The sequence below is a fragment of the Pezoporus occidentalis genome, unplaced genomic scaffold (genome assembly GCF_034315485.1).
Source record: "Pezoporus occidentalis ecotype Australia unplaced genomic scaffold, CSIRO_AGI_Poc_V1 ctg69, whole genome shotgun sequence".
NCBI classification, from domain to species: domain Eukaryota; kingdom Metazoa; phylum Chordata; class Aves; order Psittaciformes; family Psittacidae; genus Pezoporus; species Pezoporus occidentalis.
In genome coordinates, this window is record NW_026916041.1 from 3,186,330 (window position 1) to 3,258,418 (window position 72,089).

Below are 72,089 nucleotides of genomic sequence, written 5' to 3' on the forward strand. Positions count from 1 at the left end.
AGAAAATTTGACTTAGGATAATACTTCTGGTACCATTAATGTTTATTTGAAATTAGGTATTTTTCATTACCCAGAATCTAGTATTCCTTGTATAAATTTGCAAACATATTTCGGTTACACAAGTATGTGTGTTCTCTGTGTATGAAAATTTATTAGCAGGAAATGAGGACATAGCCACATTTAAAGATAGATTGGCTCCTTTATAGTTTAGTCTATTAAAATAATACAGTAGATAAATTATTAAAAAAATATAAACCAATAAAAGCTAGAAGCAGAAATGTCATCGCTTCAAGCCTCCTGAGGAATTCAAAATGTTCTGTACTTTAGTCTTGTCTTGTCCAAATTAATAATATTCCAGGTGAGAGAGGGAAAAGGCATAAGTTGCATGTCTGTTATGTTTCTCTCACATAATCTTTACCTTTCTTTTTCCATAGGAGCAAGATGTAAGATATCTGTAAGACAAATAATGAGTGCAGTAGCATATGCTCCCTTCTTGATCTCCCATCATAAATACCTTCTTTTATTACATTTTATTAGTTTTAGAATCTGGAGTTTAATTGCAATGTGATTAATTAGATTCAACTGTTTTGAGAAGGCCTTAATCTTCCTGACAGAAGACCATAACCTGCAGCATCTCTGAATTTATAGCTAAACAGATGCTACAGGTCCTGGAATACACAGATGAGAATTGTTGGCCTGTTGCCCAATAGTGTGTGTAAGACCTATAATTGAAACACTACATTTATTGCCTCTGTCAAAAAAGGTATAGTGATGCAAGGTTATGAAAATACTTTCCATGCCTCATGCCTTAAAATTCTTGGCTATAATTTATGTAGAGAACCTTTGCAAAAAGCACATACTTTAATTTGGAACCCCTAGCCACAATTACACATAAAAAGGCTGAATAGTGAAACTAGTCTTATAACCATCAACGTTTAGGGATGAAAACTGAGAAATACTAATATAAATTCTGGGTTGCTGTAGGTGTTCAATCAGCTGTTCTTCCCACCCAGCATGCTATTTGCAGATAATAGCTCTACAAGAAAATAATGATATTTCATCTATTGATTGGCGCTGCTGTGCAGTGCAGACACCCAGAACAGATCAGATTTCCCCTCTTCAGTAAAGGTGTTCCTGCAATAAGTAGGCAGCTAACATTTAGCATTTGTGTGGCTGTTTTGATTAATAATAGCATTTGCAGTAATCATCTTATTAATCTTTAATACAGTCCTATGAGATAGGGAGTAGGATGCTGTACTATGCACAATTATAGTAACGTGAACACTAGTTAGGAGTGACACACACAGGACCTCAGAGGTGCTAGAGATAGGACTAATTTCTTGTCATATCACTTTCACTACAGTTGTGCTGTCCTGGAGGAATCTGCTTTCTGAATAGCTGGGAAATCTTTGCTGTGTCCATGTGGGATGTTTGAGAAATTGACAGATACTGCTTGGATATATAAACTGCTTATATTGACTGTCTTGAGACTTCTAATAGGTATTTCCTGATCTGTGATTGTTATCACATATTTATTCCTCATTTCTCTATTCCAGCCCAGCATATTTCTTAAAACTAACCATTAAGATCTACTAAGGAATTAGGTCAGCTACATTTTGTATCTAGGTTGTGCAGTAGTGAACTGGTGCATCATTCATGTCCTCAGAGAATGCACCTCAGTGTTCATCCTGAACACAAAGGTTTCATCATTCTTAACTCTGAGCAAACCAAAGGCATTTCTAAGTCTAGAATGATTGCTTGACTATATAAAAAGGAGAGTTTCTTGAAATTACTAGGACTGAGGGAAAGACAACAACCCAGCTCCAAGCGAACACGAAGAACCAAAGAGAATTATTTGTATTCTCAACCACTTTCCACACTCAAAACTGTTCTACAATGACAGGGATTAGGATCTGTGCCTGTGACAATCTGGGGAGGATGCACAATCACTGCTGTCAAGTGGGACAAAGTCTGTAGTTCCAGATCACACATGGCACCTGGCTACCAGCAGACAGTGCTTGCATGCTCTGGGTTAGGGGCCCCAAGCTGGGATAACAAAAACAGTTTCAGTGTTCACTATTACTGAGCTCATTATGTGTTGATTGTAAGCAGTGACCACTAGTGAAGTGGAAGAAGCAGCAAATACCAGAGGCCACCTCTCAGTGTCACTCATTAGTATGATGCTGCACTATTTCCAAAAAAGCCTGAAGTGCAGCACAATATAAAGGTAGTCATTGTCTTCACTGCAAGCATGAAGCGTAATTTCCTTATTTGCCTCTAGCTTATCACATCAAGACCCTTACTAGTCTTCTTTGCAGAGAAGTTAGGAAGATGTAGAGTGCTTGCACCAGAAAATATTCTGTCCTTGTCTAGGAAGAACAGTTCCACAATGACATAAAGAGTTTACTAATAAAACCCCTCAATTTAAATATCCAAAAGGTAAGTAAGTATTGCATTGATACTTTTCACTGCATTTATAGGTAGTACTGAAGCATCCTTAGGGTCAAGAGTCAAGAACTTAGTTCTGAAAGGGTCTCAGTACTTTGGCTCCGTTCTTCAAATATATTTCTGTACCTCAGCACTACTGTATGTAGTATGTGAGTAAGGTCACTAAAACAGCTATGAGTTTTTAATGGCAATTTGGTTGTATCATATAAAATAAGTCTAGCAATGACCTTCAAAACCAATCATGAAGTTTTGGCATTCATTCAGGAGAGAAAAGATTAGGGGATTTTTCAGGACACATAATGAGATGCATTGGGCAGCCAACACACTTGTAGAGAATGAATAGTAACACCACAGAGAAAGTTAAAGACATTTCAAGAAAGAAACTGGGGACACAGAAAGGTGGGAATGGAGGGAAAAACTAGCAAAATCTGTGCTGGACAGACCACTGAACTGAGTCTGCTGAACTGTCAAACCAACAGCATCTCAGTTAGTTGTACTGGCAACTTTGAAGAGCACACAGGTTGCAGAATCCACAGCCCAAGCTTGTAATGGTCATGCTAGAGAAAGCTGTATATTTCAGAGGAACCCATAAAGATGCATCAGTATAAAGTCACAGAAATGAGACTTAAAATGCAGAGGATGGAATCTGAGGATTTTGTCCATAAGACTGTAACATACTACCAACTGCAAAATGAGGTACGGCTCTATCACTGTATTCTCAGAGAAGATTTTAGAGATGACATCTTAGGATCACTGCATGTCATTCTTTTAGCCTGTCTCTGTGGGGTTTGTTAAAAAAAATAATAAATGCCTTTGATATATTCTTAATTTCTTTTGCTGTTCTGAAAAGAACATTAATATTTCCAGCTGATATTGGGTTTAGGTTACTGAAAGCTTTTTATTACGTATTTCTTTCCCTCTTTTCTGGTATTACCTGCCCTTCGATATGTGTTGTTGAAATTTGTTTATTTGACAAGCATGGGTTTCCTTATATTGACTACTTTTTAATTACATACTCCTTACACTTCCTATACACATCTAAATGTTTATAGTTCTACACATCAAGTTCTCTTTTTATGACCAACAGATGATGCTTTGAAAGTTGTTTTGCTGTCTCAAGAGTGAAATCCTGACTCCACTAAAGTGAAGAGAAGCACAGGTGTTGACAGAAATGGGATGCTATGCTCTGACCTTTTGAAGTGCGCAAATGGTATGGATTCATAAGCAGTGACTTTCTCAGGGCTTTAGGAGGCAAAGATCTCAAGGCATTTCTGGAAGACGATTACAAGCTGAAAATTCTGCTGCCTGCAGAGGGCGTATTTCAAGGGCTGAGAATCCAATGATTTTATTACATAACTCTCTTTTAGGAGGACATGTCTCACAGGAAAAAATGCATGAAGTTATTTCTGATTTGCTGCATCATTAACTATGTGACATATATCAAAAATGTCTTCTGTAAAACTCTTACGAAGTCCTTCAGCTTCATTTTAGCATTCCTGTGGTCTGGTTAGGGCTGTTTGTAGGCAGATGTTACTGCCAGAGTATCATGAAAGATGAAGGTCACACATAAAACTCTGTCTTGATATAGAAGAGTTGCCAATCTGCTGGAATTTCCAAACAGACATGTCCAGACCTTATAAATGCAAACAGGATAGGTCAAATTCTCATACTTGGATTATTTGAAGTCAGACTGTGCCAGTGTGTATAAAAGTAGACAGCTTAGCTCAGATTTGGATTTCAGAGCAAATCCCTGTGTCAAAAAGAGAAGAGTTATCTTCTTGCAGAGCTCATCAGTTTAGTTTTTCAGATCTGGAAGTCATGTCTTAAACAGGCAGTATATTTTTTTTTTTTTTGTACCAGATCTGTATGTGGCATCTACTTTTGGGGGGGGGGGGGGGGTTGGTTTTGTTTGTTTGGTTTTCCAGTTTGTTGTTGTCATTGTTGCTGGGTTTTTTACTGATAGTCTCTTAGGTCTATGCTCATTTTAATAGATTGCCACAAGGAAAACTTGTTCATCATTTAGTTCCTATTGCTAACTATGAAGTCTGATTTACTGTTTCTATGTTTATTATATCTTATGAACTAAATATTAAGTTCTGCAAATGGTAATGTAGGTTCCGAGCCACAACAGTAGAATGATGAGATTTTGCAAGCAAGGTTCTAGATTCTGAAGTGCAGACTGCAGTTATGTGCCTTCTGAAAAGGGAAGATGCATTAAAAGTCTGCCTAATGTTTGTCTAGATGTGCTACATTCTGTGTTTTATCAAATAAAGTAAATGTAGGTGAGGAACACATCGTGTATAAAAACAACATAATTGACCCAATATGCTTCTCATTTTCCCTTGGCAGATCTTCCAATATAGATCTGGCCTTCAATGGGGGTTTCCATTCATGCCTACAATGTTTTCCATAGCATGGCATCTCAGTGAAGTGGAAGGCATATGACAATTTGGCTTTTTTGGCTATGGCGTCCTCAATCAAAAGCACGGAGTGACATTCCTTTCCTGCACTGCCTGGCATGCAATGTGCAATATGTCAAAAAACATTGCTGCCCCTTCCATATCGTGTATTGTTTTCTTCCACAAGCTATTAAATACAGTGGAAGATATTTCATATTTAGATTGGTCACAGGCAGTGAGTAAATAGTTTTGCTAATTTAACAATGTGCTTATTGTGGGCACATTCTGTGCTCCAGTAAAGCCTTTTGCATGAAATCACCCATGGGAAATAGCCCTAAGCACAGTGGAACCTGGAAAACTTAGCTTCGAGCAGGGGAACTCTTGAATTACGTGGTTCTGGTGTATTTATGTCTGTGTCCCCTTACAGTCAGCCATCCCTAGCTGTCACCCTGGCCCCTGGAGACTGCTGGAAACTGACACACTGAGGTGGAGCAGCACTTCGATTGTTCTATGTCAAGGTATTGGCCAAAACAGTCCTGGCTGGCAGAGCCCAAGGCTGCTGTAGGTCACTTTCCAATGCATCATTCTTCTGTACATGCTTTGTGTGCTCTGGGTTAAAGCTGTGGCTCTGAGCCATTTTCCAGACTCCACTTATTCCTGCTTCATGTTCTCAAATAAAGGATCTATGATTTCAGGTAAGCTATTTTCATAAGTGAGGTGAGCATGATTATGCTTTTTGTTTCTTTACTGAAAACAAATATTGCATCTGAACTACAAGTCAAGTCCAACACAGCATCGCATAGCCATAGCACGTCAATTAGTTTTGGTTCCTCTGTTTCAATCTTTCATCTAGATGACAAATATATAAAACCCTCTTTTGGATGACGATGGTTAGGTGTCCAACAGGACCACTATGTTTTATTTATTCTGATAAGCATTTCAAGTAAACTGTTGTCACCAGGTGCCCAGCTGTGATCCTGTTACTGGGTACCAGTTTCAGACACGTGTGATGTGTGCATTTCTCTACCTCACATGGGGGAGAGGGGTAACTGTAACAGAGAAGCACTTTAGCATGAAGAATGCTGGTTTATATCCACTGGGATTGGATTATACTACTTTTTAATATTACACTTTTACAGCTAGAGAGTGACAGGAAGCTCTCTGGCAGGTATCTTTCAAAGCTGTGACATTGCTGCTTTCTTTAATGAGATCACTTTCCATGGTTTTTTTTTCCACAGCACTTGTTTTTTACTTAAGTACTTACACTGTATGTGCTGCATTGCTGGATCACTCTAAAAGGACAGAGAGAGAAGCCATATCTAGTATTTATTCAGCCTGCACTTCACCTAGCAATCTCCATCTGATGCTCAGATCAGTTCTAACTTTAAGGGCGAAATCAGAACACTATGAACAGATGCACAGCTTTCCTTCTGCAACTGAAATAATAGATAATGACTTTACTAATATGTCAGCCATTAATGATGCTGCTGAAATCTGCCATTTGCTTTAGTCAGTTTGCTTTAATTCCCCAGTTTTCCTCTTTCCTTCCCTGATTTCTCAAACCTTATCTTTCTGATGAAACAGATGTCAGCTGTACTGCAGCTGGGCATGCAGAAATCCTGAAGTGTTTCATGAACGGTATAGGTTCATCTTGTTATGCTCTTCCCTTTGCTATCACAGATGGCTGTTGGCTTTCTAAACATGTCAGAGGTTTAGAAAATAAAGACAAATCACCTCAATGCAGCTATGAATGCACTAGGTGAACTACCCCTAAATGTTTAAAGCCGCTTCATTTTCTTAGTTATAATGGCTTTTCCATGACAGATGTATCTAATTCCTAGAGAAAGCAATGTTATGCAAGTTAGATGATAATGAATTTCTTAGACAATATCAGAAGAAAAGGATAAATGTGAAGGTAGGTCTTAAGGGATGCAAAAATAATTTTATTGTGATTATCTCTTAATGCAGATAAAGCTACTACATTTTCTTTTTACTGTGCCTTTGATGATGAAAGCAAGAGGAAAAGAATACCACTACCATCAAGTCAGTGAGGCACTGTGATATGACTCAGTGCCTGGAGCTGACTCCAAGTACCCACACTGTTGATCCTACCATTTGTCACTTCTGCATAAGTCAGTGCCTAGAAGTCACAACATGCAGAAGCTGACAAAGAGCTGATCATCAGGGTGCAACACGAACAGTTCACTGGAAAGCTAAAATATGAAGACTTGCTGTAGGCATGGAAGTCCTTAATAGAGAAGATTATGTAAATTCTCTCACAGAGCAATGAATTTAAATCCTGTCAAAAGAACTGACTTGTACCCTTTTCTATATAATACAAATCATAGAATCATAAAATCATAGGTTAGTTTGGGTTGGAAGGGATCTTAGAGATCATCACGTTCCAACCCCCCTGTCATGGGCAGAAGCAACTTTCACTAGACCAGGTTGATCAAGGCCCTGTCCAACCTGGCCTTGAATACTTCCACAGATGGGGCAGCCACAGCGTCTCTGGACAACCTGTGTCAGTGTCTCACCACCCTCACAGTAAAAAACTTCCTAATATCTAATTTAAATCTATGCTATTTCAGTTTAAATCCATTACCCTTTGATCTCTCACTACATGCTGTTGCAAAAAGTCCTTCTCTGTATTTCTTGTAGACCCCCTTTAGGTAGCAGAAGCTGCTGTTCTCCCCAGAGATCTTCTCCAGGCTGAACAAGCCCAGCTCTCTCAGCTTCTCTTCACAGGAGAGGTGCTCCAGCCCTCTGAGCAGCTTTGTGACCTCCTCTGGACTCACTCCAACAAGTCCACATCCTTCTTATGTTGGTGGCCCAGAGCTGAATGCAGTAATCCAGGTGGGATCTCACATAGCAGAAGGGGGAACAATCCCTTCCCTCAACCTGCTGGACACACTGCTTTTGATCCAGCCCATCACACAGTTGATTTCTTGAGCTGCAAGCGTACATTGCTGGCCCTTATTGAGCTTCTTCATATCCTTTACCTCCATAAACGGCTCCAATAAGCACTGTTTTTATATAGGAAGTCGATGAGAAGTGCCCCTGAGCCTTCAATAAACAAGCCTACTAAAGCTGTCTGTTTATATAGTCAGAAAATGAGCTGGTCCAATTAGAATTTCATGAGCTCACAAATGCTTTTTCCTAGGAAGATGAAGTAGAAACCATTTCAAAAGGATTAATGTCTAAACTTTCTGAATTAAAATTGTAATAGGTGTCAATTTTACATGCTTGTCCTTGCAACAAATTATCCATTTGATTGATGACAGTAAAAGATAGTATTTTCTTTAGTTTTAGAGTTCTCTTTTGGAAGTGAAAAGCTGTGATTTTTCCATACAACTGTACTTAAATCACCTCCTACTATTTTCTTAATTGAGCTCTGCCTAAGGAAGATGTGAGGAACTACATTTTTTGAAGGACACTTTGCTAATGAGTTCATCTTTATATGTTTAAAGATGGCAAGAGGAACTCCTCTTATAAGTTGCTATGGTTTACTGAGTTTCACTCTGATCTATCTTCTCTATGTAAAGATATTATATACATGCTTACATAAATCTTCTCAGGTGCAGGTTTCTAAGTAAGAGGTCTTGTCCTACCTTTCTCTCAAAGGGGGGATGTCTGCTTATGATTAACCTCAGAGCAAAACAGATTGACTAACAACATTTAATGAAATCATGTACTTACCCTTAAGTCTGTATAGTTAGTTATTAGCTTCATTATATAGGTAACCTAGAAGGGGAACTTTTATCCTCCAGATTCTTGGAGACATGAAATATGACCAAACTACACTTAGTCTCTGTATGTTGCAGTTTCTCAATCTTTTCCCTGCATCTCACCAATACAAAGTGTTTACAACTTCTCAAAGCTGCAAGTTTATTTTGCTACTTTCCAGTGCTGATGTGTACAAGGAACATTTGAGCGAGTTTGCTGCAACTGTGTTGAAAATCTCCATTGTCCATGATACTTCTTGGCTGACTCCCAAATATTTAGCTTAGGATATTATTTAGCTCGAGGTATCCAGTTTGAGGTAGCATTTAGCTAGAGGTAGATAGAGTTGCCGCAGTCATAACAGAGACTGACAAAGCCAAGGGAGACTGTAGGAAAGCTGGCATTTGAAAGAAAAGCTTTAGTATTCAACGGAAATGTACAGACAATGCCAACTAACACAACCATACCAATAGCTCCATCATCTGAAAAACTTTTCCTGACTGAAATGTCACCTGCTAAGTTGCCTGACATGAGAAACACGCTTGGTGTAAGGCTCCCTGTGCAAAAAAAAAGAATCGACTGGACAATGTCAAACCCGAATTTGACTGGAAAGCCTTCATTCCATCAGGAATGGCCTGAGTTGAGGCTGTCAGAGGCTAGCTCTGTGTAACAGCATGGTTTTGCAGGCTATGAGGCATGCTTTCAGGCAGACAGTGTCTTCCGGCGCTGTTAAACAGAGTACTTGCGAGCGCAGTGATGCCGCAGCCCTGGAGCCCACCTAGCCTGTGAGCTCGCCCAGGACCATCGGCGAGCACTTCTCGCGTGGAGCACTGCCCGCAGACGGGGAAAACCTGGCGGGCAGAGCCGGGCTGGGTGCTGCGTTCCGCCTGGCTGGCTTCCCGTGCTTGTGCAGCCGCCCTCCGCCCCAGCCCGGCTCCACGTCCATTGCTGCCTCAGGCCCAGCACCGCCGCCCGTCCGCTCCTGGTGCACCCTTCCCGCTGCCGGGGCCGGGAGTGCCCTTGTGCGGGGTGTGAAGGCGGCTGCTGTGCCCCCTGACATCCCTCTGCCCCGTCCCTGGGGCAGGAAACGTTCCTTCCCGTCTACAGCCCTACCCGCCCCGCAGCCGCCCGGCGCCGCCCTGCCCCTGCCCACCCCTCAGGGGAGGACGCGAAGCCGCAGAGCCTTATAAAAAGCCCCCCGAGGCGGGCGGCAGGAGCGCACCGCGCTGCCGGGGCCGCTGCCGAGCGTAAGGGACGGGACGGGGTGGAGCGCGGGCAGCGGCACCATGGCCCAGGCCGTGTGGGGCTACGACAGCGACAACGGTGAGTTGAGGGCGCGGGGCCGCCGGGCCGGGCTGAGCGAGGGAGAGAGACATTTCCCTGCCTTCCTCCGCAGGACCCGAGCGCTGGCATGAAAACTACCCCCTGGCCAAGGGAGACAAGCAGTCGCCCATTGAGATCAACAGCAAGGACGTGAAGCACGACAGTTCTCTCACCTCTTGGCACGCCAGTTACGATCCCGGGGCAGCGAAAACCATCCTAAACAACGGGCGCACCTGCCGAGTCGTCTTTGATGACACTTTCGATCGATCAGGTTGGTTTTTGTTTGGCTTTTGGGGGATTATTGTAAGGAGCTGAGCAAAGAGTTGGGAATCAAAAAGCATCCTGTGGTACCTGACCTATGCAGGCTAGCAAAGAAAAGTCATTTGGGAATGTAAAGTAGTTTATTCTGGTGGATCCAGCCATTTTTAGGTCCACCATAGATGGGACAGGGAGGCTGGCGCTGCAGGGGCATTCCTAAGATTTGGACTCTGCTGGAAGGTGGACTTCTCCCCAGGTCACCTCCTTCAACACAGACACCACATCCTCAGGTTTTGTGTAGGGAGAGAGCCCTCTTCATACAAACATACCTCAGGCTGTGGCTCTGGTAGCCCAAGGGCCTGTGCAAAAGTGTTTCTCCACCAAAAGTTTGTATTTTAATAGTCAGTCATGTTTATATACAGAAGCCAATTGCAGGTATTCTGTATATAACCCCAGAGGGGTTTAGTGTGTGCTCTGAGGCACTTCGGAAACAAAAACCTCCTATATACATTTCCAGTGACAGTGATTTTGATTTCTTCTGTTTGTACAGAAATTCTTCAAATACTGCACAACCTGAAAAAGCTATGAAGATAATATTTATGAAAATAGCATTTCATAGCTTCTGGAAAGCTACGAAATAGCTTTGTAATGTCAGTGAGAGAGGGCAGCCTCGCATCTCAAAGTCAAATTGTTCAAAAACTGACTCCAGAGCTATGTCAGTGTGTAAGCTCTGAATGCAGACAGGCAACAACTATCAACATGAATAATAAATTCTCAATACCATATAATACAAAGATATCTCAAGAGCATACATTATTGATCAGTTCAAGAAGGAAAACAATCTAATTAATGGAAAACAGTTACTTTCCATTATGTTTTCCTATATCTGCTTTGGTGGCATTTGTATTGGGATTTTATTCTTAGTAAGCTTTGTAATTAATTAAATACATCTGCATTATACTGAAAGATCTCCATCTCTCTTAGCAAGAGAAACTCATTGTTTCCTTGGACTCCTGCCAATAGAGCTACCTGTTACTGTTCCACGTCTCGCAGACGGAACCTAAATTACATAGGACAGGGGCCATCTCTTTGCTATGTATTTGTATGTACTTTAGTATTTATTACAGCAGTTCATACACAATGACCTCAGACAAATCATAAATAAATTGCACTTTCGTTGCAACACAGAATCCTCTTCCACAAGCAGTTCATAAAATCGGTGCTGTGGCTGAAAGCATGGGAAGTAAATTGATTATGAACCTTTTTCACATGGTGGTTCTGCTCTGTCTTCTTTGCAGCTTCCTAAGGGCTGAGGTGTTTAGACAGAGGCTGCTCAAGACCATGTCTGCCCAGGGAACTGTTTTGGAGAAAGACCCTAATTTGGCCAAGCAGAGTACAGTCCTTCCTCTAAATTATCTTTCCTCCATTTCTTCCCTGCCTTTCCCTCCCCATCACGTCTTGTCATTCCTCTGGACATTAACTGTGCACAATCACTCCCTGCTGCTGTTACTAACTTTCTGCAGGCTGCTGGACAGTAGTTTAGGAATCAAGCCTTTCATAGGGATGTGTCTGATTGGAATCACATACAATGTTTGACAGCTGTGAAAAACCACATGAGAAAGCATTTAATAAACCTTTTTTACCTTATGTAGTGGCAACAGCTGAGGATAAGTAGTAGCCACAGACCTGATTTTAACTGGAAAAAGAAATCTAGCTTGAAGATATTGATCTAATCAAATGGAAAATTTTGAATGTTAAGATTTATTTTTATGGTGGAGGGGTCTGTATACTGTTATGAAATGCTGTTTCCAAGTGCGTCGCAGTATGATCTCTGGAAAGGGCTATCTGTAAGAAACAACTGCTACATGAGGTCCCAACTCTGTTGATTTAGCTTGTGAAAGTAATTAGATCATATAAATTCAGCTCCTGAAAGTTTCTGCTCCCCACTGATTCCAGTGTGAAATGGCAAGTAAATAATTGTGAGGATTTGGGTCTTAAGAGTCTATGTCTTATTTTTCCTACATTCACAAGTAAAACAATACATATTTTCTATTGCTGGCTTTTATACAGAAGGCTTACTTATAACCTGTATGAGTTAGTTATGATAATTTAGTTATGTACAAACTCAGAAGCTAATTGGAACTACATGCTAAAACTCAGCCATTTGTTTCTGCCCCCCAGTGGCTACGATGTCTACCAACTAAAAAGAGAAACTGCAAAATCAAACCTTTTGCTCTGTGTGTTCCAACACATATAATATCAAGAATTAATTTGAAACCACGAGGGACAAGAGGATTTAGATACTACTTCAACCTTAACTTTGAACTTCAAAGCTATTGGTAGACATTCAAACTTGAGTGCTATTTAAACAAGTTCTTCTGGCACTGCAGTTGTGAATTGCATTACCAGCTTCTGTGTAAGGGACATGTCTCATTCCTGTCTTAGGTAAGGAATGAAAAATGTATTTGAGAGATTATCCTCGAAGCAGTCCCTGCTTGAAAGAATTCCTAAACTAAAAGAGCAGGTATTAGGTTTTGAAAGTCAGAGTTGATGTCAACTGTCAGACGGATGCATGGTCAGCATTATTCGGCTATGAACAGCAGACATAATGGCTTCTTAATTTTTTTCATTATTGGCAACGTAAATGTGGACTATAGTTTTTACTTGCTCAAGAACACTTTTCTAGTTAATTTGACCTAAACTTTCTTCTCTTCCCCCAGTTTTAAGAAATAGATTTATTTTTTTAGTTTTCTGTTGTGTGGTTTTGGCTTTTTGGTTTGGTTTTGGGTTGTTGTTTTTTTTAAAGGAGCAAACTATGCTGTTTGGTTATCTGAACTGTAAAAGGTATGCCAGTCATGGACTAGAGGTATGCTTCAAAGCACCTTTGGGTTAATTTCACAGTCCTATTCCCAACCATTTCACAACAGACCATTTCTTGACAAGGATTAACCTGAATGCCTTCCGTCTCTCTCCACATCAGGAACTATAGGGTGTCCACTTGCCAAAAGAAAAGCTGCTTGTTGGGCAACGGGGGTTTGATTCTGTGTTTGGCTCACAGCAGATTTCACAGTTTCCACATTAAGCAGGACTCCTCCTGAGAGATAACAGAATTCAGCTCCTGTCTTGTAAAGGGATAAATGTTGTGATCCTTACTGCAGTTAGCTGGATTTCCAAGAGGTGCTCCACACTTTTGAAGTATGGGTCCCTGCACAGTGAATGTGTATGTCAGTGTTCTGTAGGCTAGTGCTGATGTGGATTGTCTATCACAGTGCTGAGAGGTGGGCCGCTCACAGGAGCCTACAGGCTGCGTCAGCTTCACCTGCACTGGGGTTCCTCTGATGACCATGGCTCTGAACATGTTATAGATGGGGTGAAATACGCAGCAGAGGTAGGATTTACTTTTGACAGTAGTGTTCAGTACTAACTGGAGTCTTAGTGTTTGTGCATCTGAACAGATTAACCATTCTCCCTTTTGTGAGTATTTAGCTATGGATTTTTCTCTAAAAATCCGTGAAACTTGTGAATATTCATCAGCATGCAGTGGGGTAAGTTGCATCTGCCAACAAATGTATCTTTGCAAGTATATACTAACATGGAATTTGCTTCTTCAAGCAAGAGTTTTGCTGGTATTTTAGAATGTTTTAAAAATATTTGAGGCAAAGTGATATGTTATTTCCAAATAGGAAGATCTGTTTTCTGCTGACAGCTTTTGGCTTTCAGCTATTTGTGGTATAGCTTGAATGACTAAGTTAGTTTCAGAAAGGATTGCTAAGGAATAGAAAAACTCACTAAAAGCACATTTGATAAACTGACATTCAGAATTAGATCCACCTTAAAACAGATTCAGAGTGGTAAAGAGTATCTTCCAGTTTCTGAACATCTGTGCTTTAAAATCTGTTTATTTTCAGGAACTGTGGACAATGGTTGGTTGGTTGTATTTTAATGTAAGCTACTGCACTATTGTTGTCCAAATTTGCTAAAATTGATGGTTTCTCTAGGCCCTGAAGACTTCTTGATGTTTTCATTACTGATGTTAGTGAATTACTAGCAAATGTTACCCCCTTCCTCCATCTTATTTGAGAATAAGCTCAAAACATATGCTTACTCCCACAAAAAGTCTGCAGTAGTGTTTTCCTGCCTTCCACCTCTACCCTGAATGTGTAGAGCAGGTGCGTTGCCCACCTATCATAGGAGAAAATTTAGGCATGCATTTTGCAGGGTCAGTGTGCACAAACATTGAGAGATGACTGTGAGTGATGATTTGGGGGAGAAAGGGGTTCCCATTCTTTGGCCACAGCCAAACTGTGTTAGTGTTCTACTTTCTGTGGCCAACTAAACAGACAAATTCTGCTTCCTCAAGCTATTTCTTGGTTAGTTCAAGCACAGGCTTTTTATGTTACTTTTGTTTGCAGTTCTCAGATAGGTATTGGCAGGAGAAGAAAGCCTGGAATGTATAAAATTTTGCTAGCATGCAACCAAAGGTATATGGCTGCTCCACCTTTATCTTAAGCAATGATATCCTTATCCTCAAGAGAAAAGAAACATAAATCAATACATTAATTTCTATTCAGGACAAATGATTTTGTTGTTATTTAAAATAAATATTACTATGCATTAAAAAAAAAAGGTAAAATTTGCATTCAAAAATATGCACCGTATGTTTGGATTTTGGTTTGGGTTTTTTGCATGGTGCTATGTTCCAGATGCCACTTATTTCAGATTCCACACTGCTGGTTGCAGCAGTTGTAGCTATATGCAGGAGCCAAAGATTTTTTTTAATAGATGGAGAAAGACTTTTTTTTTAATAGATGGAGAAGTAAAAGCTTGAAATATATCCTGAAATACAGCTTTGTTCAAAGTAGAAATGGGAAAGAAATGGCAGGTTACTCTATCCACTCCTTTCCAGTACAATGCGCTTGGAGTAGTAACAGATAAAAAACAATGTGTGCACTGAATACAGTCCAGTGTAAATCCTTGAGCTGATATCTGCATAACCTGAAGATCAAAAAGTCTACTGGAGATGAAGTGCATGTCAGGAGGTGGTTTATGCACTGCATGTGTGCATGCCGCGTGCTTGGGTTAAATTGTTTGTAGTTGCATTGTCTGATTAATTTTTAAATATATTGTGTGGAAAGCACAATTTTCTTCTTATGCTTCAATTAAATGCAAAGTGGTGCTTTATAGGAAATGAGAGCATATGGAAGCATGAGAACAGCAGCAGGAAATACATAAATTTTTGGTTTTCATGTCCATTTACTTACTGTGTACTGTAAACTTTTCTTAATTTAATTCAAAACCTGGTAAGATTGTGCTGTTGGCAATTTCTTGATTTAATAACTGAGGTTTCATTGATTTTTAGTTACATATGGTGCACTGGAATCCAAAACATGGTAATTTTGCTGGAGCTTTAAAACAACCTGATGGAGTGGCTGTTGTGGGCATTTTTCTGAAAGTAAGTCACAAATATTTAGTCTTTGTAATTTTCTGTATATTTCTCTCTAGTGCCAGGGAAAATTGTCCCATAATTGTTCCCTGCACTGTACCATTCTACAGGAGAACACTCAAAGTGATGTACAGACTGATGTCACATGTGCACTAACCTGTTCAGAGCCAGCTTCTGACACCATCTGTACCAGTGGCACATATCATGGGTAGTAGCGAACAAGTCACAAAACTTCAAGCCTGGGACACTTGCTAGCTTTATCCCTGATAGTTGACCAGCTCTGGAGTGTGGACTGAGGAGGACAGTCTGCATAGGAAGAGTGTTTCCTCCTGCCCTTTGTCTGCTAGCAGGTATTGTGTCTGCCTGTCAGCAAGGTTATGTAAACTGAATCCCTTACTTCACATCTTGGTGATCCTTATGTAAGCTGGGAATCAAAAAGAGTTTCACAAACCTGCTTGAAAAAAAAGGAATTCCTGGTAAAAGAAGTTAACTAAGATTTTAACCATGAAATACAACAGCTTGATAACAAAATAATGGAAAACATGTACCAGTAGTTTCAAATTGTTTTTCCTAGTATCAGATGTGCAGGTGGTTTAGGGTACTGAGAAACCCCAACAGGCACACAAACTAATAGCAGTAAGTTACGCAAACTTCAGCTATGTCACTTTATGTCAAGAGGGCATTTCAGCTTGAACAATATCAGAGAATAGCTCTCCTTATATTGTTTTATCACTAGTAAGCTGCATTTATACAAGCAATAGCAAGTGGATGTAATTAATTTTGCCACAGTGTTCCTGGACAGGGTAGATCCAATTAATTTTAATTCTGTTACACTGTGAGCAAGCCTGACCTTTTTTTCTTGTGGTTAGTTGGTCAGCACTTGTCCAGATTCTCCCTTATGATTATGTCCTTCAATTATTCTTTCTTTGTCACTTCTTCTGGTCTTTTTTAGGCTAAAGCTTTTATCTTGAAAAACACAAGAGTAACGCTATCTTCCTATTAATCATGCTAAGGTCAGCTAAAAGGTCTAGAAAAGTACATGGTATCAGTGTATCTTGTCTGGCTTTCTTTCCTTGTTTCCTTCTTGCCCTTTAGTGTAGGGGCTGTTTTGCTCTGGGTTTGTCATGTTCTCCAACTGCTTTTTTGGGTATTGCTAAAACAGAGATAGAACTATCTCCTGAAGAACTGAATTTAATCTATTTTGGAGCAAGACATGGCAATAACAGCATGTCTTAACGCATACTGTCTACTCATCTTGGATGCAGAACCACGTCAGAGTTTTCGGAGGTGCTGAATTTCATGAACACAAACAATAAAGTGACCCCATAGCTTGAGGAGGTCATGACATGAATCTCATCGTGTCTGACACGAAGTCTGATCTGACTGCATATATGCTGTAGAGTGTTTGAAGTGCCTGCAAGAACTCAGCTCGTCAGATTATCAACACTTTGCAGAGTGCTCATATATCTCACACTGGTTGTGGGTTGCTTTCAAACCAGGAGCCAAGAGCCAGGCCTCGGGTGATGTAGCTGACACTTGTCTGACCACGCAGTTTGCTCCCCAGACAGTGCGAGGTGCCTTGTAGAGTCCTTCAACACATTCTTGAATTGCAAAGCCAGTTACTTGAGTCTGCTATTCTGGATGTGCTTTTAACACACATAATTTTGTGTCTGTCTGTACCGGATGTTCTGCAAGTACTGCTGCTAACCTGACAGATGGGATGTACTGAATTTCTTTCAAACACTGTGGAACATGATAAAAAATGCAGTACTTGTGCTTTGCATTGCAGGTTGGAAATACTCCCAAACCAGAGATGAAGAGAATTCTTGAAGAAATTGATAACATTAAGACCAAGGTATCAAAACAATTTCTGTGATATAATGTAGTTGAAAAGCAGCACAAGCAGAAATCAGAAGTTCAGATTAAATTCTTGTCATCATTCTCATACCTAACAGTAGCACGAGAGGTGATACATTGAACTGTGGAGCAGGAAACTTTCTTTTACTTTAGTAAACACGTAACTCCTCACTTCTGTAAGTATTCTTGTTGTAAAGGATTTTCTACCAATCTTTGCACAATTTGTAATCTTATTGATACTGCTCTGTAAAAAATATGTCAGTGATCAAATATCAGGAATAAATGAAAAGATCTTTTTAATATGACAGCAGTGGCCAAAGCAAATGCATAATCGAGTCAGAAATTTAGTTGGCCTGAAATGAGAAGAAACTAGTAGGAATGATGGAGCAAGCTCCTGCTCAATGTAAGGGAGATTAAAAACTTTATTAGTTTTAACATGGAACTGAATTCAGTTATAAAGGATTACACAGTACAGTTTCTACAGGAGCCCTAGGTTCTCTCTTCCTTTGTTTGTGCTGTCATACCAGCACAAACACTATTGCAAACCTATTCTAAACTGGTTTTCAGCTTAGTTAATTATCTAAGACCACAGTCCATACCTATTGCATAGACACAACTGCAGAAGGGACTTCTTTGCAGAGAATTGTGATACTGCATCTGTTGTTACTTAACATGGCAGGGGAGTTGGAACTAAGTGATGTCAAAAGTCCCTTCCAACCCAAACCATTCTGTGGTTCTGATTATTATTTAACATAAACCTAACTTCTAGGTATACTTAAGCAATTCTACTTCATGATAAGTTTTATGATTTTAATGATGCTAAAAGTCCCTTTTTTACATAACATTGAACATACCACCAGATCATCAGAACTGAATTTTAGAAATTTTGTAAGTATTTTCTTACATATTTAGCAGAATTTCTTGCATTTAATTTATGTATGTATGTACTGCCACTGATACACAGGTCTAAGCCTGAAGTCTGTTCTCTCGTCACTCAGTCATATTCATTTTATTTTTCAGCCTTTTCTTAGTCTTCAGATACAATTCAGTTCTTTCTACTGATGGAACCGAAGGTCATTTTTTATTCTCTACCCACTGCTTCCCCTGCTGTGTCAATAATACCTGTCTTGATTCAGATGCTGCTTTCTCTCATGATCCCTCTATAATTTTTTGTCCATTTACTTACAAAAGAGCTTTGCCATGGTTAGTAAAGTTGATCAGTCACCCTGTGGAACACTGTGTCATACAGTGATGACAAGATATACTCCATTACATTGTATCTGAGACTGCCTCACTGGAGATTTCGTGATTTTTATTAGCAAAAAAATAGAAGTCTCATTTCCTACATACAGATATCATCTGTAGTGGTTCTTGGAAAAGGAACAGTTAAAGAAAAGTACATGTGCAAACAGCCACATCTTGTGTTTCATTTCTAATACTTATTTTCTTTCCTATCATCACATATATTTTACCAAGATTACCTATTTTTCAGGAAAGAGTAATAGATGGTATCACTGGTATATTTATTGCACGTGCAGTTTCAACTGCTGTGATGCATTACAGGCTGAGTAGTTTCTTGGACGCTACTTACTGAAAAAGCGTAATTTTGCAAAGTTACTTGCAAACTTATTGAACTTGCATGATTATTTTTCCAGGAAGATACATTTTGAGTCTTGAGGTTATTCTTCCTACCCATGTTTTGTGAAAGGATGTGTGGGAAAGATTTCAGAGCCTCCCACTGCGTTTTCTAGAGTAATAACTCTGTTCCCATCTAGAAAAGATACTCCATGTTAGGAGAAGGAATTAGGAACAATATATTTTGCATTCCAGAACTGCATCCTAAATACCAGTAGAAAAGTGAACTTTCTTGTTTAGTTCTTGTTGCCATGGGAGGATAAGGAAGTCTCATCACAGTCTTGTGGAGATAATCTTGTGGAGTATCCTATCGGATGGAAAAGAAAAACTTCTCAGGATATATTGTCTGCTGTCTGATGTTCTCCCTTGCCTGGTGATAATCACATTTAGTTGTGAGATATTCAGGATCCAGTACTCTTCCAGGAACTAGCTTATTTTTTCACATGAAGTGTAACAGTATCAACAAAAAGATTGAGAATATCACTAAGACATTGTAATTACAATGTAAAAATAGAGAAGACTAACGAATCTGGGCTAAATGCCTGGCCACTGTTCTATCAGATAAAAAGTGTGTGGGTACCCACAGCCACAGCCTTGAACTTTTATCGCAACTGACCCAAAATAAAATAAAAATTTGATAATTTGAACAGAAAAAGGTAACTGTGAATTTGCTTTGGTCCCACACAATTCAGTTTGTTCTACTTTATTAATGGAAACAAAATGTCAGCTGTTATTAATTACAGGGCAAATGCTTGACAGTAAGAAAAGGAGATTGATCTCTTGCATGAATCTTGGTATTTAATTACTTCCTTTATAATAACATAGATACTGATGTCTTTTTAAGATGCATATCCCTAGAGTTACTGCAAAGAGTTATGTCTTGTTTCTCTAAGGGGAAAGAGGCTCCTTTTCAGCACTTTGATCCTTCAATTCTTTTCCCCAAATCTCGGGACTACTGGACCTACCACGGTTCTTTCACAACACCCCCCTGTGAGGAGTGCATCACTTGGATTCTCTTGAAGGAGCCAATTGAAGTCAGCGCAGATCAGGTAAACTCCAGCTAGTTTTGCTACTCCTTTACCAGTTCTCACCAGTGTCTCAGTATGTCAGGGGGATGATTTGCAATCCCTGTGTTTCCTTGTATTTTCTAACGAGGAAAGCTTTATTTGAGCACTGTGAGAAATTTACTGCAGAATAGACTGTTGAAATTGGCTGACCTTGAGAATCAGGGTCCCTTCTTAGACACCTCCTGCAATAGCTTCAACAGCAGTGTTCTTGGGATCCTGAAAACCTTCGGAAGTGTCCCTGAGCCACAAAATTCAGCCATCATAGCAGCCTCAGTTCATTCTCTGTGTTTCAGCATTACGTGGAGAGACTGACATTTAGCTGGTTTCCCAGTTTAAGAAGTTGCTGGTCCACATCTTGACTTCATAAAACCTGTCAGAAGGATCAGACTAGCTAGAACCTGCAAACCTGAATGTTACTACAAATCAGTGGACTAATTGTATTAATATAATGTTCATTTAGACAGGAGAAAGAATAGAGAGCCAGTCTGGGTAAGGTGACCTTCTTTTTAATTCTTGCATTAAGACTTTTGGTTATTTATAGTATTTTCTGGTTCAGCAATACAAGCCAGGGTATAGCCTTTTTCCTGATTTGGCTGGTTTTTGAACAGATTTATTTTGCATTCTGATGAAAGAGTAACAATTAACAAAGTAACACTGAATTTAAATTAATTTGGAGAACAATGTCTAAATGCTGAATTCATGATTCAACTTAGTAATCCTGTTGGCCTATGTTTCTCTGCCGTACAGAACAAAATAGGAACTTCTGCAAACCAGCTTTTTTCTCTACTTGCATAGACTTGGCTGGCCATATTTTCAGAAGTGGTTTAACTACAGTCCAGCTCCAGCAGGGTCATCGTCTTGATCTTCATCAAAAAGAGTAAAGCCCTTTACTCTTCTTCCACATTCTGAGTGTCAATCCACAAATCCAAAAGAAGTCCAGGCAAGGGTAGTGCAGTGTTCTGTGGATGAAGAATGTAAAGATCCACAGAAATAGTGCTAGCTGTTGGGCTGCAGTGATTTCTACCAACAGTCTCTACCACTATGCTTGACATTACATAAGAAAACTCCTCTTCTGTCGTTTTCTGTTTGTTCTAAGCATCAAGGTCGACACTACTTCCAGGTGAATTCACATGGATGCTTTACTTTTTCTTCTTGCAGATGGCAAAGCTCCGTAGCCTTTCCAAGAATCCTGAGAACGAGCCTGTGAACCCACTAGTTGATAACTGGCGCCCACCTCAGCCTGTGAAGGGCAGGATAGTGAGAGCCTCATTCAAGTGAAGTCTCAAGGCTCACTCTGTTCAACCTGAGTGGGAAAACCCCTGCATCCCAAAGTGTAGTTAGTTTTTGCTGTCTACTGCTTTTCCTCTGGATCCAGATCTGTTTCTCAGCTTGAAATCCTGAGTGGTAAAACTGAATCTGATTTTTGAAAGCAGAAAAAAATACTGTATGCAAATGCTAACCTTAATAAGGAAGTGCAAGATATAAGTGATTCTTAACCACAAATGCTGAGTTATTTGTGATGGTGTCACTTCTCTGCCATGTGGTCTTGGAAGAACAATGGGCTCAGTTTCAATATCTAAAATTAACTTCAAAGGAAATGTAGTAAAGGCAGAAAAATGAACCAGTAGTTCAGAAAAGCAGAAATAACAGTGAATGAAAAGGAGGAAAAATACTTGCTTTTAAAGCATCTCTAGTAGCGATATCCCACCTCTAGTGCAAACATCCAAAGGGTAATTTCCTCTTGAACATACCAGATTTCTCCTTCCCTCTCCTGTTCACAGTTTGCTATCCATGATTACATTAGTATTCTGATACAATCAGGCATATTCAGCTTCTGTGTGTGAAGAAAAGATACCTTGCTGTCATTTCAGCATTTACTGTCTGTCATGTCCTGCTGCTGCCCATTGATCTTTTCTTCTTTCACTGTTGCTGTTACTCCACTCATCCATCTGTAGACTGCTGCTGGTGTCTTGGTGCCTTGTGTTCAGTTACACCTTTAGTATTGCTGAGTGGAAAGTGGCTTTTTTCTGATGCTCTGTGTTACCTCCCAGGAAGATGGATTTTTAGTTTTGATGCTGTACCTGTTTATTTTTGACATCTTGGGATGTATATTAATGATTTCACCTATTAGGGACTTTATTGCGTATGGAAAGGGTCTTTGTGGGTGACTCACATTTCATCTGTCTTCCCCAGTACTGAAAAATCAAGGTTAACTCACCTCAGTGTTTGTTTATTGTGACTGTAGTTAGAGACTCATAAGTGAAGTCTCTTAACTTTCTGGGGAGACCCATCAGCTTTTATATACGATCTGAGCAAGGAATCAATCACTGTCAGACAGAAACTTCTAAATCATCTTCCCTTGTCCTTCATCATGTAAACTTTATCACTGCAGCATGCTTCCTAAACAGCATAGCACAAATACCATCTAGTTTGAACCCATGTGCAGACTATGTGAGTAAAGATCTGTTACATTATATCAGGGTTATTATTTGGTATTATACATATGGGAGATTGGGTGGCCAAAGCCGGTGCACAAAGAATCCTGCAAATGAAGCTCTGGGATTCTGTGTATTCCTCTGGCTCATCAGGTGGTAGCAAAGTGGAGTCTTTGTTAGATGTTGCCACAAACATGTTCATAGCAATGTTTTTAAGGGATATGTCAAAGTCTGAAAAAAGCAGGGTTACAAATTACTAAGTGGGCGTTTTCCAGTTCTCCTTCAGTATTGCACTTTGCATCATTACTAGAAAAATGGTGCTCCCAAAAGGAAGTACTGAATGGGTAACATGAGGGAAATTTTGCTGCGATTGCCAGCACAATTCAGTGAGAATTCAGGAATGAAACTGAGAGCAGTGTTTGATCTTTTCTATTCTTGTATACATGTTCAAGACCAGGTTGGATGAGGCCTTGGGTGATACGGTTTAGTGGCAGGGGGGTTGGAACTAGATGATCTTAAGGTCCTTTCCAACCCTAACTATTCTATGTTCAAAAAATTGCTTAATTACCACAGAGAGATATTATTTCAGTTTATTAGAAGTGCGTTTTACTCAGTATAAAGCAGTTTCATTTTAAAAATGAAGTTTGTGTCATCGAGAACTATTTATTGAATCCTTTCTGCATATATTTTGGCATTGGCTTAATCTTATCAGAAGATCAGCTTTTGATATTGCAAGTGCACCACTTGCAACAGTATTGATTTTAAGAGTCTCTTAGATCTTCTTTAAACTCCCAAATCTGTACATCTTCTTAACACATAAATATGTTCCTACAGAAAGCTCATGAGCAAGTTTTTCTACTTAACTAAAGTTTCTTCTGGTAGCCATATGCAGTTGATCTTGAGAAAATTTCAACACAAATAACTGAGACAAAAGTTTGAGCCTTTCTACCTAACTGGCTGTGATGTTTTAATCTCTTGTTATTGGGGCAATAAAACAAGATAACAGCTTTTAAAATAACACCTTTTTTGTCTTCAGATAATCAATAAATTTACTTATATAAAAATTTATTTCTGGTTTTATTTCTGATGCTGAATGATGATTAAAAGTAAGAATTTAGTAGAAATTTTTTTGATACATATGCTTGTAATACAAGATTGGACAGGCACACTTTTACCTGTTGAAGTTTAGTTTAATGTCTTACCCTGGATATTGCATGTCAAAAATATGAGACATCAGAACAGTATCACTTGTTGTCTCTTTTCAGGTACAAAAAAAAAAAGTGTTTATTTCTTGCCTGAACGCAAGTATTCTCTTACATCTTCCCCAAATTCATACATTCATGTCTGATCATGAAAACCACTCACTTGTATATGTATTTCTGTTTCTTGCAAGAAGCACATGGATCAATTAGTTGAAGTGTTGTATTATTCTGAAATTTCCTGGTTAATACATACTTTTTAAGCAGACAAAATAAACTTGTTAAAGTGAAATGATACCTTATTTGTTCACAAAATCAAATACTGAGTGTGCTTTGCTTTATTTGCATGGTTTCTCTACTGTCTTTGAAAGGCAGAATAGGCAGAAGTTTATTAACTACTCACGTAGTAGTTTTGGTTTCAGCAGGAAACACATGCTTTGTATGTTGGCACAAAGCAATACAGTCTGAAATTTATATTCTCTCATGCATTTGCTCTGGATCCATTCTGTCTTCAAACTATAACCACAGAAAAAACCATCAACCTCATTGTAAATACGCTTTACACTTCCTCGCTTGAAGAATAAAGCATACATGGATTTGTTCCATTGCCTTTCTGTCTTTGATGAATAGTGTAGCTCAGTATTGATTACCTTAGTAAGAAACTGAGAATATGTCATGTGGACTCTAATCCTGCTGCTTCGTCTATCTTAGAGAGAGGGAGAGACAGAAAGCCTGTAAATTTTGTATTAACTTAAAACACAGAAACAGACTTGAATACAGATGGAGACCTCGTGGTATTGCTAGGAAAATAAACACCAAGAGTGTGAAAGTTTTAGCCTTTTATATTTGGACTAGGCAGCTTAATACTTAAAAGGATGTGTAGAATCCACTTAATCCTGTACGTAACAAATGCCAGATTTACTTATCAATTAATCATGAATCTAACAGGAGGTAATGTGTGATACAATTGTAGTTTGGATTTCAGTGCAAGAGGCATGCTTGTCCTTGAAATGAATCTAGCATTGATTATTGCAAGTTTCATCCATTCTAATTAAAAGAGGAGCAGATAAAACTGCATTTCCAAAGCTTTTAATTTTAAAAAGGAAATAATTCAGTATTTGTGTGAATACAAATAAAATGAACTTAAAAGTCAAAGGAGCTGTCTCTGCTTCAGAAAAATTAAAAGATTGGCATAATAAATTGCAACTCATCTGTTAAGAACTCTGTTTAACAAGATCTCCCTGGAGATGGCCGCCTGCTTTTCCAGGAAAATCTAACAGGATGGAAATGATGATGCCATCAGGTATGCAGAAGTGGCTGCACTACTGAACCATACCTGGGCTTAGCAAAAGCAGGAGCACTTACACAGAATGTTATCTGTACACCTGGGAATTCTAAAGTCTCACTACTGTGCCAGTAATTCTCCAAGCCCATTAATTCATGCTTTTGCACTTCTATCATGTCATCAGTAGGCAGAACATGCAGTAGGTGTTAGGAAAAAATAAGCCTTTGGTGAATTTGAGTTGCACACTGTCACACTCCTACTAATATCTTGAAGAAGATCTGTCAGGAAACTGCTGAAGAACTCAAAATGCCTTACTGGAGTTAAACCAACTTCCTCAGTGGGCTAGATCAGGGAGACCATAGGCCAGTTCTCTCAGGGCAGTATAGTGGCAACAATAAAGCTTTACTAGACTAAGGGTTTTTTTTCCAATTTCTCCCAGATATTTTTTTTCCCTTACATTCCCACTATTAACCCTACCTTTATCCCATAGTGCAAACAAGTGAATGTCCAGTGCTTCTTGATGGCCTTTTCATGTTCATTTCCCGTAGCCCACACGGTGGAGCCAGTTCCTCAACGTTCACGTTTCTGTCACCACTTGCAGCTACCTGGAGGCCTGAGCTGCCACACAGAGAGGATTCCTCTAGCCTGCAGGAGTAATTAAATAAGCATTGAAACAAATCCAGTTTATCCAAGTTACTCTTAAGCTATGAGATCCTGTGTTTAAATATACGTGGATAGTAGCAGACTAATACCCATCTCCATCTAGAAAGCTTTTGTATTTTGCCTGCATGTTTACTCATGCAAAGTCTGTGTATATAATAAGTACTTTTGCTTCTGTAGGTTAAAAAAAGTCTGGCTAATTCCATTCCTAAAGTCCCAAAGAATCCTTTTGCACAGTAAGAGGAACTAAAGATGAAAATTCCCCAGTGATATGCACCAAATTGGTTGCTGATTTGAGCAATCATGAGACCAGGACTGCAGGACATGTTGTCCTGAATACTAGCAATAGCCTGTCAGACTAGCTTTTTCAGTCTACATATTCCTTTTGTCTCTGCACATGATGTCTCAATCATCCTTCATGTTTATAATAATTTCTCCACTGAATTAAAAACCAAAGGCATTTCTATTAAAGTTCACTTCGTTCAGAGAACATTGATTCTTTTTTTTTTTTCTTAACACTGCAGGCTACCAACCATTAAACCCTAATTTAAGAGCTCCCACAGTGTTGTGCATTGTCTGTGTAATAAATCTCTGTTGGAGAAAGAGTATAATCAAGGAGTAATAATTTTTCTTGTCAGGCATGACTGAGCAGCGGATGGCATCAGTGTCTGCAACATACCTAAATTTATAGCTAAACAAACATTACTGGCCCTTGAATAAACAGACGAAAGTTGATTCATTGCCCAACAGTGTGTAAGACCTATAACTGAAACACTGATTTCATTGTCTCTTTTAGGAAAGGCAGGGGATACAAGTTTAGAAACAATACTTTCCATGCCTAATGTCTCAGAGCACTTTGCTGTAACTTCCACCACCAAAAAAGTCTGTAAAAGGCATGGAGTCAGCTCAGTCCAAATAAAAGTTGAGGATATGAAACATGTCTTCTGCTTTTAAAGTAGCAATTGTGCTAGGAGCTACTATGGTACAGTATTAATTAACAACAAAAATAATTATGTTCTTATACTAGTGTCCATCTTCAGACTACTTCAATGCCACTGTAAGTCCCATAAAACAGCTTAAACATTCCCAACCAGAATTCCTGTATGTGCTTCCCACAGCCTTAAAAACCAAAAATCAAAATAATAATATTTGCTGTGTATACAGGTATCTATTTCCTCCTCCCTTAGAGGTGATGGGGAGTGAAGGTCTAACACAGAGAATCTTGCCTGTCCAGCTTCTCGCTGGACTCTCAATTGTGACTTCTTACGCAGGGATATGAACCGAGTTACACTGAGTTGTGCTTTCTATTGTTTTATATTCCATTCAGTCTGAACTTTTAATGGTTAATATTTCCTAGTACAAAATTGTGTCAGTTACATTTAATAGAATTTAGTACTGCCAGTAAATAGTCATTTTTTGGAAACCTGACAAAATCTGCTGCTCCTGCTACTTTGCTGAGCTTGTCTGTCCTTACTACTCTCTGTCATCTATGCAGGACGCACAGTGTTCACTTGGCACAAGATCTGACTGAAGGGTTAACCATTTTTAAATAGGTTTCTGGTATTCGCTTGCTCTGTAATTAAATGCTGAACAAAAAGCAGCACTACCTTAGAGCTCTCTATTTTATTTTAATTTTTCTTGTTGCATTGAAATGTCTTTCATGAAGTCCCATGATTCAGAAAAGATTTCCCTGGAACAGCTTCACAGAAGCATCTACGCAACACTGCATAGAACCATATAATTTCAAGTTAAACAGTGATCCATTTCTTAATACTTGCATTTGTATCTTCATATTCCAGGTTTGTAAGGTCCAGTTTATAACACACCTGTTCAAGTGAGTAGCCTCTTCACTTGGCAGTATTTACTGTGACTGAGCTGTTGAATGAAAGATCCTCTAGAACTTGCCTGGACAAATATAATGAACTTAAGGGCACATAGTTCCATGTCAGCAAGAGAGCTCAAGAACACCTTTTTGTGCAGGAAAAAGGAGTAGATGAATTCTGTTTATGCATGCATAGAGAAAACTTCATGACTGATAAATAAGCATCATAGCAATGCATGCTTATAACTGCTCAGAAAACAAGCTGTTGAACATTTCCTTGCCTCAGCTTCTGACTCACTGTCTAGTCTGTCTGATGCACAAAAAATGCCATGCTTTGCTAGTTGGAACTGGTGGAGAGAATATGTGAGGACATTCACTTAAATTAGAATGGAGAAAGCTTTCCCATCTACTCCTTGTTGCTGGGAATCTCTGCATAATCAATCTATCCTGTTAGTATTTGTTGGAATTTATGATCTGATTCTATTTTTTCAATCACTATATGGACACTTAGTTAAAGCATACAAATAACTTTTGTTATTTACACTTTCTCCATTTGGAGTATGCTCTAGGTTGCATGCGGGAAGGAAATGGCATGGCCTTCACCGTAACAGAAGCTAAATCCAACTCCATCTACATAATTACACTGGCCACAGCCCAGAAACCCCTCTCACTTGTTTTTCCTCCAGTAATCTATGGCTCATATTATGTATCCCGCATCAGGTCTTGCTGTGGACATGGTTCCTCCACATGCTTCTCTGTCTCTATGTACATGGTAAGATCTACAGAGTATTTTGCCAGCCTGTCTCAATGACTATCTGTCTTACTGCTTACCTTGTGCCAGGGTTGTCTCTAGCAGCAGGCTCTGAAGTTTGCTCTCATGTTTATTTTTTTTCTTTAGTTTTTGGCAGGATTTTTGGGGGCCCTTTCATCATCAGTCTTCCTCCTGGTGACTCTTCTTGCTTACCTATGTCTAGTCTAGAAAAGCATACTTCTCTTTGCACAGGAGATGGTCACTGCAGTATGCAAGACTATACTGATGTAGCAAATGTGGACTTGTTGGATTTTTTAACAACAGGCTGATAAAGAGTTGCCAAACTTGCAGTAATTTAGGAGCTCCTTGCACTAGGCAGCAGTCTGGTTGACCCATTTCATGAACACCAGACAGACTTCTGCAGATGAGATCTTTGTAAAGGAATGCGTGTTCCTGGTTTATCTTGCATTACCATCACCACTACTGTAGTGATACAAGCTGTTAATCTGAAACTAATGTGGTCCTCTTCCCATCCAGTAGTATACTTGGCTTAGCATATTTTGGTTGTTCAGCCTAGGCTGCTGCATGTTCAATGAAGCAAACCCGTTGGCTTTGACAAATATTGGTGATGTGTGTGTGTGCATGCATACAGAAGCAAATATTTTCCAGGGCTTTGATAGGAAGGTAGCAGGCAAAACAATGCAGTTGACAGAAATGGCTGGATGGCATTCAGAAAGTATCCAAACGAGCTCACAATTATGTATTGTAGCGGCACTGCATTGCAAAGTGGGTTGATGGGAACATATGCTGAAATACAGCATTTTACCCAGCGCTGCAGCCAAGAGTGCCAACACATTTTTAACATTCACCTAAATGTGTTTACTTGGGTTTTTTTTCCTAGTTCATCCACATAAAAACATCTTCACCTGAGAATGTGTCAAAGTTACTGTTATTAACAAAATTTGCATTGTTTCTTGCTTTAATATACTTGTGGTTCATGTGGACTTTTAAATAACATAAGTGGTGGAGCAGAATATGCCATAGCAGCTCTGGGATTTTGTAAATGAGTAGAAATAAAAATAAATCCTGGCAGGAAGATATTTTATAGAGCTAGCTACTCTTAGTAAGTATCAGATTCTGCTCTTTGACAATAGAAACTGTGTGAAAAATAGGGATTGTGATATAATAGCAACATATTTAACTCAGTATGTTGTTCTTTTTATTTTGGCAGATCTGGCTGTTAACAGGTTTCCATTCATGCCTACCATGTTTTCCATAGCCTGGCAGAAATTTCAGTGAAGTGGAAGGCATATGACAAACTGGCTTCTTGACTGTGGCATGTCACACCAACTATGGCATACTCAATGAAAAGCACTGTGTGAATGTCTTTTGCACACTGCCAGGCATGCTTTGTGCAATCAGCTGCAAGCAGTATGGTGCTTTCTGCAGCTTCTTTTTCATTACATTATTTTCCACAAATTTATAATTAAAATAGAAGGCATGTACTATTTGCACTATGCACAAACCAATCATTCCAAAACTGTTCTGTAACATGGTGCAACCATGCTTCAGCCAGGCACTGAGGTGAAACAGAATTAAAGCAGCCATATCCTAGACTGCTCTGCTGACTGAACAAATCCAGCACACTCAGCTTCTCTGTGCCTGTCATATGCTCCAGCCCACTAACTTTATGCTGGCTCTCCACTGCACTCACACTTATTCAGTGTCTTTCTTACAGGCTCAAAATTGAACACAAGAACCAGTTGCACAAATGTTGAAGACAGGGAAATTATCACTGCCATCAACCTGCTGGCTATGCTTTTGTTAACGCATCTTGGTGTGCACCACAGCAAGGGCGCACCACTCACTGTTCCCCAGGATCCCCCTGTCCTTTCTTGAGAAGCTGCCTGCTGGCCAGTCAGCCCAAGCATGGCCTTGTGCAGGGAGGTGGTACCAGACTCTGTGCTGCCTTTGTTGAACTGCATGAAGTTCCTGCCAGCCCACTTCTCCAGCCTGTCTGGTCTCCTCTGTAGAGCAGCCCATGATTTCAGGCTTGAACTTGCTGAGGGTGTATTTTCAAGTGCCACTGTTCATGTCATTAAAGTTTTGCCAGTAAATAAAACAAATGAAATTTCACTCCAGCACAGTAATGAATACTCTTCTGGGTCAAATCTTTTCCATAGTATCTGAATATGTAGCTACTTTAAATTCTTTTAAATTAGCATAATCTCTTTGACTTGCCTCTTTCTTTTTGACCATAGACGTATGAACTTTCAATGATAGCGACTCTATGTATAGAGGAGGACTGTACCAATACATTACTGCTTTTACTGGACATGTTTATTGATTTTCCCAATGGCTTTTTTAGCTTCTCCACTCACAGACATTGTAAACTGCCTTCCTTTTCTCCTTTTTGTTTCATGGACTCCTGGCAACCAGCCTATCTTCTATCATGCAAATAATTCTTGTGCCACAAATCTTTTCCCGTCTTTTTCTCCACTGCTGCCCCTTTCTATTCAGTCCCCTTTCTCTTTTCTGCTTGCCCCGGGAATTTATATCACTTTCCATTACCCTTTTCCCATACTCAGCTCCCATTCTCCTTACAGCAAAGGGTTCCATTGTGTCCCTTGCCCAACCTATTCTCTCTGTCACACAACAGAGGCTTCATATCCCTCTTTTCCCCTTTATTTCCCTTTATTTCCTTTTTCTTTTTTTTCCTGCTCAGCCAATAAATCACTCAGTGATTTATGAGTAAATATACCTAATTGGGAAGGTGAATAGGGAAAACACATTTATAGCTGGGCAGTGCACTATTAACTGCTGTGATCAGCTGGCTGTTTATTTGATCTGCAGAAAACTGCAGAGGTATTTAAGCTGCTAGAGTGATATAGTGCTACCCATTCCATAGTTATCGCATTACTTCCAAGCAGACAGAGAAATGTCATCAAGATGATGTCGTAATGCTTAGCCAACTGGCTTATGTGATGCTGATCCAACACACTTCTCAAATATGCTGCAGTTCTGAGGATGGATCCTTCTAGGCTAGTTTTAGGCAAGCTTATATGTATAAAGTAGCAGGTATTAAAGCCCTCTCTTTTCCCAGCACGTTTTCCTCAGATTTTTATTCTATTGCATATGTGCATTTTTCAGACTTACTGAATAATATGCCTGCTATACAAATACCTGAGGCACTGTAGCTGACCAGCAGTTCACTAAGAGGGCTTTCCAAGCACCTAATAATAACAGGGATTTCATCCTCTTTGGATACTTTTCATGTATAGATACAAGACTAAAATGACATTTTCTGACTACATCCTTTTGAAAAGCAGTGCTTCATTCACTCCCTTAAAAGGTTATATCATTGTTTGCAGCATTTTTTTTTCGATTAGATTTGAAGATAAAATATTAAATCCTTATGGTATAATTTTTCTCTACATTTTTTCATCAATACACCACTATGTTGAGTCACAATAATGAAATGACAAATGGGAAAATACTGTCTACTTAATATTTATTAAGCCAATTACTTTTCTGAGTGTGACCATCTGATTTTCAAATTTTGGGAGGGTTATAGTCAATAAAGGTCAAGCAAGTAAAGTATTTGTGTATCTTCCTTTCTTTGAGTGTAAAATTATAGATAACTTAGCTAGCTTTCTTTGCAAGTAGCTGACAGCTATTCTGGTGAAGTATGATTTCATTGCTCTCTTTTGGTGATCCACAAAATACCCACAGGACCTTCAGCTCTCAAAATTCTCTCTGCTGAAGCTGTTTGGTGTGCTTGCCACCAAACTTCACATTTAAAGGCTCTGGATGCAATCGCTGAAGACAGTGTGAAACACCTGCCGTAGTCTCATTACTTTTCCACAGATGTCTTATCTGTTCCTTTTGCTCTGTATTCCATTCTGTAAATACTGTATTAAAAGTTTATTTTTGGGGTGAAACAGATGTAAATGGGTGAGTTAGCATTCCCAATCTCTTGAAGAATCAGTTCAGTATTAGAAAACAGATATAACTCTAGAGAAGTAAGCATGGCCTTAGTAAGCATAGCCTTTTGGCAGAGGTTCAGCTCTGGAAAGCAATGTTTTTCTGTTGCCTTCTACTCCCTTGTACACACATCATAGAGATGAAGAGGAAGAGGCAAAGAGAAAATGAAAGAATAACTGTCTGGGGAAAAAAAACGCTTGGTTTAACAATGCAGTGTATCAGTGTTTATGTGAATAAGCCAAAACTGGGGTTGGGGTATGCTGTAGAAGTGGCAGCATGTGATGAAAGGTAAATCTGATCTTACTTGTAATTGCTATTGATCCATCTAATAATGCAAGAACGGATTTTTCTGTTTAATAATGGACTTTCTCAATAACTCTTTATATTTCTTGTCACCTAGTTCTGAAAAGAAAACATGCAAGGAACAAGAATCTTTGGATGAGAATTCTGTAATAACCTAATGCAGCAGGAGCTGATTCTTCCTGGGCTTAGTAACAGGAATTATAAAAGTACCACAGAAAAAGCTTTACTCTTGTTAATGAAAGAAGCAGGCTGGCAATTCCATTACATTCTATGGTTATATATTAAAGTCTTTTCAATCCTCTATAATTTGACCCTCCGTGTGGCTGACTAGTGCCATAGCTTCATAACTTCTTTCTCATGTTCTCAGCAAAATGTCAATATGGGAAATTTCTGTAGTTAGAAATGAAAGCATCTTAGTTGCTGAGACTTCTGTAAAATGTGAATAACTTGAAAGAATAAATATACCTTTATATTTATAATGAAAGCAAAATTTATACATTCTGATTTGATGAGTTTGGAAAAACATATGTCTAAATCCAGGAATGAAGACACAGTTATGCTAAGAGAAATATAGTAATTCTTAGCTTGATACTTTGAATGTAATTAGCCTTATATTAAAACATTTTTGTGCACACCCTGTACCTAAATTCAGAATAAGCTTCAAATCATTTCTTCACTCCTCCTGGCAAAGCCTTAGTTTTAATGGAGATTAGTATTATGTGGAAAAAGACCCAGCTGAAGTGTGAAGTCCAAGCATATATATGAGAAGTAAATATAACTGCCAAACCTAAATCTCTTGGCCAACTATGTGCCTTTGTCTCTTTGAACAGGAATTAATCTTATACTTGCTCAAAATGAGACTACACACTCTTGGGTTAACAACCTTTTGTCCTGTGAATCTGTAAGGAAAAGTGAATAATCATAAGAAGTGGAAACAATATGTTGAGGTGATAGTTTGCTGATCAGTCACGGATCTTGCACTGATTCCTGGTCTCCTTTGCAAAGCCTAAATAAAAGGCATTTGGAAGGAGTCACTATGTCAGTATTACTAGCAATAGCAACCTCCTCCACTCTCTGGAAGTGAGTTATGAAACATGAGCAAACACAACCTCTTATCTATTTCTGGAAGTCATTTTTGTATCTTTGTCCCCACCATCATCAGTAGCATCAAGGCTTTGCCTGATGGATCCTCACAATTGCAGATCTACCCTCCCACTGTGTTCCTCAGAGTTTTTAGTTTACTGACACAGAAGATGCTTTTGTTGAGCACTTCTCCATGACATGTAAGGAATGTGGATTCATGCTATGCTTTCTGTCCGGGGACTTTGCCTCTCACTAGCTATACTGCAGAACTATTTAAGTTCTGATATATTTCAGTTCTTCTAAAAAGGCAAGTAAAGGGCAGGATCTGGACCCTAATTCTAAAAGTGCTCAGGTTAGCCTTACTTCTAAACCATTTAATGGAGTATTTAAAGGCATATGAACCATAAATATTTTCTGTTAAACACATGCTACAGTGAATATGGTCAGAGGAAAAGTGAGATCTGGGCATTATAGACTGGGGAAGTAGGACTGCTGCCTAAGTTTATAAAGAGTTTGGGTTTCTCTTCCCAGTTTTCCTTATGTGTGTTTGGATCCTAAGACTGAAAGTTTTATCATATCAGTTAATAACCAAGGATTAAGAATAAATGGTTTGTATAAGCTTTAGAAAATTATCCTGGTAAACTTAATCAGCTGTTTAATATGAGGTCAAATTCTTAGTATTCTAACATGACATGAGGTCAAATTCTTACTATTCCAAGCCTCAGTGCCAGAGCACACATGAGCAGATTGCTCCACTTTTGAACAGGAACTTACCTTTCAGTGTATATGCCATCTGGGTAACACTTAAAGTAACACCATAATGGCTATCTAACTAGAAAGTTTATAGGATTCCTTGTGTTGAATTTGCCTGTTTATTTTTTTTAGTGGATAGATGTTGCCTGGTAAATTTTAATCTCACTTCCTGACTGCTTTTCATCTCTAAACTTGATCTTAATATTATTTTAGATTAGAGACCAAATCCATCATATATTTTGTAAATCTAACTTTACCGTTATCTAAAGCAGCTGTACATTTATTAATTACAATACACAGATGGGACTCACCAAACTGTAACCCATGGTCTTCCCTGAAATAGATTTCCATAGCTCATCAAGAAATTAGGACAACAAAACTTGATTTTGTGCATGGAATCCTATTTCTGTCTCATTATTCTGCTTTGTAATTACGAGCTACTCTCAGTGCTCCTGACTGCCTACCTGCTTCCCATGTGTCTCTCAGGCCTCTGAAGAAGGCCTTATTAAATGTTTGTACAATACCTAGTATGATAGGTCCTCTGACTGCTGCTGTTATATAAAGAGCAAATACCAACAATAATAACTCTTCATTGTAATACAACCTATAAATATATGCGTGGAAGAGAAACATTTTCAAAAAAAAGAGGAGCCTTACTGGGATCCAAAGGAATTCTCTTTTGTTGTCAAATTAAAAAGAATCCTCTTTAAAATTTAAAAAATTAAGTTAGTCTCTATCTTTCTCTCTTTCTCTCTCTCTTTGATTTGGGGAGTTTTAATGACTCTCTACTATATTAATAAAGTCTTTAAAAAAGCAAATAACATTCTGGAAGAAGCTTATGTAGATCAACCCCTGTTTAAAGCAGAGTTAATTCCAAAGATTAGATTTGATCAGATTAAATCTCCCAGGGCTTTGTGTTCTTGCAATCCATCTCTTTCTGGCTGGGCAAGGAAGTTCTTTTGGTGGGTATAAGGCACTTATTCAAAAACGGGGATACTGGGGAAGCTCTGTGTGTGGCAGGTGAGACCAACTGATCAATGCATGAATAGAGGAGGCACTAGAACTATGTTTTCCCTGACTTAACATTAATTTGGCTCTCAGGAGCAAATTAAAGATATATATATATATATACACATATAAATAAACTCAGAAATTGGAAAAGTGAAGAGAGCTGGGCTCCATCTGAGCAAATGTATGACTGGGCTGCTGTAGGTAGGCTATGGTCATGTTTGCAGTACAGCTCTTTCTGTAAGTCTGGTGAGTGTACTGAGTCACTGGGGGATGATTTGGATTTGGAAATTTGTCTGTGGGTCATGGCAATAAGAAGATGGTGGGAAATGGAAGTGAAAACTGAGGAAGAAGTGGGAAATAGTAAGCAATCTGTAGGGCATAAATATATAGCTCCTGTGTACCTTATTCATGTCTCCACTTTTGGCATTGCAAAGTTACTGCAGTTACTAGAATACCTTGGGTGGTCCCAAATCTTCATCCATTACCTTGTCACAAACTTTTCATGGCACATGTATATATAGTTGATCCTTGGCTAACATTGCTCTTTACTCTTGTAATTTCTTGGTGTTTACCTCTCTGATGGTGTGTAGATACAGACAGCTGTCACCTCCCCTTTCACCATTTATTCACTAAGCCTTTAGTCTCCTCTCATAAAAGAGGCTCTTTAGTTCCCTTATCTCCCCTGCACCTGTTGCAACTCATCCTAATTGAGCTTTATGAGGACAACAGACCTGTTTCAGAGGAGGTCATGCCAGGGTCCATCCAGACCCAGTGACATGCCCCTAGTCCGTGAGCAGTTCACGCTATTTTGACATGCTTTAGCGATGCACTTGGCAGTCCTGGGGTAACGGCTGGACTTGATCCTAAAGGTCTTTTCCAACCTAATTGATTCCATGCTTAATTTGATAATGCAGATTTTATCTGGAGCTGTCAGGAACTGGGTCTTCAGCTAGTTTAGTCATTTCCAGTTTCCAAGAGTCCTCGCAGTGGGAAGCAGCACCTTTTTAAAGGCCAGGGGCAATTAATGCTACCCATTTTTTGCAGAAGCTCTTCAGGAAGGCAGTAGGAGACAGCACAGTGGGGAGCAGTGCTGGAACCCACGTGTGTATGTGGAAATTCGATAGGGAAGGGTTGGAACCTTGCATACAGGAGCTGTTGGATTGGTCCCCTTACCCCCAGCTGCACATCGAGTGTGAAACATATCACCAATGGGTCTCCTGTGGATAGACCCAGCCTTTCCAGACCTGATGCTGGTCTTACGGCAAACAGGCTTTCTGCAAACCACCATAAAAAAAAAAAAAACAAAACAGCCAGACCTGTATGTAAATATAATTTCAGAAGTCAGCCAGGCAAAGCTTCCTGGTTTATGTGTGTTCCTGTCTGTGTGTGTACACACATATGGATCTCGTTTGAACTGAACACTGTACCTAGTTCTGGATATTAGTGCTTTTCCACACTCGATGTTCTTGGCGCCGGGGCAGGCTCCTTTCCCCTCACCCACTGTCCAGGGCGGGCTCCTTTACCCGCAGCCCCGGCACAAGCACGACCATGTTTTCCTACCGGATCCCCCCACAGCGGGAGCCCCTCGACCCCCGTCCCCAGCAGCAGCTCTAACGCGAATCACCCGGCGACCCCGGACGCCTCACCACAGGAGCTACGGGCGGGCAGTGTGAAGCGGAGCGGCTCTGCCCGCCCCCGCCGGCCGGGGCAATGCGGTCCCTCCCGGGTAAGGGCATGGAGTTTGCGTGAGTCTATAAAAAGCTGCCTTGAAAGGAGGCCGCCGTGCTGCCACAGCCGCCGGGAGAGGCTGAGGCGCTGCGGCGGCGAGACCGGCACCATGATTAACCCCAACTACTACCCGTGGGGCTACGACAGCGACAACGGTGAGTGGGGCCGCTGCCCGGCTCCGCTGTGCTGCCAGCTGGCGAGCACAGCCATTCACGAATGGGGGGACTGTGGGCACCAGGCGGGCCTGGGTCGTCACTCGCAGGTGTGGAAGAGGAGAAGCAGGAAGGAGAGGCCTTGCAGAGAGGTCTCTAAGTTAAATAAAGTCAGTTTTCCTACTGTTAATGTAATTTAACATTTGACAGAGCTTTGAAATCCAGCTTTAGGTTAGCCTTGCTGCAGGAGTAGTAGTGCTTGCCCACAGCGCAGACACCATCCTTCCTGCCTGCAGAGGCTGTAAATCTGGCCTCAGTCAGGCTTCTTCCACATTAAGTTCTTGCTAGAACTGTGACGATAATTAAATCTATGTGGCACATTTCTGCCTTCTTTAGGTATCGATGGCCTTTTCTTTCTCCAGATGGTTGCTTGGTGCCACATTGGAATCATACCATCATAGAAACAGGAAATGGTTTAGGTTGAAAGGAATAAAAAGATGTTCCAATGCCCCTGCCATGGGCAGAGACACGTTCCACAAAAACATGTTGCTCAAAGCCCCATCCGACCTTGCCTTGAACACTTCCATGGATAGAGCATCCACAACTTCTCTGGGCAATCATTTGGGTATATCCCATCACATGTCTAGCTACTGGTAGACTTAGAGCGTGCTCCTCTAGTTTCCTTCCTTGATGTATTGTCAGTCTCCTGATAAGTAAGGTATTATGGTTGCTATGAAGGTTTAGGTTCAGTTGAATGACTTGCAGTATCCAGGATTTCAACTAGAATAATCTTAATTGCTACACCAATTATACAGTGAAAATCTGCACATGGCCTAACAACCAGACTATTAGTAACCTATTTATTAGTACATTTAATTGGTGTTCTGTAGCTAGGTAAAGCCAAGCTTGCATTTAATTGTAACATTAAGTGTAATTCATACCTAGCTGGAAAAGGTTGTCTTGATGTTTCTCTGGCCTTCTTTCTAGGACCAGATCAGTGGCACAAAAATTACCCGATTGCCAAAGGACGCCATCAGTCACCTATTGAAATCAATAACAAAGAAGTGCATTATGATCCCTCCCTGCTACCATGGTTTGCTAGTTACGATCCTGGTGCAGCGAAGACCATCCTCAACAATGGGAAAACCTGCAGAGTTGTATTTGATGATTCATTCGATAGATCAGGTTAGTTTTGTTTTCATCTCAAGCTTTCATTATATATTAGTGACTATTTCTGAAGCTGGTTGGAGAGCAGCTCTGAATGCTCATGGCTGTCAGAAGGTCTCTGTGTATTGCTCATGTGTGAAGTGCAGGCTTCTGTGATGCCAGTGCTCTGCAAAACTGGTGGGAAAAGCCTGGGACCGATTTTAAAGGATATAGATAAAATCCTAGGGAATGGAGAGAGCCGCAAAGAAGCTTGGTGAAGGGTGAATTAAGGTGTAAGGTAGATTTCTGAACTTCCAAAAGTCATTGCAGTTGTCTTGCTTTCCAGGAGCAAGGAGTCCAGGTACTATCTAAGGATCAAATTCCATTTAAGCTATTTGAGGTGCCCAGCAAAACACCTTTAACTGTGTATCTGGCTGAAATTACAGTATTTGTAAACTGTACCCATGTAATTTCTGATAAATGAAGTAATGAACCATATGTTGCCACTAAGTCATGGTATTTAATCAGTTAAAACTCTTCGGCATTCATGAGATTTTGTCTTAATAAATTTTATTAGGCTGAAAATATCCAATGTTTCAGATTCAATGTCCAAAATCTTATATCCACTTGTAATTATGACAACAATGTGCTGCATATATAATGCATATCTTTTAAGGGTTACTGAAGTATATATTTTAAAGAGATTCTTCTGTTCTGTTTAACAGGTGCTAGAAATACTTAGTTTATGTTGGCAGAATCACCTACGTTTCATGTTAAATACTGTTGGCTATATTTCAAAGGAAAAAGCATTACTGAAAAGCATGAAATCGCATTACTATGGTGATAAAAAGAAAAATCAAATCCATACCTCACTCTTTAATTCTTGTATCAAGGTCAGCAGAGTTGTGTTGTTTTTTCTAGTACCTGGGATGGTAAAGAAAAGGAAAAAAAAATGTCAATTTCAGGAAAATATTCAAAGTTTATCTAATATAGTGTGCAGATTTATTTCTTAACTGCATTAAAAGCTTCAGTTTCTATTACAATATAACTAGGATTGATGCTATAATTACTAGGAATTTTACTCATAGTTTGGTCTTAAATATATATATGCATGGATTTAATTTAATGGATTTTTAATTACTGAGGTGGGTTTCATGAAGGTAGAGGATCAACATGTATGTAAGCTGAACTAGTTAGTACGCTATCAAAACTCAAAAATGACTGTGCGGTGAAGACTTTCATTAATTTTTGAGCAAAGTGGGAATCTTTAATGTTGTTTGAATAAAATACTAAGCATGATGCATCAGTAAGGAGGTGTAGCTATGGCTACATGGATAATGTCCATGACTGCTACTTGCCTTTTTTTACCATAGAATCATAGAATAGTTAGGGTTGGAAAGGACCTTAAGATCACCTAGTTCCAACCCATCTGCCATCCCTTGTATTTGTTTGGAACAGCATCAGATAGATCAGTGGTTTCATCTTCTGCGTAAATGTCAAAGTAATTATTGTTAGAATTACTCGGATTTTGCATAGGAGGGAGTATCCAAGCTCTACAATCTGCAGCATGGATCCAACACTAGCCACAAAGAGCAGAAAGTTTTGAAATGTTCTGATTTATTTTTTTTTCAGATTAACTTCTGAGTAACTGTTGTATTCTGATCTCAGAAATAAAAAATTACTCACTGGAAAAAAGGTGTAGTTCTCAGTTCTTTGAAGGCAAGAAACATTCAGTGTTTACTGTTATGTTTCCTTTGTTATACTATTGCCTGCAGAGTCTGTGGGTGGTGTTCCTTCTCTTAAGATAATGCTAATTGCAGGACTAATTGCACTGTGCATACTCCTACTGACTTGAGCATGTTTTACGTTTTTTAAAATATGTACAGTGATTTATTTTTTTGTGTAGAGGAATAACCATCTGCATAATACATACATACGTAATAGCAATCTTGTAGGAATGGAGCTTTTATTCCTCTGGAACAAAAACATTTTGTCTCTATCTGTCTGTATCTCTCTGTATCTCTCTCTCTCTCTATGTATATATACATATATATATATATCCTATCTATCTGAATTATTTCTGAGTTAACCAGAAAACTAAGGGCTTCCTTTTTTTCCTGATGTTTTCAGTTAGAGTGGTCATATTCATATACGTAGTTCTATCTAGATTTTCACTGGTGGTAGATGAAATAGGTTGCTGAATAAATTGCAAACGTGAATGGTAAATCAGATTGCTTTGGACGTCTCCAAGTTTTACTTCCATTGTGTCTTCTCTGATAGGAATACTTTGAATATTTGCCATTAGGACAGTTTCTTAAACTCAAATTATTAGAGAGAAGCTTCTGGGGAAAACTGCCATTCAATGTGATTCACATTATGTTGAAAAAGGCCTTATTATTGTTATCTTTGGAGTTAGTCTAGTGTAAGTAATTGAAGAATTTTTTCTACAGCTGTTCATAAAGTCTGGTTGACTTTAAGTATCTGTTACACAGTTGAAGGCTTTGATGACAGATACTTGCTTTAGGTGCTGTGTCCTGCTTTAGCTGCCTGTCCATACAAGTTAATGGATTGTTGCAGACTCAGTTCCCCATTTAACCGTACCTATGTGGAAGAAAAACTGTAAGCACTGTAAGGTCATTTCAGGTGGAGGCTGGAGTCTCAAAATCCAAGAAAGAACTGGGAGCTGTATTCAAAACCTCTTAGGTGGCTGTGCCGAATAAAACCCTTACTAGAACTTGGTTACTTTGTCAGCCTACCACTGCTATGTTTTTCAGCCTGAATGGTAACTCAGACATTCTTTTAGATCCAGCAGTGACTCTGGTTTTGTTTTGAATTAGGGCTGCAATCTTACTTCTACTAGGACAGTCCATTTGCTTTTAAAATTCAAATAGTATTCATGCCAGAGAAGTGTCCTGAGAGCACCTATCTGGTGGAACCATTGTCATGATGCTGTGCGAGATATATAGCTTGCAACTTTCTTACAATTAATGACTCGTTGGCTTTCTTTATAGTACCTTGGTTAGATGGCTAGATCAAGATGTTCAATCATTTAATAAACGTAAAGATATGTAATCTTGTATTGGAATCCAGGCATAGCAACTGAGGAGAGATGCACTAAGGCTATGTCAAAGGGATGCCTTCTTTCATCTTCTCATTTTGTTGTTTTTGTTGTCTCCGTGGCACTTTCTATGGAGGTTCATTGGCCAGATTACTACTTTTAGTGACTTTCTGATTGTTGACATTTCAGGGCTTGGAGTACCTCAGTGCAGGCACACTTTCTTACAAGGCTATTTTGATAGTGTCTGCAGAATCTTTAATTTTCTTATCAAAGGAATGTGTGCCTTTGGAAGTGGATGATGGATAAAATAATTTAAAGTGACAGTTACTGTTCCTTATTCATATCTTTTAGTATGACTTATGCTTGTGGAAAGCACTTCATAGAGTACCACTTTGTGGGAAATCTCACTTATCTTTGCAGGTGAGATTTTGATTATCAGCTTCTGGTGAATAAACATTTATTTGTTGGTTGGCTCTAAAACAATGAGGACAAACTCCATAAAATTTAATTAAAACTAGGAGAAGTCTGTCTATAGATATACAGCTTTTGGTTGATTCCTGCAAAATGTTGCTTAACATTTTGTGTTCTGACCTCATAGCAGCTTTCCAGTATCAGAAGGGGGCCTATAGGGATGCTGGAGAGGGACTCTTCGTTAGAGACCGTAGTGATAGGACAAGGGGTAACGGGTTAAAACTTAAACAGGGGAAGTTTAGGTTGGATATAAGATGGAAATTCTTTCCTGTTAGGGTGGTGAGGCACTGGAATGGGTTGCCCAGGGAGGTTGTGAATGCTCCATCCCTGGCAGTGTTCAAGACCAGGTTGGACGAGGCCTTGGCTGATATGATTTAGTGTAAGGTGTCCCTGCCCACAGCAGGGGGGTTGGAACTAGATGATCTTAAGGTCCTTTCCAATCCTAACTATTCTATGATTCTATGAATTTACACTGGAAAAAGCCAGTATCCATTACAAGAATAGCACAGCTAAATCCCAGTGCTTGTGTAGCTGCGGTACAACGGCTATGCTGCATATCACAAAAGGCAGCAAAGTTAAATTCTTCAGTGTTTGAAACATCTACTATATGTAGTGTCTCGTGAAGGTACTGAGAGTTACTATGAGCACTGAAAAGCTTGAGTACAGAGAATTTAGGAGGTCAGTTTCTGTTAACTTTGAATTTCCATTGTTAGAGATAAAAATGCTTGAACAGTCATGGGTTCAAGCTATGCAGTTACACAGTGCAATGTCAGTTTTTTGCCTCTGGAGATGGGGATTTCAGCCCTGCCACAGATCACAAACAAGGTGGATGGAACATTTCTCCAATGAGGAAAGGCTGAGAGAGTTGGGCTTTTTCAGCCTGGAGAAGACTCAGGAGACCTTAGAGCACCCTTCCAATACCTAAAGGGAATGTGCAGGAAAGATGGGGAAAGTCTTTTTAGGCAAGGCCTCCTGTGAAAGGATGAGGGGTAATGGTTTTAAATTAAGAAGGGAGATTGAGGCTGGACATAAGGAAAGTTTTTTTACAGTGAGGGTGGTAAAACACTGGCACATCTTGCCCAGGGACCTGGTGGATGCATCATCCCTGGAGAGACATTCAGGGCCAGTCTGGATGTGGTTCTGGGCAACCTGAGCTAGTTGATGATGTCCCTGTTCGTTGCAGGGGGTTTGGACTAGATGACCTTTGAAGGTCCAACCCAAACTGTTCTGTGATTCTATGAGTTGGGAGCTGACTGATGATCAACAAGGCACAGAACTGGAAAAGGTGTGTTACAGTGCATGTGAGGGTGGATTGCATGCTGACAGACTTCTGACAGACACTTCTCTTTCCCAGTCTGTCCCTATAAGTTCAAATACAAACAAAAGTAATTCTTCTGCATATCTGTTCAGTGCTTGCTAAAGAAAATTTCAGTGAGAACTGAAATCTCAGTTCCAAAAGCTTTTAGGAAAAGGATTTTATCTCTGCAGTTAGCCAGTACAGAGATCCTCTTTTGAGCAGAGGATTTTTATAACATCTAAAATGTGGCACTGACATTAAAAAAACTGTGAGTTTTATAGTGCACTGTTAGATTCTGTTATAAAGCAGTCTGACAAAGGTAATGTGTCTTTTTCAACTGTCATGCAGTAATACCTTACTAATTTAGTTTTCCTATGGTTTACCAGTTCACTTTATGGATTTGGCAGGATGTGAGGATTATAAATCTTGTATGAACAGTTATTTCTTCTCATGTGTTTATAAGTACAACTCACCTCATGAGTCTGGTGCTCCTTATTGTGATAAACACATAAATGTATTGGCTTTTGCAAATCATAGGTATTGCTATGTGGATATAACTGTATGAGTTTGCAAAGCTTGCTAAAGACACAAGATTAGACAAGTTGAAAATGGTCAGAACTCTTGAGCAAAATGGAGTCACATAGCAGAGAATTTGTAAAGGTAAAAGAAAGGGGGGGGGGGCTGGATATGAGGAAAGCTAGTGCCTGGAAAACATAGGGTTAAAGTACTTTTAGCTTAACTTAGGTCGGAGGTAAAGAACAATGTTTATGTTGTAAGTCTGTGGAATTTAGTGGCCCCACTAAACATGAGTAAATTATTTCACACCATCCTTCTACTTATCATTTAGTTTAGAGACAGTGCCTCCCAAACATCTGCTAGCTTGGGATACTCCTTGTTTGCTCATCCTGCAATAAATTTTGCAGGAAGGTCACACTGTTCTAACCCTTTGCCAGCTATCAGAAAAATTACGGGTATAGCTGGTTTCAGCTAGTTTTGTGATTACTGGGGCATCCAACTGTGCCAAAGGTGAAAAGTACATTGTGAGGAAGACTGCTTACTTCATTCTCAAGACCCTTGCCCACAATCACTGGAGAGCAGTGCGCAGACGCCAAGAGGAGGAGACTTATGATAATAAGTTCCTGGAGCTAGTTATAATATTCCCCGCCTATACGCAGGAATTATGAATATGTATATGACTCATGCAATAGTGAAAGTATATAAACCTGTAACAAATGCTAATCAGTACGCTTCTGGCTACGGTCATATGCCCAGCCCTGTTGCTTTTGCTTTATTGACTTTGTCCCTCAATAAAACCCTGTTATCTCCATTAGAGGAGTGAGCTCATATTTCACATTTATGTTTTTCCACCTGACTTTGACAGTATGCTTTCACAGCAAACAGGGAAGGCATTTGTGTAGTCATTACTTTGTCAATTTTACCTTAATGAGGATAGAGACAACTGACATTAGCGCAAATTAACAACCAGACCCCTACCTAAGATGCTCAGCAAGTAGATGCACGTATTCCCTAAACCTTCTTGTCACATTTCTGTTGTTAAGGACACCCTGCTAACTAAGGTGGAATGGAGTGGCCGTCTCCACTCAAACCACATCACACATTCATTTTGCTGTGTAAACATGCAAAGTGAAATACAGAGGTTTTTTTCTTACATTAATTGCATCCTTCTGTCCAACACCTGCCCTCTCTTGGACAAACATCTGCCTCAATACATCATAAACAGAGCAGCATGAGACAGAACTGGCTAATACGTGGAATGAGTGGAGTGACTCCATTGAGAGTGGAAAAGAAACATTCTTTTATTAGCCAGTTCTGTCTCATGGTGCTCTGTTTATGATGGATCAACTAAAAGGTGATTTTTTTTTATTTTTTTTTTACTGGGACAGATGTCTATGTATGTGTCCATGTAGGATTGCTCTGTGGTTGACCATTCTTCTGTGTGGAAGGGGAGAACATGGAATTTGAGCAATGATTCAGACTGATATGACATTTTTATGTCTGGTATCAGGCACTGCGGAGGGTGATGTGTAAACCTATATAAAAAGATTCAGTCACCGAGCTATGGCTTGATAGGTTGCATTGACAAGACACCAAAAAGGAGAGAATACTTTTCTCCCTTGCCTTCTGGGCTGGTTTGTGTATTCCTGCAGCTGGGACATGCTACTTCAATGACAGCAAGTTTGAAGGAGTTACATTTTGGTAAGTCCGCTATGGCCATCCTGTTGTTTCCTGAAGAGCAGAGATTGGAACAGAAATGTCATGTTTCCAATATTCAGAAGTAAGACCAGCCATTCAGCTAGCTGTGTGAAAAGGATTACACAATATTTCAGAGGACTAAGAGAAAAGCTGCCCATATATCAGGGAAGGAAATGAGCCTGCAGGCTCTTTTTTTAAAAGCTCTTTTTATTTCATTGAGTGTCATAGGCAGAAGCTCAGAGTTAAGTCATGAGGCCTGCTAGAAAAGCATCTTTTACTAAGTGTTTTGTGCTAGGAAAACAGTTATCACAGCCCTAAAACTGCGAGTCTCAGTTATATGAGTATTTCCTATGAAATAATTGTTAGACTAATTCCCTGATACATATAAATATGTAAATATATAAAAATAAAGCTATATTTTAACACCACTGAAAAACAAAGATACTGTAGTTTCTTTTATAAACTTTTATAAACTTTTACTTCATATTTTACTTTATTTTTTTTCCTAACTGTTTCTAATGTGTATTCATGTTAGTATTTTCTGAATACAAAAATCCAAGAGGATAAAGATACCTTCAGAATTTAGGTTCCAAGCCACACGTTTTTAAAAAAATAAAGATTTCTTTTACTGTCTTTGAGCTATGCAGGCGTACTTTGGGATTTTTTATGTTTTAGATATTGGAGAAAGTCATTCTTGCAACTGTTTTGTTTACCTTCTTTAAAATATAGCAAAATTTAATTACATTGTAATCATAAACATGTTTTTCCATGATTTACACTACTCACTTGCAATTAAAAGAAAGAAAATGCCTTTTTGCCCCGAGGAGATGGTGGTTTATAGGCATCTTAGTATTTGCTTCATTCTGTGTGCTAAGTAAAAGCTGCTGTTTATAGATGCATGAAACAGGAATGTGTTGGCACACAGTGATGCAGAGCTTCACCTAATGCCCAGTTGAAAAGTGTCTGATGCTGGCCCATCAGTGGAAATAATGACACATTTTTACCTTAAACTGGATTATTTGGTCTTACAGATCTATTTTAATGGAGAATTGATGGCCTTCTCAGCTGCTATTGTCACTGTGTCTGCATTGGCCATGGTACTGAACATCCATGGGAACAAGTAAAGGGAAGCTGTTGATAATAGCAGCTTGCTCTTAATGTTCGGTAAAGAATACTCTTGGTACGTTATTTCTGGAGATGATAGTGGATTTCATTCCTTTTTAGATTTAAGGATATTTTTCTCTAACATATAAAAGACCTGCTCTTGAGAACTGCGGAATGGCTTATAAGGATGTTATAACTTCTGTCTCCAAATAAAGTGAGTGAGGATTGAATATTAATTAGTATTTGGTGAATGTAAAAAGTTCTTCCCTTTTATTGTGAGACCATTTCAAATACATCACCTTAATTTAGGATATAATGTAAAAATGTGTAAAAAAATGTAAAAGTTTATTTAGAATACAGAGTATTGTTCATCACAGGCTGAACTCTTCTTTAGGGAAATAACTTGCATTCTCAGAGCTTGCTTTTCTGGCTCATTTGCTGGTTTTATTTTCCTTTTCCACTGCTGAAGGGTGCAGCTATTATAGCAGAAGCAGCATCAGTAATGTCGTTGCTTTTAAAACAAATAAATCATAGCCTGCAGTAAGGGACAAAACTTGTGGTGTTTTGTGGGAGTTTATCATCTAGTCCTTCAGTAGCTGATCTTAATCACGGCTATTTTTGTTTGCTTTGATATAGGTAGATATTACATGGATTTCAGGGGAAGATTAAAGCATCTAAATTTAGGTGGTTTATGTGGGCTTTTAAAAGTAGGTGGGTTATATCTCTAAACATTCTAGTCAACAGAGATGCAGCCACACTTAATCAGTGGAGTCCAGAGAGCAATTCAGGTCACCATATGTTGAGTATCTACCTTAAGGCAAACAGAATTAACTCTAGAAGGTTTACTGTTCTGATTAGGGGCTTACTTCCCAAACATAGGTATCCCATGCTATTTTTGATAACCCAGTGTACTCACCTTGCCTCCAGATACTGCTTTAGAAAAGTACAGTTCTACAAATTTTCAACCACATCTTCCAGAGGTCCAGGTGTATTCACAGTATCCCAGAAGGTACTAGAGTCACATTTATGCAACTGCATTAAAACAATGATCTCTATTAACTGTAATGGAAGCCTAGACACAAATAATTTTCATCTGCCTGTAAGTGCATATAGCTGAAGATGGTTTCCTAGAGTGCTGCTAAAATCAGTGCAGAGTTACTTAGTACTCTCAGAACATATAGCACCTGTAATAAATATTTTTAATACATATATATTTCTTTTAAAATAATTGGAAGATACTTGAGTCTAATGCTGTTGCAGATTATCAATTGCAGTGCTGAGAGGTGGGCCACTTCCAGGAGTCTACAGGCTGCGCCAACTTCACTTTCATTGGGGTTCGTCTGATGACCATGGCTCTGAGCATGTTGTGAATGGAGTGAGATATGCAGGAGAGGTAAGACTCACCACTTTTTTTCCTTTAAAACAGGGTGTAAAATAACATTTGTCATTAGTGTTCAGGTGGGACAAAATTTGTTATTTGTCTGCTTTTCAAGGAGTTCTCTATTTATTTCTAGCTTTCTGTCTATTCTTACTCCCACTGAGTCTTACGAGTCAGGTTGAAGTAATTCTCACTAAGGAAGAATACATGTGAAACAAAAGTTTCCATGTTCTCAAACCAAAGTGGCTTGAAGCGCAGGACAGCAAGACTGAATTACTGAGAAGCAGTGCAAACTTACTAAGCAGTATTCTGAAAGTATAGTGGTATAGCAGATGGTAGCAACAGAAAGGAGGAAGAATGTGTTGCTTTGATTTTCTGCCACTTGGGGATAATAAGGGAGAATGAGAACTGTAGACTAATAGTATGCAGTTCTTACATTCATATGGGTTCTTTGCTAGAATTACTGTAATTTGAAAGCCAAATGGAAATGAATCACATATCACTAGATGACTTTTGAACTGCATGTTCTGCCTGCTTACTTAAGTATCTTTTCTGTGTTCTTCAGCTTTAAGATGAGATTTCTGTTCTTTTTTGCAATTTCTGTATTAAGATGTTTATAGTGCATTTTAAAGCAAATAGTAGCCTAAGTTTAAATATATAACTTATATATGGATTGCTGTCCATTTTTTCTTTTTTTTTTTTCTGAGGGTCTAATCCTCATTCCTTGTTGCACCAAATGCTCTTAACATATATGATGAACTCTAAATTCAGGCTCTGATGGCTTGCTATTCAATAATGGATTTTTTTTTTTCATGCATTTCTTTGCTTCTAGCTACACTTATTACACTGGAATCCAAAATACAGTAATTACCTTGATGCTGTGAGAAGAACTGATGGAATAGCTGTTCTGGCCATATTTTTGCAAGTAAGTAGAAGCATACAATGCTTATTTGTAATGCTACTATAGAGTTTTCTATTCTTACAGGCTTAAAAAAGCAAAACCCTCTGAATGTTTTCTAGGGATCGAACCACGCTGAAGGACTTGACTTTCAGTAATGCATGGTTTTCAAGTTTCAGAGCCTGAGTCATGTTATTTCAAAGGGTATCCAATACTACACACACTTGTCCCAGCAGCTATTGTGTCACTATGTGAGTGGTGGAAGCTGTAAATCCAGATGTATTTGTCCCTGCTTTGGGGACACAATGTCAGGAGTGGCTCTCTGACCAGTAGCAGTCAGCTGTCTCTATGCTAATCATAGTCTGATTTCAAGGACAGATATAGCTTCTAGGCTTTTCATGCACTTTCTACCAGCAGAACTAACTCACAGGCAATACCAGTATCTTATTCTTTTCTAAAGTCTTTGGGGGCATGCAGTCTTAGACTGAAATATTGGCCTTTGCTGTCTCTTGTTTAACTGATATTCACTAGGGATAGAAAGATGGATGTCTATGTTGAGATCAGCAATTGTAGACAGTAGATCTGACCATGAGAACTGTTTTTTTAACTAGACTAAAACTTACTCAATTTCTGTACTTGAGTCTGAAGAGTTAATTATCTTTGTTAGGCTAAAATTTCATGTCAACAGGAATCACTGTATTATAAAATTACCCACAATGCTGAGTTTCTATACTGATATCATTTCTTCATTTGGATCATAATATCTGTTTGGGTATAGACAAAGGCTACAGGCAGAAGACCTAGCTTATTAGGCTGTTAGGGGTGATAGGTGTGGTTAATGAATTATAATTTTGTAGTTGATACATGTTTAGATGCATATAAAACAGGAGAAAGAAGAAAACTGATTGAACAGAAATCTGGTTAGCTGGTGTTTCTTCTCTACAGGTAGGGGAAACTCCCAAACCAGAGATGAAGAGAATTCTTGAGGAAATAAATGCTATCAAAACAAAGGTAACCATATTGGGCTTCTCATTATAGCGAAATTGCTGAAAACCATCAGGACAGAAAAAAAAAAAACACCTCAGGAGTCATGACTTTCTAGGTTTCAAATTCTGCTCTGCAACATTGCCATAATGTATTTGTGAATAAAACCATGGGTAGCTTTTCCTTAACAGTATAAGTCCTTCCTTCCATTTACGTATGAGCCTTCTTTGGCTTTAGTGTGCCTCATGATTTCGTGAAAATGAGAGTCATCTTGCCAAATTTTACACCTAAAAAGTAGGCATGGAGTCTTATTCCCTCAGTCATCAGTGACAAAAGAAAGGCACCTTTGGAAATTGGTCCATTCTTTCCTGAAATATGCTGCCTAATGGACCTTTGTAAATGCTGCTGACTAGACATCTGTGTCTCAGATAACATTATGTGATAAGAATGTCATATTTTGTAGGCTGTCTTGTTTGCTATTAAATATTTTAAATCTGGACTACCTGTCTCACTTCATTATATAGTGACCTAATCCAGTGTTCAGTAGATAGACAGAATTTCCATAAGAAAGGAGGCCAGAAGGAAGAGTATTTCTGCAGAGAAATGACCAAAACACATCTGGATGCTGTTTCACATGAGCTAGCTCAGGTACAAGAAGTACCATTATGAAGTTGTTTGTCGTGTCATGCTCCTCTGAGCCCGTCTGTGAGGGTCATTCAGCCCACTTATCTTTACACTGCAACACTATGTCTTGTGTAGATGTGTGCTTAGATTCCTTAGTTCGTATCTATGAAGTACCTGAGCCACTCTGTTTCTTAAAATACCAGAGCTGCATCTTTACCTAATCCTGACTGGAACTGTTGAAGACTTTTCTGTTTGGTTTTGTCTTATTTGTTGGTTTTGTTGTGTTTTTTTTTTCTTAAGGGGAAAGAAGCTCCTTTTCCAAACTTTGATCCTTCAATTCTTTTCCCTAAATCTCATGACTACTGGACATACCATGGGTCTTTCACTACTCCACCTTGTGAAGAGTGCATCACCTGGATTATTCTGAGAGACCCTATTATAGTCAGCTCAGACCAGGTAAATTTCAAATAGATAATATTTTACCCACTTCTTTTTAGTTACATGTCAACCTGATGCAGTGGGACAGCCAGGTACCCTAACTGCTTTGCACACTGAATAAAGCAGGAGTCCAGTGTTCTCACCTTATGCAGCTGAGCATTTCCAATTCTGAACATCCTACTTTGCAAGTGTGTCTCTTATAGCATGCTTCTTTCAAAAACATCTTCTATCAGAATCCAAATTTAATGGAATGGGTGATTCTCTTTGCCACATATTCTAGATGGCATCATGGAAACAAGAAAATTACAGAAGAGCTGTATCAGGTTCTTGATACCCATATTTCTGTAAGGTACACCAGCTACTGTGTACAAATACAATAGAAAGACTTTCCTCACTGCAGAGTGCCTGCAGTCTAAGTAATGTGTTCATAAAAGAGGATTGTGTAACCAATTACTTCTAATCCTAGAAAGCATCCTTGGAAGTGTACTACCAGACAGCCTCATTAATAGTAATTATTTTAAGTGCGTGCACGTGCATTTAGAGTGGATTGCTGGGATGGTTTTGCAGCCAGATGGTAACAGTGTAATAGCCACAAGAGTAAGTGCAGTCACTATGAATCAGTACTCTGCAGGAAAAATCAATTCACTGGGAAACCCTTTGAGATGCAGAGTGGGTAGCCTAGCTGCTCAGATTACTCTTAATGAAAGGATAGGGATTTAACTGTGGAGTAACTATCCAATTGCAGACTAATTTTTTTCACCTTTAGCTGTAGTCTGAATATATGCCTCCTCCCTTCTTTTTTTTTTTTTTGCCAAGTAGGGCAGATCTTCCACAAATAGTAACAAAACCAGCAACTTCTGAATAGCACTTTATGAGTATTAACAAAACTGATCAACTACTTTCATGTCTTACTATTCCCATACAAATTATTCTTCATCTGAAATCTAATTTCAGATTAATAATCCATCTGATGCATATTATACTGGTTAGAAATGTGCCCTCATCATTGTTTAGGCAAACACCTGTCTTCTCTGAGCTGTGTAGTGAAGAGCAATGTTGAGATGCCTGAACTGGCTCAGCCCATAAACTAGAATTAGTATAGTCACAGTGGACTCAACTTTTACAGCACAGACAGAAGTTCTGCTTCTTTCAGACTTGAACTCTGTACCATAAAAGATAGGTACATCAGTCTGTTGAAGCTAGTGGCAAAGTTGATGTGAACCATGCATGGGGCTACATTTTCAAGTGCACACATGGGAAAATGTGTGCATGCTTTTAATGGTAAGCCATTAGACAAGGAAGTATCAAGTGTCTGAATCACTGCTGCCATGTTATCTAATGTTGTTCATGGCAGTGACAACAAATGAACATAATGTATCTGTGAGTAAGTATATGTGCTGTATCCCTTGAAAATCAGAAAGCAGCAGAGGAAGAGCATTACACAGTTTTGAAGAGGATGGGCAGGACTCTTTGTACAGTATCCTTCAAAAAAAACCCATACCTTGGTTAAAAAAATGGCCAAGGAGAGTCAAGCTTCAGACCTTGTTCACAAACCATCTGAAACCAAGTCATTATCCAGATTTTCATTCCTTTTATCAATAATCAACCTTTTTGTGTCACTACAGTAGAATATATCCTCTGCTGCAGACCCAGCATGGAAGTGAACAATTAGTTTATAATTCAGCGCTAATGCATTGCTATTCCAGAGGCTTCTTAACAGGTACTGAGTCAGTAGAAAGGGTTTATTAGGGTATAGGCTGTTCTATTTGCATTATCTGAGGACCTCCTGCAGTTTCTATGGCTCTACACAGTTCTGTAGACAGTAGATAAATGACAGTATTTTTCACAGTCCTGTTCAGATAGGACCCATTTTTCCCATCTTGAATTTTTCTAATAATATCACTGCTAAGAAAAGAACATGAGTGCAGTTCTTGTGGTGATGGGGCAAGGGACATCTTCACAACTTTGATGTCTCCTTGGCTTAATTGTTGGGCTGTGGATTTGATCCCAAGGGCATCAGACACTGATTTCTGGTCTCCTGCAGATGGCGAAGCTCCGCAGCCTATCCAAGAATGCTGAGAATGAACCTAATCTTCCCCTGGTTGATAACTGGCGCCCAACGCAGCCTCGGTATTTCAGGATGGTGAGCGCATCATTCCTCTAGGACCTGGCTCAAGTTGGGTGTCCCTGAATGAAGGGACATCTGGAACTAAGAGATGGTTTTGGTTTGTGTCCTCTGTTGCATTTAGACAGAACTCCATCTGTAGGTCTGGAGGGTGAAATTTTGAGTCATGAAATGTGAATTTCACTTTCAGAGCATAATATTTACTTAGACAAATCCTATCATTAAAATGTAAGTAGAGAATCTGTTTGGGTCTTCATTACTGCTTTAGCATTAACTTTCATTAATAGTACAAAGGAAGAAAGAACATGCTACTAACAACTACAAAACCATTTCCTATTGCCCACATGTTGCTTGATGCTTGCCTTATTCCATGCTAAATAGGTTGAACTTAAGAGAATTGTTTTCAGCATAAACCCATGTTCTTCAGTAGCTGTTTTCAGCATTATCCATGTCCTGTTCTGAGCTGCACTAGTTAATGCACAAGGCATCCTTGTAAGTAAAGGAGAGCACTCTTTTGGTATTTTATACTCACATAAAATATGAAAGGACAGAAAGTTGCTTCATAACCATTGATAAAGAACTCAGCTTTTAACTTTTAAATAATGGACAGGTGAAACAGAGATCTGTTCTGAAAACTGTATTCAAAGAGTTATATGTAGTTAAAACTGTGGAAGGGAGCTGTTTCTGTTTGTATCACAATTGGTTGTCCATACTAGAAAACTAATTTGCATTTTAATGTAATAATCAAAGGGACATGGATTTTGAGTAGTGGATCTTCATATTTTCTTTGTGTATGCTAGTGGTTTTCTGTGTAAAAGGTGTTAGGAAGAGATCTTAATCTTTTTGTGTTGTTTTTTTTTTTGAGGCATATTCTCACTTTATTTGCAAATAAAGTCCTGCTATCAATGAGATTTGTGCATAAATGTCTGGAAACGTAGTTTGACTCTCCTGATGAAAATGCAGTTGGCCAGGGTGTACTTGTCTCTTGTTTTGACATAAAGAACAGTGAAACAGGATTGTAAGGCTATACTTGAAATAACAGTATTTCTGCATTAAAAAATTCAACAAAAATACATTTTTGTTCTGTTTTTTTGAGAAACATGTAAAAATAATGAAGTTTCAAAGAAAGACTTGTTAGTGCCTCTGTAATACATCTTCATGAAAATCAGTGATGGATTGTATCTTTTTCAGATGTTTGTTTGAACTGCAGGAGTACTGATAATATTTCATGTGACTGCAAGCGAGGAAATAGCATCTTAAATATGCTACATCATTCAGACATCCACATCTATTCTTTTAGTGAGATGACCCTATTCTGACAATGGCTTTCTTGTAATGGCATATGAATCAATTCCTTTGCAAGTTGATTCCACAGTGGATAAGTTCAGGCTGTATCTAAAACCATTAGTCTGAATGGTAATTTGCACTGAGCTCTGGAAATACAAAGCAGTTCTGCTGTGGCAATGGCTGGACTATTAGCTGCCATCTTCTAGGATAGGATGATGTTGCTGAGCTTGGTGGTGAGACAGGGCTTATGCTCCCTGTCTTCAGGTTTCCCACTGTGAAAGTTTCTGGACCATGTTCTCACTTTGCTTTCTTCCTTCAAACAGGTAGTGTTTTGGCTGGGAAATTTCACTTAGTCTTTGTTAGTATTTCCCATTGAATTTCCACATGGATTGCATTGTGTTTTTCATGTTTGCGCTTCACATTTGTAGCCATATTGAGATATGATTCAAATGAGTTAACATCTGTTTATGTTGGATGCACATATTGCTGACTGACACAGGTTGTCTTACGTACTTCTACTTACTCAGATGATTTGCACTAATAAAGTCTATGCAGGTCCCTATGTTTGAAAACATCCATTTTTATTTAAATACTTTATTAAATGTAATTTCTTCTCAGCTGGGTTGTTCTGGGAGAATTCAAAGCTTTGTATTTGACCACCAGTACCCAACACAGTATTAGATGTAGGGATAAGAACATGCTGCTCAGTTGTGCAGCAGAGGAGGGCTTAATCCATAAAGATTCCTTTTTCACATAAACTTCTATGTAAATATCCAAAACAGCATCAGGAAGTATTCTGTGTCTGGTAACTGTTACTCTGAATAGGAATGCAAGTCACAGAACATAACTGACGATGCACGGTTCTGAGAGAATACCCAGGGCTTCCTGCCTTCAGATGAAAATGGCAATTTCCTGATTTGTGAAAATATGAGAAAACAATATGATAAAACACCCTTCTACTTGCTTTTCTCCAGACAATTCTGCAGTACATATCTTTTTGCATATGTGTTGCCTGATTAGAAAAAGGAATTCTGAAGCAAAAATTATTTCTCTAAAATCGGTAATTTAACATGAATTCCAGTATGTGTTTTGTTTTTTTTTTTTATAGCCTGTTTCTTAAACTGGGTTGCATATCTTAGAGCAGGGTTTATCTTCCTTGCAATTTATGATATTGCAAATCTGGAACACGTAATCCAAGGGGTTTATTTAGTGATATGGTGGTCTCCCAGTTGCACTTTGCAAAGGAGCTATCTGGGTGCTGTAAATGAAACTGAGGTAAGCCTCATCCTCTAGAGACATGTTTATTAAATTTTAAACTTAAAGTCAGACTAATCTCTTTAAAGGAATTGTCATTTGACTTTTCATGCAGTTAGCTCCATAATACCTGTATTTATAATTAGTAAAAGGTAGACTAAACTAGGCTCAGGACTGTGTTGACTCAGTTGCAGATAGGAGAAAGTGTGTGAATATGTGGTTTAGTGGTTGTTTTACAGAGCCCCTTCCAGTGTTAATGGGACTGTCTGAAGTAATGATGACAAATTGAGGAAACAATGCTTCAGCAGGCATTGGAAAAAATTGGAAAGTGTAGGAGTAGAGTGACAAAGAATGGGGGGACACTTCAGGGGCACTATACTTTCAGCTTTAACTGAAAGTATAAGGAGATCATTAAGAATGTTGAAGGGAGGAAGGAAGGAAATGTGGGGTGCTGTGAGTCAGCATTTAGAATGCTTTCATATCTGATGCAATTTTCATTTTTCTCTGGCTGTATTCATTGTTATTTTACAGAGGTTCCCCCTTGCTTTTAGCTTGCAGCTTTCTGTAAGTAAAAGAAAAATTAATCACTGGTATGACTGAATTCAGGTCATTGTAGCAATGACATCCCACACATCTCACTTCTACACGCTCATTTCCACCATGCAGTGCAGTCCTATGCACTGCGAGAGCAGGGAGCCCTGCGTTCAGAAGCATCTGGTAAAAAGGGAAAACATCAAATTTTCATCTGGGTGGGCTAGAAAACAGTGAGTTACTACTATATTTGACTTGACATACCACTGCCTGATGATATGACTGATCAGTACTAATTAGGAGCCATCCCTCTGAAACAGAAGTGCAGACATGAGACATGCAGCCACATTGCGTAGCTTTTTGACAGCTTCTTCTCCAAGTTACTTTTTATCCACTACAGACACCAAAAATAATTTGACTTGGCCTAGCTCCGTGGTGCTGTGAGCTTTCCTGAGACTTGAAGCACTTTAAAGGGATGGCTGAACCTGTGTCTACATCACTGGCAGTCTTCAACATGAGCAAGAAAGTGTGCGTGGAATAAAATCACAGCTGCCATAGCACCAGAGACATGATAATGCTCGTCAACAATGAAAAGGAATTACCATCAATCTTAGGTAAGATCTGTCTAAACTTGGTCAGAGTAAAATATACCCATGGTAAACGTGGGAAGTCCATTTTCCCAGGTTGCTCATTGGGAACCCCTTCTCTAGCCCCAGCATCACACTAATCACAGAAGCTATCCTTAGGTTACCTGTATGTAGCTGGGCAGGAAATGATCAACTAGTTCAGCCTCACTTTACAGAGGTCTCTGAGGCAGGCAAGAGGAGGTAGCTCTAGGTACTCATCTAAAATTTTATATAAAAGTAGACATGGATTTTAGTGGGGATTTTAGTAAAAATCTTTCAGGTGATGGATCTTTTGAAGAATTTAGACTCATCAAATCTTCTTTAGATCAGGACCACATTTGATAAAATAAATTTCATTTGTTCTATAGCCAAACTTATACCTTGGAAATTTCACTAGAGTCATCTATACAGAAATGGGTAGATCTTTAGACCCCTTCTTTCATATTGAGTAAGACAGTATTTTGAAAAGTATGTGCATGGCTTTTAAGACCATGAAAAATGAATTTTCTGAATTCTGAAGTTTCAGATTTAATTGGAAAAAAAAACCCAAACCCAAAACAACAGTTCAGATTTCTCCTCACAGTGAACGACTCTTGAAAATTAAAACAAAAGCAGCTATACAGTAGTGTCTGAAGCAGTGCTGCAAAATATGTCTTGCTAACTTCACTCCCAAAATTCTGGGTTTTGTGATGTTTTGCTGAAGGGAGAGGTTTTCTATTCCATGATTTCATCAGAAGCATAGTCTTTACAGCTAGACTCAGGCTGCCATGCATTTTTCTGCTCCTTGTTATAAAGCATCCTGTGGGGAATATGTGGGATCACAAGAAACGATTGGCACAGACATTGTGTCATGCCCACCAGCCATATGTCAGCTCACCAGGGCTGAATTCTCTGGTCTGTTGGCTGGGGAAAGCTATCCCTCCAGAAGGGCATGCAGGTAATCCTTAGTCATGGTCATTAGAGGACTCATCATGTCTCTAGTGGAACATGCTGAAGGCTGGCTTGTTTTGGATAATGTGTCGCTCCCTTGCCTCAAAGCCTTTTTCCCATTGAATAGTCCTGTGCCTCTGTGTTTTTGTAGCTTGCTGTCTGCCTATACATATATGTATATATCAACATATATTACAAAGCACATAAGTGCTATGTAAATACGTGTTCTGTTACTTTTGTTAATGTGGGATACCACTTTGAAACTACAACTAATTTCAGACTCATAGGAGAAAAAGCATCCTTCTAGTAAAGTTAGTCTTGCTTTTACCAAGCCTGGCTCTGGTTGGCTGCCTGCAATATCTGACTGTCTTCTAGAATAAAGTAGCTGAGGGAAATGCTTTTCCCTCCTTTTCCAAGAACAAAAGAAACTCATCAGCTTGGAGCAGCTTTGCTGCTTTCTGAGATCACTATGGCCATTAACTACATTTTGCATTCTCTAGCCAACAAACTGCGGTGTTAATTTTGAATGAGCTAAAGAGGATGTCTGGCTAGGCTAAAGAGGGAGAAGCAGCCGCTGTTGCTCATGCAAGAAAAGTAATGAAGAACTTCATGCGTGGAAGGTCTGAGGAAAGAGCTGGTAAATACTGGGCAGATAGCAGACACATAAAGTGATCACAGATGAGATCTGCAGAACTGATACAAAGACAGAATTCACTGCTGGTTGGTGAAAGTGATAAGGACTCCTGAGCCATGAAAGGGTCAAATTCCATCTGTTGAAAATCAGGATTGTACCTCATTGGTAAGCGTTGTCATGGCCATATCAAAGGCATGAGACCAAATAAAGACCACTTGAGGGGACCTGAGCAAATCACTCCTTTGAAAAGAGAGAAGGCTGTGCCTTTCATTCTATATGTGCTACCATGAGGCAGAGATTTAATGATCTCACATGAAGGCACAGGGCAGCTTGGATTAACACTCTTATTTCGGCAAATCGATGAGATGGTCCCATAGTCACACAGTGCATGTGGCTGGCTGAAACACGTGTTTTATAATGAGGTAGAGAGTCTTGTTCGTTAGATGATAGATGACATCTTGTTCGATAGATTAGACCTGCATTCTTGTTTGTATTCCTGTGGGGAAAGGTGTATGTAGACAGTGTTTGGTTACTTTGTTTTTTTTTCTGGGTTTACTTCTCTTAATGCTACTGTACTTGTTCTACTCTTCAGTAGTGGGGCTGAGTATTGTCTTTCTTTATGTAAAGAAGATGCAAAGAATGACAGCTCAGATGTGTGGAACTGTGTCAGTGAGTCTCTCCTGGAAACACTTGGAAAGCTCTAGCCCCAGGATTTTTTGCATTAGACAATATTCTAAGGATTATGGCATATGGCAGGGAGGTCTTGTAATTATTGTAGTTCACAGTGAATGATTAGATCAGGTTTGTGGCTTTCCAAAAACAGGGATGCATTTACTTTCAAAATGGGTGATCATTGGGAGTATCAGAATGCTGAAGGAAGATACACAATCAGTGTGGATACATCTAGTAAACTAGGACATGGACTAGGAAGCAGATAAAAAGGTTTTTTGTCCACACAAAGAAGAGTGTTAGAAGACCATTTTTCCCATGGTGACCTTGAAGTTAATAGTCAGAAATAGGCCAAGATTTTTGTTCAGCTGCCTTCTTTTGTATCCCCCATGCAAATCACAGGTTCATTTAGCCAGGTTGCAAATCTCATCTATAAATTATTTCTGCCTTCCTTCCCATTCAAATCCTGAGAAGGACATAGAATTACTGTCAGTTGAGAAAGGTCTACTTTCTTTAATGGCTATGATGTGCCTGGACCTGAAATAATGGATGGTCAGTCAGTTACTTAGTTGGAAATCCATAAACCTTTCAACGGTGGTCCTGTTCCTGCTTGAAATGTTCTGACCTTTGCTATCATGTTTCTTCTGGAAGTTGTCTTACTGGATAACTTGCTGATTTAAATCCTTGATGGATTTAATGAAACAAGCAAAGGGCTGCAAAGTAACTGTGAACTCTTGAGCTATAATTTCTCCTTAAATTGACTAGTTTGGTCACCCAGCTAATTGACAGCTCCTGCAGTAAGTTGGCATGCATGTTAGTATTCCTAATAATCTTCACTAAAGTGGGTAAAGCAGATCTCAGTCCAGAAATAATTTACAATAAGCTTCAGAAAGAGTATCTGAAGAGATACTTGCACAGATACCCTAGGAAAAAATATTGTAGGTACCTGCACATACAGTTAAAGTGTCACGTCTTTATTTTGCCAATTTAATGATAAACACAAAAGCAGAAAGGTGGAGACAAAAACACTGTCAGTGCTGACCCATGGTAACCAACCAACCATCACACACTTCCTTACTGCTTTGATATTGATTAGTTTTTTGTACATCTTAGGTGAAAGATAAGACTGTTGGGTCATTCATGAGTAACTTGCAAGGAATCAGTGTAAAATCCACTACGTACACATTTCAGAACCTCTGTGACCTATGGGTGTTGTCAGTGGAAATGATTGCTCTGGCTTGTCCTTGAAACAGATGAAGGTGGCTGAGCAGCAGACCCACTGAAGCTTTGTGTCTTCCACACTGGAGGTGTATTCCCTGAACTCCAAGAAAGGTTGTAGTCCTTCCCCAGCAGGACATTCATGGGCCTCCTCCCTTCTTCTTGACCACTCCATGCAACCTGCAGGAAATAAAACCTTTGAGACAACTTCTTCATTTATCAGTTTGGATAACAGATTCAAACAAGTCCAGGAGGGACCAACTACCAGATACAGACACATATGGATGTGCACAAGAACATTTTTATTTGGTAAATAAAACTACTTAATTTGTTAGGCCCTTGTCCTGGGTTCCGCAGTAGCAGTCATGTTTTTCCTTTGTGTTAACTGGTACAGTGCTGTGTTTTGACTTCCAGTTTGAGAACAGTGTTGGTATAAGTGATGTTTACCCTGACAAGGACTCTGTGAGGCTCAGCTCTGCCAGGGAGGAGGGGAGGCTGTGAGGAAGCAGAGACGGGGCGCCTGACCCGGGCTAGCCGGGGAGGTATTCCATACCACAGCACGTCATGCCCGGGGTGAGGGGTAAAGTGACCCGGAAGGACAGGGGTTTCCGGGTAGCTCGTTTCTCTTGGCCGGTGGTATCGTATTCTCTTCCCTTGTTATTTTCCCTTATCATTGTTGTAGCTGATAGTAGCGGTGGTGATTTGTTGCTGGACTGTTTTTGTCTCAACCCGTAGGAGTTGCACTCTCTCGATCCTCCTCCCCGTTCCTCCGGGTGCGGGGAGGCAGGGGGGGGAGACGGACACGGACCTCGATTGTTGTCAGCTCGGCACCACTCACTGGGAGTGAGTGAACAAGCTACCTGACTGGGTTTAAACCACGACAGCCCTAAAGACCAAAATGAACATTATAAGGCACAGAAAAATATGAACCAATCTGTGTGAAATTTCATGATTGTAAAACTGTTTCTATCTCTTACAATGTGGTAAAGACATTATTTCTATGGACTTACTGTTCTGCTAAAATTCATGAATTTAAATTGTGATAATATAACTTCTGTAGATACGAGCTGAAGACAAAGCATCAGATAATGCATTTAATCAATGGCATATAACAAAAAGTGAGCTTGTTTAAGTTAGTGATTCTTGTTTGAAATTGGTATGTTTCTCTTCTTTGAGATTTGTAAATCACTTTCCTTCTCCTGCAAGGACATAACAATAATGAGATTCTTTAGAAGAGTCTCAGATAATAGGCAGATCCTTCTGTATCAGCATTTCAGGAGCTGACACTTTCCAATATACATTTTTTCATAATAAAAAATAATAAAATCAAGGTAAATTCTTAGCTGAGTCACACACTCCAGCAATATGAAAGTGTGATGGAACTGATTCATTTGTGAAGGTCACCTATTTTTTACTTTCTCATAAAACTTTTGTTCCAAACTATTTGCTTCTTCATAAGGCCATTAAGAAAGAGGAATGAATATCAGTAGTCACACTGTCCCCTATTAAAAGTACTTGCAGGCTGCTATTTGACCCTTCCAACCTGGCCCAGCTCTTTTATAGCTTTTTAGTCATGACATTGGTGTGGGAGGTTTCTGAGGCCAGAGCTGAATGTGTCTGAGCAGCTGTTCTTTAGGGATCACCGACGATCTTTGTGTGAAAAAGGTGATTCACTAGAAGATTAAGTGTATGTCTGCTCTACGTACAAGCCACATAACCAACATACATTACGTTGTTTATTCTGGCAGACCTATGAAGAGATACAGATGGGTTTCACCTCATATACTTTGGTGTCTCCCAGTGTCTTACTCTGTCCAGCCAGACCAGGATGAGTTTCCCAAAGTGTCTTTATGAAGTGTAACATAGCCCTCAGAATAACACTGATATTAGTCCTGCATTGTGAAACTATTCAGCCTATGAGTAGAGCCCCATGACAAAAGCCACTAAGGTACTTCATGGCCTTTGTCAGGTCCATCTTTACATCTCGAAGCTGGAACACAGAAACTTGTCCTAGGAGAAGGCATGTAGAGTCATGCCAAGGCTTGGCCCAAGGACAAGGCTTATGATAAGAAGTCACGGAGCATAATGAATGCAGTTTTCTCTGGGAACTGGCATATGGGTCTCCTCATTTCCATGTGAAATTCCTGACTGTCCTGGTTAGGGAATTGAGCTTCCTTTTTTTAGCTTTTTTCTCTAGATCTCTGAATACTTCAACTTTTTCTTCAAAACTCAGTAGCTTCAATCCTTGGAGAACAAAGAATCCCCCAGGACCTAGTTGTTAGCATATTGGCCTTGTCTGGGAAATGTTTTAAGTCTGAATGCCCTCTGGCTGGGCAACTGCAAGGACTCATACATGCACAGTGTCCCAGCAATCCTTTTAAAGGACAGTGGCAAAATCTACATCTGGAGAAGGCTTTGTTCTGCACTTTTTAGGTTTCCTGAAAAAAAAAGTTTGCTATGTGGCTTCTTCTTGGGTCTGGCAAGAAACAGAGCAAAATTCTGAGCCTAGGGTTATGTGTATTCATTTGCACACTGTTGAAATTGTAGGTGCCAGGATAACTGCCAGTCCAGAGATGAAGGTCTCTTTGGTTGCTCTGCAGAATTCTTTTTATTTAAATTTTGTATTTGGGCATTTATATTTGACCAAGTTTTGTTTGGTATTTAAGTGTAAACAAACAACAAATATATGAGCAGAAATTTTATCTTTGCATATCTGACAGCCAATAATCTCTCCTTATACACAAGAATTGCAATTGTAATTGTTTCAAGCTACTACAAGCTCTTAGTTAATGGATCTTATGTTCTTATATGTCTAGGTAAGATGTGCATTTATAATTGTTTCAATCATAAATAAAATATAGACATTAGCACCTGATCGCTCCGTGGACTACAACCCATGTCTCCTGAGCACAGCCCACATGAAAGCCTTTAAGCAGAGTAACTGTTTCAGGGTTTCTAGTTTTCTCCTCACTCTCCAGTGTTGAGCTCTGAATGTACAATGAATTTCAAGCATATCTATCCTGTGATCACTTGTCTAAAATGGTTTATTTGTAACAGTAACACAAACAGTGGTTGGAGTGCTGGTTCTGTTTTTAGGTTCTTCAGGGGTACACTGCATTGAATTATGGTTTTCCATACCAAGTAGGGAATGCGGATTCACTTTCTCAGTACCAGCTATGCCAGAACTGTATCAGTTCTGATATATTTCAGCCTTCTGCATTCAGAAAGGTGGGGAGGACGCAGGGATTGGTGTACTAGTCTGAAAAAGGTCACCGTTGTGTTTGCATATAAATTCTATGTGCCTCCCAACAGATCTTGCACTGAAGGTTGTCAGATGCACTCCCTCTAACAGAGAATAGGGATACAGGCAAGTTACAGAATTAGATTAGAATTTGTGATCATTTTGTAAGTTTATAAAAGATTATTTTTTGATTAGTCTCAGTAAGCAACATTAAGCCTATTTTATATAGTCTTAAGCCTATTTTAACAGATTGGTTGGTATGAAGAATTGTGAAGGAGTGATAGCCTTTCTTGCACTCCTAACCTTGAAGTTTCATCCCAGTTCTTTGCATCCCTCATTTTCCATTTTTCCTTTGAGCTGTTCTAATGTGACTGTATTCACTTCAGACTACAACTGAAGGTCAGTATCTGCCAAACTTAAACTTTGCACTGGGAGAGAACAGTCACCAATCTGCTGGAATTTCATAGAGAATCTGGAGTTGATAAAACCAAACAAGCTTGGGTAAACTTTTATTTCTGCATTAATGAAAGCAGGCTGTGCCAGAGCACATCTGTGCGGGCAGCTCTGATCAAATTTTCATTCTTGACTGGATCCTAGAGTTTCAGAAAGCACACCATTCAAGTGAATGCATGGGAGAGCATTGCAATAATCACCTAAGGAAAGAGAGAATATACACTGTGCCAGGCCTCTGCATGCTTCCTAAAAGGAAATCCTTCATGGTCTTTTAAAGGAAGCAATGACAAATGAAGCACAATGCTGGTTCCATAGGAAGGCTGGGGATCACTGACACACTAATCCTTTCCCCCCCTCACCTCAACATCTATAAACCTTTCTTAGGTTTTGTTAAACGTATAGTAAGCATTTCATAAAGTGTATCTTTGAGGAAATGTTTCACTCAGTTTTCATTTCTTCCTTTCCTGGTAAAGCACTCCAGAAAGACTCATCCATGGGCAGAGGCTGTAGATAAAGTAAACCAGTGGAGGAACACCCATAAATACCTCAGGGCTCCTCAGTACTTGGGCTTCCACTGTTGTGAGTTGCACACAATCAACTCCTGACTAGACTGTGTTTAACTCTAGATCTCTTCACCCTGTATGTTCTTACATATTCCTGCTCTATGATGTGGCCCATTTTACTTCTTTCCCCATTAGTGTCCTTTTCTTAGAAAATGCTGATGGAGGCAATCTACAAGCATGTAGAAAGCCAATCATCTACACTGCTGTGAAAGGGAAATGTTCAGATAAAGGATTCCTAGGCAAAAAATGAAGACACAGGATTAGACAGTTTCTGTAATATTCATGGCAGTCAGGTGAAGTTCCCGATGACTGGAAAAAGGGAAATATAACCCCCATTTTCAAGAAGGGGAGAATGGATGACGCAGGGAATTACAGACCAGTCAGTCTCACCTCTGTGCCTGGCAAAATCTTGGAGCAGATTCTCCTGGAAGTCATGATAAGGCACATGAAAATCAACAAGGTGCTTGGTGACAGCCAGCAGGGCTTCACTAAGGGGAAATCCTGCTTGACCAATTTGGTGGCCTTCTATGATGGGGCTACGGAACTGATGGACAGGGGTAGAGCAGTTGATGTCATCTACCTGGACTTGTGTAAAGCGTTCGACACTTTCCCACATGACATCCTTGTCTCTAAATTGGAGAGACATCAATTTGATGGATGGACCACTCGATGGATAAAGAACTGGCTGGATGGCCGCACGCAAAGAGTTGTGGTCAATGGCTCAATGTCCAGCTGGAGACCAGTAACAAGTGGTGTCCCTCAGGGATCGGTGTTGGGACCGGTCTTGTTCAACATCTTCATCGCTGACATGGACAGTGGGATTGAGTGCACCCTCAGCAAGTTTGCTGATGACACCAAGCTGTGTGGTTCGGTTGATACGCTGGAGGGAAGGAATGCCATCCAGAGGGACCTTGACACACTTGTGAGGTGGGCTGATGCCAACCTTATGAAATTTAACCATGCCAAGTGCAAGGTTCTACACCTGGGTCAGAGCAATCCCAGGCACAGCTACAGGTTGGGCAGAGAAGAGATTCAGAGCAGCCCTGCGGAGAAGGACTTGGGGGTGTTGGTTGATGAGAAACTTAACATGAGGCGGCAGTGCGCGCTCGCAACCCAGAAAGCCAACCGTATCCTGGGCTGCATCAAAAAGGAGCATGACCAGCAGGTCGAAGGAGGTGATCCGGCCCTTTTACTCTGCTCTTGTGAGACCTCACTTGGAGTATTGTGTGCAGTTCTGGTGTCCTCAACATAAAAAGGACATGGAACTGTTGGAACAAGTGCAGAGGAGGGCCATGAGGATGATCAGGGGACTGGAGCACCTCCCGTATGAAGACAGGCTGAGAAGGTTGGGGCTGTTCAGCCTGGAGAAGAGAAGGCTGCGTGGAGACCTCATAGCAGCCTTCCAGTATCTGAAGGGGGCTATAGGGATGCTGGGGATGGACTCTTCATTAGGGACTGTAGTGATAGGACAAGGGGTAATGGGTTAAAACTTAAACAGGGGAAGTTTAGACTGGATATAAGGAGGAAATTCTTTCCTGTTAGGGTGGTGAGGCACTGGAATGGGTTGCCCAGGGAGGCTGTGAATGCTCCATCCCTGGCAGTGTTCAAGACCAGGGTGGACGAAGCCTTGGGTGATACGGTTTAATGTGAGGTGTCCCTGCTCATGGCAGGGGGGGTGGAACTAGATGATCTTAAGGTCCTTTCCAATTTTAACTATTCTATGATTCTATTCTATGATTCTGTATTCAGTACCTAAAAATGGTGTATGGGAAACTGATGGGAAAATCTCCATCTGCTGTATAGGAAACTGTACTGTAGTTAACTTTTTTTATGGAATACTGATATATCTCCCTTGCTATAAGTAATTCATAAGTTTTCTGAAAATAATCTAGAGAAGCTAGATATATGTTCTTAAGAGATGTGTAGGGACTTCCATATGGTCAGTGTTACTAAGGATGGAACAGAAACATGAGTGCAAATGTTCACCAGTAGACAGAATACAAACATATATGCTCTAGAGGACAGGGCTAGGTGTAACAGCAGGAGAAACAAATGCATGGTGCTGATTATATATTGTTTGAATACATTAAAAAAATTAAATCAACATAGAAAAGCATTTATGTGATCACCAGATGGAAAAGAATGAGACCAAATAAATGTTTAACTACAATTCAGTTTGGTTGGTTGTTTTTTACCTAGTGCTGACATGTACAGTGATCTATGTAGTGCATGGCATAACAAACCACAGACATAAATTTTCTTCTCAGACACTTATCAACATAGCAATGAGATATCATGTTATTGCCAGCAGAATTACCACACGGTGTGGACACATTTATCATCTCACTTCATGTGGGTCACATGGATTGCAATTAAAAAAGTTAATATATATATATATTAACACAAACATGCATATTAAGGCACACAGATATTCTCTTTGAAATTCTTTTTTTTTAAAGACAAGTCTGTAGTATCTTTTATAATAATTGCATTTACTTATTTAAAGTTAGGTATACGGCAAACTGTCGAGCAACATCTACACCTGCCTTCCTTTCTAATTTATAGGACCCATATCCTGAGATGGAGGAAGAGATGGAGGGAGGCAGGGAGTTTTGAACTCAGATAATCATAATTATAAGGCTGAGGAAACCACTGGGCTTACCTTGATGCTGCCTCTGTCAGTCTGAAAACTGTTGCCTGGCTGCTCCCATTGGTGTATTAGTAAGCGGTGTGTTGCACAGACAACTGGACAGCACTCCTCAGCCACAGCTAAGACATCCCTGTGTCATCAATACTGTTTTGGTTACAAATCCAAAGCATAACACTACACCAGCTGCTATGAATAAATTAACTCCATCACAGCCAAAGCCACTACAACAGATTATCTGGATCCCAGATTCCATAATACTTAAGAGTTTAGATCACCAGGGTCAGAGTGTTGGAATTCAGATTCTAATAGCTCCACAGTGTCTTACAAAGAAATGGTTTAAACTTGCAGGAACCTGTGGTGAGGCCAGAAACCCTTGGCCATTATGAAAGGCAGGATGGTGTTACTTCATCATCACAGGCTTTGGATAATATTAAGTACAGTTACACAGCACTACAGCAGTAGGATCTCCAAAGTGTGTCCTATGCTGTCCTTGCAGCCCCCAAATTCCTCCTGTGCAGCCTGCGAAAGGATGCTCTTGTAGGAGAGAAGGAAGAGAAGCACACACAGCCCCAGTGCATAGCACATATCCCCTGTCCTCTTCCTCCTCTGTGGGATCTGGGCACACCAGCAGCTCTCAGGTTAGGAGGCTGAGGACATGAAATACTGGGCCAGTCACAAATAGGTGGACTGTCACTTTCTTGTTTGTGTGAGGCCTAAGGGGCACTTCTCCAGGGTGTTACTTAGCTCAGACAGTCCGCTGGAGAGTGTGGAGTGAGTGTAACTGGTCTGTCGGTATTTCTGTCTCACCATGACCACGATGGCGGATGGTTTGCCCTGGCTCAAACACTGACACTGGCATATTGTGCTTAGTGTGGACCCTAGCAGATAAATGAAGCAGTACTCTCCATCCAACTTGCTAGAGATTTTCCCTAGCTTTCCGCAGATTTCCTGGGTCTGCATGTCTGGGAGTTGTGCCACTGGATAATGGACAAAGGGAGTAAGAAGTGACTGTTGAATACTGCCTGTGGTCACTGAGCACAACAGTTTTGCCCTTGTGCTCATTAAGGCTGTGAAAGAAACCCAGCATGTGATTCCGTTATTACCAATAGACTGTAGTCCAGCCTCTCAAATGCAAAGCTTTTAATCATGGGCAAACTTACCTTTGACACCACATAGTAGTGAGTGCTTTACCTTGCAGCCTTCACCACTCCTTTAATAGAAGATTTAATGGAAAATTACTAAGCATGAAAAAGCATTGGCACCTGGGGAAAGATAGCTCAACAAATGTTGATGAAAGCAGGTGAGTAAGAAGCAATAATAGAAAGAATAATAGTCTTCAGCACATTGCTCTTCTGTCTGGGATTTAGGGGGTCATTAAATACGCTGTTATTGGAGCTGTGTCTTAACTGCAAGGTTTTGCTAGTAACACAACAGGATTCTCGTCCACAATAAAGAAATTAATCTGATCAATCTGTAAGTTTTATGGAGACTGTAAAGCTTCAAACAGAAGTCAGCTTGAACTGATGCAAAGTTCTCAGGACCACAGAAGAAGCCACGGTTATTGTGAATTTCAACTCACTGTATTTTTAGAACATACACAAATATTAATACTGTACATTCTATTATACTAATTTACCTTTAGAGATACCTAACAGAAACCATTTGGCTGGGAGCACTGCAATGTACTCATAATGAATTATCTTTACATCACTTTGCATCCCAATCATGCCAATGCGCTTTTGTAGCTCCACTTCAGTCTGAGTGATTTCAAAGGATCTACACTTAACATACAAAACTGAAGGATGCAGTGATTTGTTTTTTTTCATGGGCACTGACATTCAGCCATAGATGAACAGCTGTATATTAGCTCACAACAGTGCTTCATGTGAATTCAGATAACATTTACCTGATTGAAACCTGGAAGGCAATTAGACAGATTGGAATCATGAACTGAGAAGTTTGGGAATGTATGAAGCTGCCTGGGGCCAGTTAGTAGGACTATTAGTGATTCACACTGCACAGAAGAGAATTATTTACTTCGACTTTTCCCCATTAAATCTGTCCAAGAACAGATTTTTTTTCTGTATGTATCTGTTGTTGCACCACTTTGACCCCTAATCCTTACCAGTGCCAGTACTAAACACTTCAGCGCGGCAGTGAGCTACCTCCATGTAGTCTCTTTGCATATCAGAGTCCTGATATTCCTCCCACATGCAGCAGAAATCTCACAGGACGTCAGGAAAAACAAAGTGATTTAGCACTTTGTGATTAATCTTCAAGCAGTTTAACCTGGATGGGGTAGGTAGCTTGAGCTGGTTATTACTCACATCTGTTTCTGCAATAGGTGGGCCTGCCAGAGCTCTCCAGCACTTCAGTCTAATTGGTAAATTTCACGGGTGCTTGGCTGTGGTGTTTTGATTGGGTTTATACCATCTCTCCTTTCTCTGACAGAAAGTTGTTGCGTTTCAAAACAGGAAACTCCATCTGCTGTATGGCAAACTGCAATGTAGATAAAGTCAACATCTCTCCATGCTCAGTGAGGGAATTGTCATTCAAAAAGTACTGTCACAAACCTATAAAGCTGTTTGTTTCTCTCTGAGTCCTTGCCACTAAGAGACAGCAACAGAAGAAAAGCAGTTGGTCCTGCCATGAGCCCCATGAAGGTGGAGATGTTTCTATGCAAGTAGCCCACTGGAACCCATATTGGCCCACGGGTGCATAGCCAGTCAGATGTGTGGAGTGACTCCCACTGACTTCAGAAAACTCTGGATCAGGCCTGAAGGCTGTGCACAATTTCCCTGATGATTTTAGTTATCCACAGTGCTCATCACAGCTCCAGTGTTCCCTCAGATCTGCTGGTGGGTTCTCAGTGTGCAGAAGGCTCCTGCAAAGCCTCAGGTGGAGGCTGGGCTCCCTTCTCCTGCAGAAAGACCTGGAACTCCCAAGCGGTGACTTGAGGAGACAAACAGACCAGTGCAGAGCAATGTAAGGCTATCTAAGGGATGTCAGTGCAAAAGCAGAGACATTCACATTTTGAATATCCAGTTCCTCAGCAGAATACAGACACCACTCTGTGTTACCCAGGACAGTAACTCACTTGTAGCAACTGCTTATTAATTTGTCTAAATATTATCCATTTTCTGCACTCCCAGCCTCTCCAACTCCTCTCACTCGCATACATCTACCCAGACCGATTCCTGCAGAGGCAGGCTTGATGTTGCTGTGTACTGGGATGCTGGCACGGACGAGAAGCTGGCCATGACCATGTGGCAGAGTGGGACAGCCTTCTCCTTGCCCCAGGCAGGCAGTGGTTTCTGGCATAGGGATGAAGGTGCTCTGGGAGGAGGTGACATACTGAGATTGCCTGGGATGTCAGCAGCATGTTGGGGCATCAGGAAAAAATCCCTAATATTGGTAGTATGCCCTCAATAAATATGTAAAAAAAAAAAGCAAAAGAAAAAAACCTACCTAATGTGCCTGACATTTGAATGTGTAAAACTCACTCAAAAGATTTACAATAAAACAGCAAAATGCAATCAGTGAACTTTATCCGTTTGTCAAGACATCAAAGTTGCTTTTTAATGAATTCCTCGACACTGCAGTATTTTTATGGCCCTTCCAGTGGCCTAGTATCTACAGCTGGTCTTTTTCTTCTGGTATATATCAGGGAAGGGATGAGAAAAACTGCACTTTTGTCACAGGGCTCACAAAGTTTCGAATGTTGTGGTCCCGAGTCAAAAAAGCACTAATTATCAGGAGTTAACTCACTGAATTCAGAAAGGTATTTCACGTATCTAACATACGTCTGAATGCTCTGACTGAATGTCAGAGCATGTACCTCCTTGCACTCTTAATCTGATCCAGCCTGTAATAGGGGCCACTATATGACACTCTCAGAGCCACCCTGGCAACATCATGGGGTCCCTTGTCCACTCACTGCTTTCAAAAATCTACCTAAATACCCAGCTATAAGACTGTGAGATACACTCATAAAGCACTTATTTTTCTGGGGCAGTAGCTTGTTCAAATGCCACTCAAGCCATATTGCTTTTCCTTGGTCACTGCTCCAGAATTCATTCTCAGATAAGAGAATTTGAGGATGGGAAGTGGAAAAACCCCATAGAGGTTTACTGTCCTGTAAATGCTCATTTTCTGCCTCACTTTCTATGGCATCAGCCACAACGGGCATCCCCTCCTTCCAGAAGGACCTCGCTTCAAAAATAAGACCAGACCTTGAAAAAGAGTCAATATCTCTTGTGTAGTATGTAAAGAAAGCCCAGCTCTGTCATTAATGCTTTTGTGATACTAAGTACCCGTGACTGCCCTCACTCTTTGCCCCTGAATTCCCGTGGACTGTTCTGCCCTCTAGTGACGGCAGTGTTGTCCAACTGGGTCCCTCTCCCGCTGATGTCACTCACTGTGGCCCTGAGCAGAGACTAGATGCTGGCAACCTCAAACCCCAGGGCACAAAGCTGGACCCGTGCCTGGGGATCGCGAGTGCCTGGAAACAATGTAAAGGAGGCGCTGACTAGTACCCACTGACAGGACAAGAGGCAAGGGACACATTAACATAAGAGAAATTCCATCTGTACACAAGGAAACAGTTTTTACTGTGAGGGGGGTGTAATAATCCTGGTACAGCTTGCACAGAAAGGCTGTGGGGTCTCCATCCTTGAAGCCATTTAAAACATGACTGGACATGGGTCTGGGCAGCCTGCTATAGCTGGTCCCAACTGACCAGTTGGACTAGATGATCTGAAGAAATCCCTTCCAACTGGAATGATTTTGTGTTTGTTGTTTTTAAGCATGGCTAAATTTATCAACAGCTGTTTAAAATAATTTATATAATTTAATCTGCTTGGAAAAAATCTATCAGCAGCCTTTGCATGTATTTGCATTATAAGGAAGAAGTTCTTTACTTGGCTACTACTACAGTGTAGCATATATATCCATTATTATTCACTATGGCATTAAAGC

At 39.8% G+C, this 72,089-nt stretch overlaps 2 protein-coding genes across 3 annotated transcripts; both read left to right on the forward strand.

The window, feature by feature from the left end:
- The first annotated feature begins 9,837 nt into the window (after positions 1-9,837).
- LOC134175516 (carbonic anhydrase 3-like) lies at positions 9,838-23,039 on the forward strand. 2 transcript variants are annotated; one of them, XM_062641566.1, is made up of 7 exons: positions 9,838-9,893; positions 9,967-10,164; positions 13,421-13,539; positions 15,511-15,603; positions 17,384-17,449; positions 19,980-20,135; positions 21,312-23,039. In XM_062641566.1, exons 1-7 carry the CDS (start codon positions 9,857-9,859, stop codon positions 21,429-21,431), a joined length of 789 nt encoding a protein of 262 aa, XP_062497550.1. In that variant the 5' UTR covers positions 9,838-9,856; the 3' UTR covers positions 21,432-23,039. The 2 variants fall into 2 exon arrangements, with proteins under 2 accessions (XP_062497550.1, XP_062497551.1); XM_062641567.1 differs by lacking the exons at positions 9,838-9,893; positions 13,421-13,539 and having other exon boundaries at positions 9,996-10,164.
- Positions 23,040-37,065: 14,026 nt separating this feature from the next.
- On the forward strand, positions 37,066-53,833 carry LOC134175519 (carbonic anhydrase 3-like). Its single transcript, XM_062641570.1, has 7 exons — positions 37,066-37,322; positions 38,307-38,504; positions 47,884-48,002; positions 48,820-48,912; positions 49,831-49,896; positions 50,794-50,949; positions 52,976-53,833. The coding sequence occupies exons 1-7, from the start codon at positions 37,277-37,279 to the stop codon at positions 53,093-53,095; spliced, it is 798 nt and encodes a 265-aa protein (XP_062497554.1). The 5' UTR covers positions 37,066-37,276; the 3' UTR covers positions 53,096-53,833.
- Positions 53,834-72,089: the final 18,256 nt, after the last annotated feature.

Bases quoted from the DNA above. Each gene is read 5' to 3' on its own strand.
- LOC134175516 (XM_062641566.1), top strand. From the start codon at position 9,857: ATGGCCCAGGCCGTGTGGGGCTACGACAGCGACAACG. The intron at 9,894-9,966 runs GTGAGTTGAGGG...CTTCCTCCGCAG, and splicing joins GGGCTACGACAGCGACAACG to GACCCGAGCGCTGGCATGAA. The intron at 13,540-15,510 runs GTAGGATTTACT...ATTGATTTTTAG, and splicing joins GGGTGAAATACGCAGCAGAG to TTACATATGGTGCACTGGAA.
- LOC134175519 (XM_062641570.1), top strand. From the start codon at position 37,277: ATGATTAACCCCAACTACTACCCGTGGGGCTACGACAGCGACAACG. The intron at 37,323-38,306 runs GTGAGTGGGGCC...CCTTCTTTCTAG, and splicing joins GGGCTACGACAGCGACAACG to GACCAGATCAGTGGCACAAA. The intron at 49,897-50,793 runs GTAACCATATTG...TTTTTTCTTAAG, and splicing joins TAAATGCTATCAAAACAAAG to GGGAAAGAAGCTCCTTTTCC.